This window comes from Thunnus thynnus, chromosome 7 (genome assembly GCF_963924715.1).
Source record: "Thunnus thynnus chromosome 7, fThuThy2.1, whole genome shotgun sequence".
NCBI lineage: Eukaryota > Metazoa > Chordata > Actinopteri > Scombriformes > Scombridae > Thunnus > Thunnus thynnus.
The window spans coordinates 19,978,143-20,050,231 of NC_089523.1; the positions used below are offsets into that span (position 1 = coordinate 19,978,143).

General features: G+C 37.7%; 2 protein-coding genes and 1 long non-coding RNA gene across 3 annotated transcripts; 1 reads left to right on the forward strand and 2 right to left on the reverse strand.

Annotated features, from left to right (window-relative positions):
• Nucleotides 1-7,917: 7,917 nt before the first annotated feature.
• LOC137186738 (uncharacterized) lies at nt 7,918-16,821 on the reverse strand. The gene is made up of 4 exons (XR_010929093.1): nt 16,608-16,821; nt 16,437-16,509; nt 8,612-9,243; nt 7,918-8,519 (listed from the first exon to the last, which is right to left on the reverse strand). It is a non-coding gene; the product is annotated as an uncharacterized lncRNA (long non-coding RNA).
• An 11,625-nt stretch (nt 16,822-28,446) lies between these two features.
• LOC137186865 (uncharacterized) lies at nt 28,447-30,442 on the reverse strand. The gene is made up of 3 exons (XM_067595896.1): nt 30,328-30,442; nt 29,383-30,074; nt 28,447-28,476 (listed from the first exon to the last, which is right to left on the reverse strand). The coding sequence occupies exons 1-3, from the start codon at nt 30,440-30,442 to the stop codon at nt 28,447-28,449; spliced, it is 837 nt and encodes a 278-aa protein (XP_067451997.1).
• An 11,198-nt stretch (nt 30,443-41,640) lies between these two features.
• On the forward strand, nt 41,641-43,874 carry gemin7 (gem (nuclear organelle) associated protein 7). The gene is made up of 2 exons (XM_067594799.1): nt 41,641-41,759; nt 43,370-43,874. The coding sequence occupies exon 2, from the start codon at nt 43,391-43,393 to the stop codon at nt 43,775-43,777; it is 387 nt and encodes a 128-aa protein (XP_067450900.1). The 5' UTR covers nt 41,641-41,759; nt 43,370-43,390; the 3' UTR covers nt 43,778-43,874.
• The last annotated feature ends 28,215 nt before the right edge of the window (nt 43,875-72,089 follow it).

The following is a 72,089-nucleotide window of genomic DNA, read 5'->3' on the forward strand; positions in this document are numbered from 1 at the left end:
AAAGAAACTACAATAAAATCAGGAATTAATAAATTAGTTTACAAATCAATTAATTAATCCATAAATAAATAGACTAAATTACAAAGTAATTCATTATTTGATACTTTAATGGGCAATAAAATGAGGAATTTTAAAAAGATTTACAAATGAAATAATTATCCATACCCATTTGCATTTCCATTTCCTCACTGCCTTTCCTTTTCCTATTCCATTTATCCTCTCCATTTAGCCTTGCGCTGTTAAAACAAAGTAAATCAGTCTTCCCCAGAAGCCCCCCCTCCCTTGAGTGTCTTCTGGCTTTCATGATAAAAGCTCTGTTGAGTCGTGTCAGTACAGGTTGTCACATTATGTCAGTAGTTTGATTGTTTGTAGTGATACTTGTTTTATGCTAACAAATGTGGGCTAGCTATGTTATGTATATAACATAAGTCTAATTGATGATTAGCATCAATCACAAACTCGTAATCTGAAACGGAGTGGAGACATTAGTTAGCCAATGCTAGCTCTCCTGAATCTGCTGGTTCATCTCAGTAACTTACAGAACAAACAGCCCAGCTGTTAGCATTGCCCCTGTGTAACTTAACGCTACTCGGCTAACATTAATATCTGTCTGATGTTACGCTATCATGAGACATTTGTCAACAGTTTAATAAGCATGAACTCATTTCAAAATCATATACTGAGGTATTATGAAACTGAAGCAGGTTATGTTTCATTTATGTTGTTGTTACTCAAGCAGCAACCTCCGTGACTGAAAAATGAAGCCAATGCCGAAGTGCCAAAAACTGCAGTTCCTTGAATGGCCACTTGAGGTTGGCACCAAAGCGGCTGAACCGGCAGATTCAGGAAAGTTAGCGTTAGCTAGCTAACATCTCTACTCCATTTGAGATTGCCAGTTTGAGATTGGAGCTAATCATCAATTAGGCTTATGTTATTTACATACATACAACATAGCTAGCCCACATTTGTTAGAATAAAACCTGAGTATCACTACAAACAATGAAACCACCAACATAACGTGGCAGCCTGTACTGACAAGACCCAAAGGAGCTTTTATCATGAAAGCCAGGAGCTGCTCAAGGGAGGGAAGGCTTCCAGGTGAGACTGATTTCATTGTTTTAACAGGGCAGGGACCAAAAATGTCATAAAAAGGCTAAATGGAGAGGATAAATGGAATAGGAAAAGGAAAAGCAGCGAGGAAATACAAATGGGAAAAGGAATTGCCCTTTTAAATGCCTGATTAAAAGCTGTATTCTTAATTCAGTTTGCAAATTGAGTTCTTTATTTCTCTTTTTAAAACTGCGTTTTCACATTGATGAAAAATAATTAAAAATTTCATTACTATTTCCGTGACCCTTGTGGTCCTCCATACAGGGGTGGCATGCAGATAGTGAATAAAAGGGGACGCAGCATAGACCCCTGGGGGACCCCTCAAAAAAGAGGAACACGAGAGGAGGAAGCATCTCCAAGCATAAAAGAGACAGACCTGATTAAGACATGGTTCACTGTGTCAAAGGCTGAGCAGAGATCAAAGAAAATTGACTTTGTTGTTGGATAATGGATACCAGGACTGTTGACAGTTAATAGTTGCATGAAATCGTACTTCAAAAATCCCTTCAAAGACCATAAATTACACAAATATGCACATTTATGTAAACTTGGACCTTTCATCAAACAAATTCCTCCCCAACACACAGCCCTGCTGGCATCACCAGAGATTTATGGATAGGGAGGCTAAGCATTTACCAGGGAGGTCTGGGTGGAGATAAGTTGCAGGTCCTAAGTATGTTATTCATAAACAGACTGATGTTTGAGGTGTGAACCTCTAAAAATAAAAACGTCATAAAATCATTTAGGCTAGTTTATGCCTAGTATGAGTAACAGGCCTATGTCATAAAATTCAGTATTCATTTTAACTGAAAGCTTAAACAACTCCCACTTGCTTTCTTCTTGATCACTAACCTCCATAAGCCCTGCTCCTTCAGCCCTGTCAGTCTCCTCCATCTTCCTCCTCTCCCTCTCCTCGCCTGTTTTTAGTAACACGTTATTTTATTAAACTCAGATTTACAAGAACTCGAGGCTTAATGAGTGATCAATCAGTTTAAATTTATATTTGTCTGAACTGGCAGAATCTTGTCACCTGACTGGCCTTCAGCGGAGCTGCCACTTTTTTTGAAGAAATTTCATATAGCCATCTACAGACTGAAGAATTGAGAGATATAAAATTGCGTTATGATCAACACAATGTGACCATTTCACTGACATTAACTGATTATAAAAAATAATATATGCCTACTGACGTGATTGTTAAATATTTAAGAGGCATATAAAAGCAGAAAATGTAAAGAGCTGTCAATAACATTATTTCTATCTCTTTTGCTTGTTCACACTTTGGCTGGGCGGCTTGTCAGATAGTACAGTGGAAACCGCTTATAGTGATTACGTCTGTCATTTGTATATTTATTACATGAATTGGCCAGCTTCTCTATTTACTCTCGCTGTTTCAAAATACAGTATAGTTGTTTCAAACGCTTGTTTCACTGCTGATGCCTTCCTGACTCATTTTAAGATGAGAGGGAGAGAGAAAGAGAGAGAAGCAGTGGTCAAGCAAGCTAGAGAGAGCGAGCAGTGGTAGCGTGAAAGCTGGTGAATGAGAGGAAGCACCTCCACTCACCTCAATATGTTGTGTATGAGACCCTGTCTGTAGATACACAAAGTGTCGCCTATGGTTGGCATGATAATGGATGGAACCATCTTGTGACAGTCTTTGATAAGCTCTCCAACAATCTGTGATGAAAACAAAATTAATAAAAACAAACTACTGAAAATTAAACTGAAGCTAAACCAAATTCAACATGAAATTCAAAAATAGTATAGAAATAACAGGCTAATTCAAAAAAGAAACATAATACCTCTACAAGGAGGCCACACAAAACACATGACCGCTGACTTTGGAAATATAATAGAAAATATATTTATAAAGGCATTCTGTCCTTTTTCATTTTCCTGATAGCTTCTTTTTATACATGCAAAGCATCTCTTTAGAAAAAATATTTCTTTAATTGATGCAAATCTTTAACTCAATTATACAACAAAAAATAAAATTAAAACCAAATGAATGTACAACCAAAACTGCAGTAAATTAGAAATTACGAAGTATTCAACTCTCAGTGCTTGATACGCAAATTAAATGTATCCTCTGTTGGATCAAAGTGCACTTCTTATCAGTTATCGGTTCTTGACAGTTTTGTCATTTGTTTTCCCTTAAGTTACCTTAAGGTTATTAGTCTTATTTGGTCTTGGGTTCCTTCACTTCAAATGTTCCTTTAATGTTGTTTGCCAACTTTGAGTTTCTTTATGACATCAGTTGTGGTCAGTTTTAAGTCTGTTTTGGGCCCAAGAAGAATAAAATAATCTGAGATCTCAGGAAAAATTAAAATAAAATAGAATGCTCCTTAGTTCAGTTGAAGGTATCCACGAGCAGCAATAACGAGCTGGATGGCAGATGAAGCAGCTCCATTCACAGATAGAATCAAAAAAACAAAACAGCCCTAACACAAGTGTGCAGAGCAGTTATCACACAATCTGAATTTCCTTGTTTCAGTGTCCATCAAATTAGAATTACAAGAATTAAATCTGCACACACACAGAATTAAACCCTTACAATGACTAAAATAAACATGGTAACAGTTTCTATGATGCCCATGTCTATAATGCATTATAAATATACTTATAATGAGTTATAATCTGCTTATAAGTATTCATAATGCTTTATATCAATGATCATAATACATTATGAAGCATTGTATAATGAATTATAAAAGTATCATATCTATCATTTTATAATGCATTATCAGTGCTTTTCACTCATCAGGCAACGAGAACCCCCGCCAGGTCAAAAAAGTATTTTTTAATACCAAAAATAACACCAAATAGCCATTCATTCAGAAATCAATAGTGTTTGGGAGCCTCTGCGCAGCGCTGTTCCAAAACATGAGTTAACCTCTGTGTTGTTGCCTGGGAAACTCTTGGGAGGGTAGCTCCTTTTAAGGAATATGGTACTGCGTAATATGTGTGCGTAACGGGTGAGTGAGTAGTTGAGTGAGAGAGCGAGCGGCAGAAAAGTGATGTGAATGCGAGCAGAGCAGAGGAAAAGGTTGGCAATAAGTGGTCAGTCTGATAGTAAATGTACAGTACAGACTACAGTGTGTAAGTTAAGAAATGCTGCAGCTTGTCAAGACCAAGAAAAGTCACGTCTGTATTTCCCCAACTGCTGTAAAAGTGAAGGGGGTTAGCTCCAAAGTTAGCAACAATGGGTCAGCCTAACCTGGTATATACATACACATACATATTACTGTGTGCTAATGATGGTAATTCTGTATTGCTTTATTGGTGTGTAGTTGAAACATATATATTATTCTTCCTATTATGATCATCTGTTAATATTTAGGCCTGTGTGCTAAATGGAAATAATTTACATTTGTTATATTTGGATTTATGTTAAATTGTTTTAAATTTATTTATTTATTTTTTCTTTGTTATTATTACTAACTGGTTTGCATACTTATTTATTTTATCTTTTGTTATGTTTCATTTCCCCAAACCAACTCTGGCTATGGTTGCTCGGAGGTCCTGGCTGGTGGCTCCTGTCCAACCACCTCGTTTAGGTATAGAGGTGTAGAGAGCGAGAGGAAAAAATGATAATAATAATAATAATAATAATAATAATAATAATAATAATAATAAAACTCATCCAACTCATCCTGGTTCCACCCTGATGCCCAACCAGAGACCCCTCACAACAACACTGAAGCTTTTTTTTCTATTAATTTCTTTCTTCTCCTTCCTTCTTCTCTTTCCTGCCCTCTGCTCCTTTCCCTCTATATCCTTACACACACACACACACACACACACACAACGCCTACCCATACTAGTGCACACGCACATGCACACCAGTGGCGGCTGGTGACTCAAAAAATTGGGGAGGACAGGAGGAAAACCAACATGGAATCTTACAACAAACCGCATCAAACTACATGATTGTCCCCCACCTGATGAAATTGGAGGGGTGGGGGGCAATTTTATATGCCAATAAAACAATTTCCTTTCAAAAACAAAAACCCCTGAGTGGTGTAAAGGCTGCTTCTTTAAAGATATTTAGCATATACATAATGTCTCTAAACAAAGAAATGCTCATTTTAGCCATAAAGTGGTTCAGAATGTGTCATTTTACTAACAAAGTGAAATTCAAATTTATAGTATTGTTCTATTGTGACAACAAATTTATGTTCTCATCAAAAACATGATTTACATGTGTTTCCTATATATTTTCTTATATTTGTTAACACTAGGGGTGTTAACATGAACACAAAACTCACGGTTCGGATCATACCACGGATTTGAGTCACGGATCAGATCATTTTTAGGATCAGCGGAAAAAAAAGGGGGAGACAAATAAAATTCCATTCATTCTGTAACACACTTAAAGCCAGAAACAGCAATGAACTTTTGCCTATGGTCTTAAATGAAAACAACATTTAAGATGTCCAATGTAAATATATAAAATATTCAATGCTCAGTTATTGCAATATGAGGCATGATACCTTCCTCTTTTAAACAGGGTAGTGAATGAAACAGCGTCTGTCCACATCATCAAAACTTGATGATAACTTAGAAACATGAACACACGTCTTGTCCTGCAGCTTGTTGAACGAGCCACCAAACAAACATTCACCGCTAACGGCAGTTAGCAGCTAGATAGGTAATTAGCTGCTCAGCTGCAGCACATTAAACAGCAGGTAAACGTAACTGCAAATGTCACTTCGGACCCGTTAGATGCTGGTTTGATCGTTGCTCTTCAAAATCCCTGTTAGCGACACGCTGTCTGTCCATGACTTGTACTTACAGCAGTTTGTTTACTTTGTCTTAAATGTGACATTAAATTTTGCAATTAATCCGCAGTTAATATGCCTACTGTGGGGGGTACGGATCACGGATCAACTACGATCCGTTACACCACTAGTTAACACTTGTTATTCTAGTTACTTTAAGCTTATTACTCAATATACGGCTCAGCTTAAAAACGAACTAAAGAAACTGTCAGACGCAAGCTGCCAGACCTCCTGCACTCATTCACTAATCATACAACATCAACAGGTGACTGAATAACCACTCAATTAAAAACGGGATCAATTCCAAATGAATGAGTGAGTCCAGACAGCTCACTGTAACTTCAACAAGCAAACTAATGTTACCCACAACACATTATGATTTCTGCTGCATTCTTGTTGAGATAAATTCACACAACGGCCACACACAGAGACATTTAACCATCAGAGATGAAAGCGACCAAAGAGACAGAGAGAGAGAAGCTGTATCTGACTCATGTTATCTGATGTCTTCTTCTTTCTATCATGGAGATGAAGTATTCATGTCATAACATTCATTTGTGGCTGTTGGTCATCTTGTTTGTTAGGTAACAGAACTTTATGGCTGCTGCTTAACCAGTCTGATATAATTAGCAACAATGACAAACAAGCTAACTCTCTTGGTTGTGTCTCCGGTTGCTTCTCTCTCCAGCCTCCTTGGTGGCGTCCTGCTGCTGCTGTGCTGCACAGTCCAGATAATTTCTCCCATAAGCTTAAAAACAGTCCTTAACAGTCCTTCCATGGATGTATAAAGAGTCCTTCAGGCTGCTACAACAAGCCAGGATCTATCTACATTTATCAGAATTAACTAATCGCAGTAATGATGGATTAAATTGTTTAATTATTTGACCAAATCGTGGCAATACACTTAGGTATTTAAACAGGTGGACAACGATAGATCAAACACAGATCGACTTTCCTGCTACATTAATACATGATGACATGAGGAACACATGAGGAAATAAATGAGGTGAAAACAATGATTAAACTAAAGAAGGAAATAAATCTGCACAGCTTCTAGCTGCTGCCAGCAGCAGGATCAGAACCTTGGAGAGCTGATCAAGTCCTGATAACTGTGTTAATGATTTTTTACATGATTAAAATTAATGATTTAATTTTTGAACGATATTTAACAAATATTCTTTAACATTTTTGAGAGCACAGTGATCATGTTTCCATACTTTCAACAATTAAAACCCTGCTGATTTGACCTGTTACTCCATTACTGAACAAAACGATTTTAAGGAAACCAAAGCTGTAATTTAAGAGAATAAACCTTTTCAAAAACCAAACAAAGATAAATTTGCAACAAATGAAAGAACAGGATCTTAAACTGGTGGTCTGGGGCTGACCACGGGGGGGGGGGGGGGGTCCAGGAGCAGCAGTGTGCTCGTTATGGATTGTGTACTTTCACTTTGCGCACAAGCAGATCTGTTTCCTCTGCAGAGACATGCTCCTTCTTACTACTTGGCAAATGTGCCGTCATAATAGCAATCCGCCAAGGTGCAAGCGCACCTGGCTCTTAAAGGGAATGGGAGATGACACTGTGATTGGTTTATTGCATGTTACACCGAAAACACACCCATGATTAATTAGGAGACGATGGACAGCCCCTTTGAACCATGTGCCTGGCGCATCGACCATTTTTCCACCGTTAAAATAGCAAAAGTGGATTTGGACACACCCTCAATGCAATTGCACCATGCTCTTCAGACCGTGTGCTTTAGATCGTTAAAATAGGGCCCACACTCTGCTTGTTACACAAACAGGACAAGCAGCAGTGCACAAACATGCAAAAGGTAACAAATAAAAGGATTACAATGTGAAAGATTATTATTGTGTATATTAATATATTTTAAAAAATACATGTCAGAATTTTAACCTGATGAGGGGTTGTCTAAAAACTCAAGTTAGACTAAGTTAAAAAAATCCAACAACGCCACCCTAGGAATTCCACCCAGGGAATACATCAAATGAATTCCTACTTCGATCACACAGGTAAGTTTCACAAAAAAAAATTAATAGAGACCTGGTTTTTTAAGGTATTAAAAAGAGTTGTTGTTTTTAATCTTCTTCCATGATGCAGCATATAATAAATGGCAGTAAAAATAGAGGATGTAAAAAAAACATCAAACTGAAGAACATTAGTAAGTGTCTAGGCTTCAGTGATCCTAAAATAATTTTAAAAAACCATATTAAAAAGATAAAAAAAATACATAAAATAGGGAGTTGGAGGAATTGACTAAAAAAAGGAAACATACAAGGGTGTTACAGTTTAGGTTGGCGTTAACACTACAAACAAATCACAAAATATATATGCACACAAGAAGTATAAATAAATAAAAGCACAAAGCCACCTTTTAAATGTTAGCACCACCTCTGTAAGAATCAGCTAGTTAAAAACAATAAATAAGTTACACCAAGTAAACTTCACAACCACCACAAAATGTAAAACAAATTAGGAATATACTAAAAGAAATAAAACATAAATACACTAAGATCACTGAATAAAACCTAGCACTTAAAACTCAATAAAGGAAATTAAAAATCAAGTCAGTTTCAGGTATAACAAAGCAGCAGTGGCAGTCACAGCTGCAGAGACAAAAAAAAAAGAAACACAGGTTAGTCCTATCTTCTTCTTTTTTTTACATTTATCGAAACACACAATGATAAAATGAGGCTACCTTGGCTGTATAACTCCACTGAATTTTTCAGTCACTGCTGACTTCATGCCAAGGAACTCCAATTTCATAGAGCTGTAATTCTTTTCAGCAGGGTGGAGGCTTCGACTGGCATAGGCGACGGGCCTCACTCTGCCATCCTGCTCCTGAGACAGGACGGCACCCAAACTGCTGTGACTGGCGTCGACCTCCAGGATAATGGGAGAGAAAAATTAGCAAAAGCTAAAGCAGGTTCACCTACTAACCGGGCCTTTAACTCCTGGAAGCTCCTCTGGCAGCTTTCTGACCAGTCCTGTCCCAGCAATGCCCCCCGGCCTTTACAAGTCTTTCCCCCAGAGAGTTCAGCCAGCAGATGATGCAGCGGTGCAGCCAGTTTGGAGAACCCCTCCACAAGGCGCTGATAATAGCTGGCAAAGCCTAGGAAAGACCTGAGCTCAGAGATAGTTGTGGGGTGAGGCCAGTTAGCAACTGCTGAAATCTTGCCAGGGTCAGTGGAGACTCCCTTCTCTGAAATATGGTGCCCCAGGTACTGTACCTCTTTTTTAAAAAAGGAGCATTTCTCCAATTTGACCTTGAGCCCCTCCTGTCGCAGATGGTTCAGCACCAGATCCAGCCAGCTCAAGTGTTCTCCCACACTGGAAGAAAAGACAATGATGTCATCAAGATACAACAGTAATGACTGGCCAAACATTCTTTCCATAAGGCGTTGGAATGTGCCTGGTGCATTGCACAACCCAAATGGCATTCAAATTGAATTCAAATAACCCAAAAGGGGTACAAAAGGCAGTCTTGGGTTTATCTTCCTCTGCTACTGGCATCTGGTTGTAGCCAGTGACTAAGTCCATGGCGGAAAACCACTTGGCCCCAGACAGTGCATCCAAGGATTAAAATAGGTCCCAAAGTCTTAAAGTGGTAGTTTCTTACTCATGGGGAGGAGGCCAGCTCAGGGAGGCGATGCCTCTCAGAGACTTTTATTTGCTAGAGAAAAGGCAGGCAGAGTTTAGGTGTGTTTTAAAGGTTTTCACACCGAATTACTGATGAATATTCAATTTCTTTGTTCTTGAGGGACTTAAGGTGTGGCCTATGTCTGCAGCCTGCATCTTCTGAAATAAATTAATTTTTGAGGAAATCTGATTCTGAGTTTTTACACGCAAAAAAATCACACTTCAAGTCACTATGGCCAAGTATTTCACATTAAATTTGCAAAAACATTCTTTTCAAAATATTCAAGTATTTCATGATATTTCTGATTAATAATGGTCTCACACGTTTGTCTCTACCTGATGATGTGTCGTGATTGGATATTCAAACCTAACTGGTCATTGAAATTATGCATTTTAATTTTAATTTTTTTTATTTATGTGAATTCTTGAGCACATTTAGATATAAAAATAACTGGCTTTGCAAATTACCAACAATTTTAACCATTTGGCCATTCACAACACTAACTTGGAAAAAGATCTATGAAGTATTGAACTTTATTTTGAGCTTTTAGTCTATCAGACCTTCATCAGAGCATACATGTAAGCTGTTTGTGAAATACTGCATAGATTTAAGTGTGTGTCTATTTTATCAAGTTTGTACTCATTGATGCTTCCAGCACTTTACAAAGCTTTAGTCGGAGCAGTGGTCATCTTGCATTACATACTGTTTTATGAAGTGATTTAAAAGATGATACTGAGTGTGCCTGCCTGAGATTGTCTTAGAGCATATTAAAAGCCTGGCAGTATTTTGTTTAAATTGCATTCTTTAGATGGTTCACCTGCTTAAACAAGACCAAAAGGGTGGTGCTTTTTAAAGTCAGTGATCCAAATGAGAGGTAGATCTTGGTTAAATGCTTCAGTTGGACAAAGCAGTACTATACCATTCTAGACAACTGGGCGTCAAAAGGCTATCCATTCATCCATCTATCCATTCATGAACAGATATTTGCCCTGTGTCAAAAGCCAGTGAACATACAGTCAAAATAAAAAGTTATCACAATATGCAATTTTCCCTGGGGGTCACAGTAGATGGGGTTGCTGGCCAGGATGCAGTTATCTCAATTTTGTCCAAGTTGTCTGCGGTTGGCCCACAGTGTCAGACGGGCCTCTTTTTTAGCAGAGTGCACAGGCAGAGCACATATTGGTAAAAGGAGGTTTACTTGGTCTTTGTTCAAAAACAAGGTTGAAAAAGGTAAGCAGTCAGTGAGGGCAAACAACACCAAAAAGGGAGCAAGCAGGTAGACAAAAATCCATTGTGGCACAATAGACTGAATCTGAAAAATAGGAATGATAGGTGAACCAATGTATATACTAAAAGAGTGATGGGGACAAGGGGACAGGTATGCAGGCAGATGGCGATCAGGTGACCATAGGATATGGTGAGAAGAGCTGAGGACAATTGTTGGGTAGAGAAGGAAAAGCAGGGGATGTTAGAACAGGCAGATATGGCATAAGACAGAAAACAGTGCCAATTATAAAAAGTCCCTCTGACACCCATGTGTATTTGGCTTATTTGGATTTGGCAATGTCAAAAACTACAACTTTAACTACAAGGCGATAAACAAGGCTATAGCATTACACTCTTCATTCTATGTTCTCAGAGTTTCTTTAAATAATTCTCAAAGTTTTATTTCATATAATTTTTAAACACACACTTAATGGGTCACTTAAACACACACTTTAAACACACACTTAATGGGTCACTGAAATGCCTCTCCCCAGGTAACATGTGATTTCGTTACCATCATTCTAATGGTCCTTTTTCATAGGAGACATTTTGACATGTCACAGTAGGAAAAGCACAGGTGTAAATATTTAAATTAATGATAGTGAAGTATTGTGCATGCTGGCTCACTGTCACACTGTCATACTGGGACATACTGGGACACCTGAATACAACAGAGCCATCGTTAATGTTATTAGTTCCACCTGTGCTTTTCCTACTATTTTGACTAGGAGTCACAATGTCTGCTGTGGAAAAGGTCTGTACAACATTTGGAGCCCTTACACCCTCTTTCACTCAGGCATTTTGACTTATTGTGCATGTGACATTCAAAGTTTATATGGGTTCAGTGTTAATAGGTGGATATTGGTACTGGGCCTTGGATTCAACCGATGTCTCCTTGATGCCTCCGTGTGGAAGCATTCTGTGTATACCATGGGGGCCAGTTGCATAAAACTCTTTGTAGATTCATGAGTAAAAGTGTCTGTATGCACAAAGACAGATATATGCAGAATGAAAGGACAGACAAATTAAACTGGAGCACATCATCTATGTAAAAGAATTTCAATTCTTTTACCTAACCTACAGGGCCTTGCAAGGTCAAACACCCTAGTATACGCCACTTATAAGCCCAATCGGGCTCCAAGGTCTACTGTACAGAAATTACTGTCTGTCCCTAAAACCCTATATAAAACCCGAAGTGACCGGCTTTTCAAGCTGTTGCACCCAAATTATGGAATGCTCTCCCCTTATCGCTGTGATCTCTAGACTCCGGTGACGTGTTTATGAAGCAGCTGAAAATGTTTTTATTCAGACAGGCTTTGGTTAGCCTGTCTAAATAGTGTAACCACTTATATTGCTCCTATTTATATCTCTGTCTGTGTGTCTCTTATGTGCCATTTGTTTGTTACTGTGATTTTAACTTGTCAGTCCTGCACTGTTTGTTGTCAATGGTTCATTTTTAATATTGCCTTTAAAAGTGTATTTTTCATTAATGTAAAGCACTTTGTGATTTTGTATCTGTGAAAGGTGCTATAAAAATAAACTTTACTTACTTACTTTACTTTCTTAAAAGTTTATCTGAAGCTTATATGAGGCTTCAGCAGTCTGAATTAGTCATATCAAGTGGATATCTGCCACATTTAGTCTTTTTAGCATAAAATTCCCTATTTGTATTTCCTCAGACAGTGTTTCCCTGTTGAGCTGCAGTGGAAGTATATTAACAAAAAGAAGGACTTTGACCCTAAAAAGACTAATGTTGAAAGATATATACATGATTTGACTAATTTGGATGGCTGAAGCTTCATATTAGCTTCAGATAAACTTTTAAATACATTTTTGCGCAGAAGGAGGACTGTGGATTTTGTCCCCCAACACTTACATTGTAAGTGCATTATAAAGGGATCTTCTAATGGTTAGTATGAACAAAAGGAATGATTACAGCAAGAAAAACCTATTTCAATGTTCATTTGGGCACCTGACTATTGTTGTAACACACACTTGAAAAATTGTGAACCTGTCCTTTAAGTTACCTGTCAGACATGTCAGCAGTTTGTCATTTCAAGTGTCTGTATTTTGTATTTTCATACACCTGTATAAGACACTGCATCTGCTATCTAATGTCTAATTGTGTAGTATTTGTGTCAACCTGCCCAGGAACATCATTAAAATATTTACTTATTTTTTTTAGATGTTTTTGTACTTGATTCCTGACTTTCCTGTCTTTTCTAAGGGCCACTGAGTATTTTTAACAAATGTAAACACTTTTTCCATTATACTGACAGGTCTGACGACACACAAAAAACTCGCTTGAGTGAGCTATTCTGCACTTAAAACTTAAAACAAGTGGGTATTGTTGTCTCTGCTTTGCTGTCATGTCTGCATATTCCAAGATGTCATAATCATTGACTAAATCATTGCAGGCTTCTTCCAACACAGTCCATATTCTTCATGAAGTACAGTCATTGCTCAAAAAGTTATTATCTGCAGTGAGGGCTTGTTGTTTATTGTTCTCATCTCAGCACCATAAGGTCTGAAGAGGACATCACCATGATGCAATCTAATACAATCTTCTGGTGACCCTCCTCCTCTTCTCATCTGAAGAATCCAGGCGTGAATTTGTTTATGCATGGTTCTGTGAGCAGAGCCTGTCACAGCTCACTGAATGCCAGATACACAGTTGAATCACTTAAGTTTAGAGCCAATTTTTTATTGCGTATGTTACTGAAAATAAATGTTTTTCATTTTTACAGACTAAGTGATTCAATTTCCTCCATTTTATTTGAGTGCTGATTCATTCATTCTTAAAAGTCTCAGACACCAGTTTAGACTTCTTGAAAAGTTCTGAGGCACCCAAGAGGGTAATAAATGTAAAAAGCCTTTAATATTTCATGGCTACTAACATTATTTTCTGGTTGTTTCTCCACAGTTACATTCTAGAGCACAAATAAACACGCCCACACACCTCCACTCAACCCTGCGGCAGTGGGCCGCACTGCCTAATTTTAAAGGATTTTTAAATTTATTATACTCTTGAGTGCCTCAGATCTTTTCAATAACTCTAAACTAGTAGGATTCCCAAACTGAAAAGCACCAGAGGGATTTGATTTATTTATTTATTGACTGGGACAGTGTGCAGTTTGAAACATTGAAGATGCACTGCACCAGAGTTAGCTTGAAGCTAGTTTGCATCTGTAGTCCCCAACAAAAAACATACAACAGCATAACAAACACTACAAAGCAAAAAAAAAAAAAAAAAAATACACACACACACAGAATACACCATACCAAATACAAAATACAAAACTACACACAGCACATCACATACTGAGTTTAGACTCAATGGTCACACAGCATTCCACTGAGTTGTGGCTTTCACAGAGAAAGCTGACAGCCCAAATGCAGTACGACGTAATGGTATGGTACAATCTTGTATAGAGGATATTCTGGAGGATCTAATAGAACTTACTGAGCGAGTATACACAAAGTCACATGGTGGAGGAGGGGCCAAACCATTTAAAATTTTATAAACTAGGCACAAATTTGAGAATAATCTAAAATCCTCAAAGCTCAGTAAATTGTATTTCTCCAGTACCCTACAGTGATGGAAATGCATTGGCTTTTTGTCCAGAGTTTTAAGAGTTTGTTTATATAAGGACTCAAGAAGTCTTATGGCTGTTTCTCCAGCCTGTCCCCAACATGTGATGCAATAAGACATATGGGAAAGAATCATAAAGTTGTTCTTTATGATTTTAACCATAAAGTACCACTTACAACCATAATGCCTTTCTACACCCAAGCAGCACTCTATAGATTTGTTTTTGACATTTGTTTTTAAGGAGGGCTCGTCCTAAGCTGGAGTAGCTCCGTTCATTGAACATGGGGAATTATCCGCTCTTCACTCAAAATGGCTACTGGATATTTTTCTTATTCAAAAGAAGAAGGTGAGAGCATTATAGTTTCAGATACTTTTTCCTTTGACCAGAGCTCCACACAGACTACAGATGCCAGAAAGATTTTTTTAAAGCTTAAAAAGTTTTCAGAGAAATAACTGAAATTACACCTACATATGACAACATTATCAGACTAGTGGAGAGAGAAAATGATACCAAGAGGACTAAGAATAAAAAAATCCCATCCTTTGGCTTTGGAGATACTGAGTTTAAACATAAATGGGAAGCCATCCTGAATGACATTATGCTACTTCTTATTGAAGAAGCCAAGAAGCAGAAATGTCAAACTCAGAATGAAATAGCCATACTTAAAGAGGAGATATCTACAAGATTCAAAGAACAACAACTCCCCTTTGAAAAAGAGTTAAAAGAAGACTGGATAAACTACAGAAAGAGCTCAAACAAGATCAAGATCAATCTGATTACAAAGAAGACAGTAGAAAGAAGACAAAGACACAGCCACAAAGGAGAAGAACGGTTTCTTTTCAGCTGCTTAGTAGCGATGAGGACCATTCTGGGATGCAAGACTCTTCTTCAACTGATTTTTTAGACTCCAGACGCAAGAGAGAAAACTGAACACGAAGATGACAAGGCAGAAGACCATACGAGGCAGAGGCAGGTCAATCAAAAGTCCCAAGCCGTGGCCTGTACAACAGGAGCAAAATCAGAATGAACAGGTGATTAACATCTCCGGCATTCCACTTTCAACCAGCTATGTCTCTGTCCTATCTAAAAGTTTTACATTTGCCCACATAAATATTTCATTGCCAGTGAGTTTCACACAAAAGGTAGATTTATTCAAGTTCTATCGCAATGTCCAGTTGAAAGTTTGCTATCATACTAACCCCAGTCAAGCAGCCTCTCGTTCCCATGCTCAGCTGAATACAACAAGAACACAATTCAAGCCAAAGTCCACTTTTATTCCAGACATATTCAATCACACTCTTTAACTGAAATCCATTTTCTTGATCTTAGGATCTTTAAAGATGACGATGGTGATTTACATACTTCCATATTTAGAAAACCAACTGACCGCAACACCATCCTAAGGGCAGACAGTTTCCATCCTCCTTGGTTGATAGATAACATACCCTTCGGTCAGTTTCAGAGAATTAAATGCATCAGCGACTCAGAAGAAGATTTTGAAAGAAATGCTCAAGATATGAAGCAAAGATTTAAGAAAAGAGGATAAAAACACAAGACTACAGATAAAGCTTACAATAAAGCAAAATGTCTCACTAGAGAACAGTTACTTGTCCTAAAACAGAAACAACCTCAGATGTGGTTTACAGACTCGAGTATCCATGTGGTTTCTTTTTACATTGGGAGAACAAAGCAAACTGAAGGCAAGATTGCCCAAACATAAACATTAACAGACGTTGAGTTCAACTGGTATGATGACTTTTATTCTTCAAGTACAGTGAAACTAAAAAACACAGCAAAAAAAACATCAAAAAACTTAGTCTCTATACCTCAAAAGCATATATCACAACTACAATAGTATTGAAAAACATTACATTTACCATGTTTAACACAGCATAACTATAATTCATCACTACAATTAAAAACACACGTTATATTTATTACATTTACTTAAAACCACACTACAAACGTTACAAAAAAAAAACCCTAATAACGATACCATGAACATAATACGCCAAACCACATACCTCTTTCTGCCAACCAAGGGTGCAAATATTGTGGATGAGGATAGTGCCCACATGTAAACCTGGCCTCGGACAACTGCACTCTATAAACAAAAAACATATTACATAACGTTGTCTCCCTGACCCCACAAACAGCATTATATTTTTAATATAAATTTTACTCAGTTAACTTACTTTGTATCTGCTCTCTCAACAACCTGTATCGACAACCTGCAACCTGTGGCAATCTGGCGTGTGACGTCACTATTTACCTTTTTTTCTCTCTTTTAAACTTTATTGGGGTGTGCCAACCCACCCAGGAACATGAATAAATACACAATTGGCTCCGCTGGCCACTTACAAACATGATATAAGAACTGGCAACCCCCAATACTCCATGGCACTACATTATGTAGAGGCTTACCACGGCTGGCACTACATTATGTAGAGGCTTACCACGGCTGGCACTACATTATGTAGAGGCTTACCACAGCTGGCACTACATTATGTAGAGGCTTACCACAGCTGGCACTACATTATGTAGAGGCTTACCACGGCTGGCACTACATTATGTAGAGGCTTACCACGGCTGGCACTACATTATGTAGAGGCTTACCACGGCTCTCATACACTATTTCTCTATTTTGCCTTGACCCAAGTTTTTATTACCTTTGATTTGACTTATTTTTAAATGTTTATGCATATATTACATAAGAATAGGTCTCCCAGAAAAGTCCTAGTTTCTATTTTGACACTTTCCGCAAGAGTCTTACCTAACTTAAGTGTTTCTGACTGAACTGTAAAACATGTGGATTTGATCAACATCTGCAGACCACAGTATTGTTTCTGGTATTGTTTCCACCATTGTGCCACTGCTGTTGTTAGCTTCCACCAGTTCAAATGCTGATGTGTCAGGGAGTTAGCGTTAGACCAGACTGCCAAGTTAGAAACTGCCTTTCCCAATTTTTTCATAATAAAGTAAATTCCGGGGAAATGCTTCACTAAAACCAAGATCCTAAAAGTGGTTTGTGGTTCAACACAAGAAAGCCAAAATCATTGACTGTTGTCATATGTCTGACTTATGGCTGATTTATGTCAGCACATTCATCTAATAAGGCTTTAAATAATTATTGGGCCTTTTGCCCACATGAGGGTTATGATGGCCTTGTGCAGTGCCATAATTATTTTTTCCAGACAGAAGAGCAGACACAAAGACATGAAAGAACATAGCGGAAGAGCCGCTGGAGAAGCCCAGGACATGACAATCATCATCCTCCCTATCACCTATAATCATCAACACAGCCTACAGGCTATATGTATCATATCCTTCAATGGCAGAGACATTCACAACATTTTGAACACTCCAGAGTTAAAGGATAAGGCTGGAAATATTCTATATTTTGTTACTGTCAATAAATCCCATGAAAAGACCAAAACCAACCATGCGCCAGTCTGTCTGTCAGCACTCAGCCCCAAGCCTATTTGTTCTCATTGAAGACGTAAATCTTTAAAAACAGGTCAAGAATATATATTTTTAGGTCATTCATTTTTTAAAAAGGCTTAATAATTTCTTTAAATAGCTGGGCACTGTAGTTTTTAAGAAACATTACTCAAACAGGAGTTAATAGTGCATTTGTTAGGGACTGTTTTCAGCCACATATTTGGGGCACTAATGAGCATTTCCAGCAGCAGGACAGTGTATGTGGGATTGACTCAAAATGAACTAGTGGTACAAGTGCCCATGTTTATTGTAATGATGTCACCTAGTGTGTAAGGGGCCAAGCTGGCAGACACAAAGAGTCACAGGTAGTTTTCAAAGAGAGGGTTTTATTAAAAATTATTATTAAATTACAAAAGGTGTGTAACAATTGGTCCTTGGGTAAATGGGAAAGTTTGCTGAAACTTGAGTAATCAATTAGTAATTTCCTGATAGCTGTTTAAAATCCCTGGACAGATTTTACGGATGTTGAGTAGCACCTTTTCTGTCCTCAACCACTGTATACAGATAATATAATATATACAGATAATATACAGAAAATAATAAATAAAAAGAAAGTGAAATAAATAAATAAATAAGGCCTAAGAATGATAAAAAATTAATAAAGAAAATTATTCAGCAAGAGTGGCTCGACATGTGTGACTCGAGGCTTAACGTGTTGTACCGGGGGATGCAAAGGGAAAAGCTAATTCAACTTCTCTAAATAAATTATTTAATTTTAACGTTATTCGACATCAACCCTTGATCACAAAGCCATGTTATGTCTCACTGAGGTGTGTCGTCATCTCGGCAGGTAAAGCGTTGTTTGACGCAGCATCACCAGCGGTGTTGCAGTGGAAGAGCCCGTATCAGCTGTGGGCTGCGGCGCATCTCCGTGGATGCAGAGGCGTTGAATGCCGGTAAAGAATCAAGCCGTTTCAGGCTGCTCTGGCAGAGTCCTCAGGCCGGCTTCACTTCTGGGTTGCAGTCTTGCTCTCAGAGAGCAGGTTCAAGCGTTCTTCTTTTTCTTCTTCTTCCTCTTCAAGGGTTTAAATTGCAGATTCAGGCTTTTGGTTGGTTTGTAGTAACTTAAAGTTTAGTCTGACTACGCTCAAGTCTTCAGCGGCGTCTACTTCAAAATAAAATACTGTACGTGTTTACTTCAAATTAAATTACTTTATGTGGAAATACGAGACTTAATATTACTAATAAAACAAAACAAATTAGGTTAACACGGATATATTTGGTTGAAAAACAAATAAAAGAGACGTCTTAAGAGCTTTTTTGAGTTCTTGGAGGCCAGCTCAAAGAGGAATCTCTTTGAGGCTGTTTTTTATGAGTTAGAATAAAACGGGAGGAGTTTGGGTGTGTTGTAAAGGGTTTCGCACCAAATTATTGATGAATAATTTATTAAAAATAAATTATTTTTACATGCAAAAACTCACACTTCAAGTCACTGTTGCCTATTATTTCACATTAAAGCTGTAAACATATTCTTTTCATAATGTCCAAGCATTCATGATATTTCTGATTAATAACAGTCCTGTCAGATTGCATCATACTTGTAAAGCCATTCAAAAACAGTTAAGCAATTTACATGAATCATGATAAGTCAGTTCTTCCAATAACAAACATTAACCTTCATATTAACACGTCACGATGTCTAAGCATACAACCCTCATTAGTTCAACTTTCTCAAACTATTTACACAACTTAAACCATTTACTGAAATAAAGTTTAATACTATAGTGAAAGGAGTTACCTGAAAAAAGAAGTTAGGCAACACTAATGTGATTAGATTACTTTCAGAAACATATTTAAATATAAGTTGACATAATTTACTTCATAATATAAAAGCATTCAACGTGACTTTTGTTTAACAATAAAAGAAACTTTTGACTCAAATCCTTCAAATATTAAATTTACATTCCTATTATTTTAGAAACTTCATTCTTTCAACCAAACTACTTGTCTAATTTAACTACTAAAATATGATTGTTTATGAGGTTAATGGATCACAAGTTAAACACTTAAAATACAAATACATGGTCATTAAACATTCACTAACTCTTCACATAAGGGAATTTAACTCTTGTCAATAGAGGAGCAGTATTGTTACCTGTTAGTATAAAAGGATAATAGAATCTAAGTCTTATATCTCTTTAGTAGATAGTCATACACCTGTGAAAGTTATACTGTTCAACTTGTATTTACATGACAAATAACATGATATAAGTAACATGATGATAAGACATTTAATTTACATGAATTTCAGGTTTGTCTCAGATTTGAAATGGGCTTCACGAAGTCCTCAGGAATGTGGATTAGTTTATGGCTTTGGTGATAAGAGCCTGTCTACCATCTATAAGGTGGGAGTTGTTTTCCTCTGGTCCAAGTGACCTTTAGGGTGATTTCATGCTTTTAGTTCATGTCGTAATTCAATTATCGAAATGGTTTCTAGGAGCTCTTTCTGAGTCTGTTGAGCATGACTAATCAAACCCCCACTTGGAGGGTTACAAAGCTCAGTTCTGCAGGCCAAGGGTGTGCTCTTACAAACTTAGGAATCCAGGGAGTCTGTCTCTTATTTTCCGTAAGAATCAAAGATTAGTTAACAGAATTGAAGAACAAGCGGTTGTCCTCCTACAATGGAAAAAGAACACGATGACATCTGGGGTTATAGGTTGTTTAAAAAAACAATGGAAGATATAACAAAGAACAGTCTGTATCTGTTAGTGCTACATTCTTTATTATAGCCTGTGTGTCCTTTCATACTTAAAACCCTTACATACTGTTCATACTCTTATTATTCACAGTATCCCCTCATAATTAGTCTCTATACCAAATTTCTGAACCAAAAATCTATTTTTCCATTCATAAATATATCATCAATAAATGGGTAATTAATCCTTAATTAGGCTTTCAGAGATCAGAGAGGGTGTATTTTTTAGGTTTACACTTTTGCATTTGCTTTTGGAGAAAAAAACATTCACAATCACTCTATATTCTGGTCCTATGTGACCTAAAACAGGGGAACATAACAGCTATCATGATTTCAATTAATTTTATTGAATGAGAAGAATCATTTTTGAATGATGATTTTTGAGTAAATATGGGTCAAGTTCCACCAAAACCCTGTGTATCAAAATAAAATTGAAATATTTTCATTTTTGTACTGTATATTCTGGGTCACCTTGGGAGAAGACTTAAAATTTCAGGCTCAAAGAAAGTTGTTTAGGGTGTTTTTACTGTGAGTGACTGTTAATGAACTCTCTTGTGGGTTCAGCCCCATTGGTAATCATTGTGATTGAGAACAGATGGCACTTGTTTTTTCCTGATTTAACAGTACCTTTAAAAAGGAGTCATATGGGGCTAGGAGGGAGGTTTTGCCTCACACGTTGCTACCTCTTAATTGCTGTTGAGGGTGAACATCAGATTTAAGCATGCACCTTAACTGTTTTCCTTGTAGATGTCATCTGTATGTTTCAAGCATTTCCCTGGCACGCACTGTTTGCAGTCAGACTGGAACTAGCTGGAGGTAGCGTTAGCTTTACATGAAGAGACTAGAATACTGTGTGTGTGCCAGATGATGACACAAGGGCTGGCTGTTTGCTCATTGTGACTTGCAGCTCTAAGGTATGCCATTCTTTGTTTGTCTTTCGTCTCTAATCATAATTGTTCTCACATTTGGGTAATAATGTACACCTCTCATAATAGGTCATGGTGTTGGCTTCCTGTATGATCTAGTTTGCTGTACTTGGTGACGGTAATGTAGTATAGTCGCCCAGTTGGTGTCTCCTCACGGTTAGGGCTGGGCGATATGACCAAAATCTCATATCCCAATATAGGTAATATCATATTCTGATAACAATACCTATCCCGATATAGCACATTTTAATTCAATAAATAAATAGTTTGTGCGTCCCCTCCGTCTCCCCCCGCCGGCATAAAGCTGCCTAACATGTGTGCTTTTACATAGCATGCTGGTGTTCTCGATTCAGAGGCGTGACGGAGATCAGATTGATCGGAGCAGTAAACTCTGCCATGAGAGAGTACAGTTACAGACTTTTCTGTCGGCTTCCTGACTCATTCTAAACAAGATGAGAGAAAGGGAGAGAGAGAGCAGCTGTGGTCAAGTGAGCTAGAGAGTGAATGAAGAGAGGGAGCTACTGAAGAAAATCACTCAAGTCCTTGTTCAAAGTTTGCTGTGGTGGAAGTGATTTAATAGCATTCCAGAAATGTGGTGAGCTTACTGACACAGAGCTGGTCTGAGACAATAGACTGATGCAGAGCAGAAGGGATGGAAACACTTTATACTGTAAGATCAAACAATTGGTAAAAAGGTCAAATCAGCAGAGATCAAAGGCAGGAGAGACACACAGTTGGCATCATGCTGATCAAGGAGTTGTTCCCAGACATGACTTGTTTTAAAAGTCTCTACCCAAATGTTTATTTTCTTCTTCAGAGCATGATGTGAGAAAGCCGGTGACTCAGCTCAATGAAATGTAATTTTCTTACTGTTACTGAGAAGTTACTTTCTAGAGCACAAACACCCCCACACATATCTGCTCAACCCTGCAGCTGTAAGCTACATTTGGTCTGACGCAACAGCATCAGCTCTCTGTCTAGTCATGCCGGCTTTCCCTTTCACCTACGCAGTTGCTCTGTGACTACCTCCATAACAGGGGTGTAAAAGGGGTCATAGAGAGCGGTGGAGAAATAAAAGAGTGTACATAAATTTGGTAAATAACATAAATAAATACAATCTCTACTGTGGGCTGAGCCCTTCATGTGTGTGCAGCGCAGCAGAGACAGACAGCGGTGGAGAGTTGACGACAACTAAAATTGTTACATTACTGTAAGTGCAATAAAAACTTTGCAAGTAAAAAGCCAAGAAGAGTAATTTATCAATGTAATCTGTGCAAAAGATTGACAGACTCAGAATAACAAATATATTGCCGTAAACAGTGTGATTTGCGTCACAACAAAATAAACGATAGAGCATAATATGAAACGATAGATACTTTTCTCTCTTCACACGATATATATTGTCATATCGCACAGCCCTACTCACAGTTGTAAATATTACGTTTTTAACAATGTGTTCTTTTGCCCTATTAGGACAAGCCCTGCTGCCACTCCTGTTTTTGTCCTTAGTTAGTTCTTCACCTAATTTCCCCATCTTTTGGGTATCTTTTCTTTCAGTAGTTTGTATTTGAGTTTGTTAATTTGTTATTCGAAAGGCTTGTCTTGCTGGCCTCCTTATTTTTGGTTATTGTTGATGTACAATTCTTGACTCTTTTGAAACCTAAATTTATTCTGTTTTTGAAATTTTAAATTCACTTCTCTGCTCCTTTTCTTTATCAAAGAACTTGTGTATCTGTTGGGTATTCTCTAGGTGAAATTCCCAGAGTGGTGTTGAGTTCTTGTAGTCTGGGATTCTTTCCTAAGGGCCCTGGTTACATAAAGAAAGGGGCTGTGTGAATTTAGACATGTAGCACAGCAGTGGTCCCGTGATATTTTCAAGTCAATATCATTTAAGCCTTACAAGCTTGAAGATTTGAAGATAGAAGACAGAGTGAGTAACTGTGTGTGTAGTTAACACCAACTCTCTGAAAACATTAATAGCCCCACCCTAACTGCATGTGCCAAATAGCGCTGGTCTTTGTGAATGAGACAGTTTTTCCCTGTTCACACAGGGGAGGAGAAGTGTTGAAATTTCTTGTGTAAGTTTTTCCACTGCACCAAGCAGTAAAATAAAGTTTGGATGGTCTGCAGCTGTTCATCCTGTGCTTGTATACCAATTAAATATAGTGAAACATCAAATACCGTGCATCAATGACAATTACTGTTATCCTATGATCTGAGACTGTGACTATCACAAAATCAAAGGCAAGTTACAAAGTAAAAGCTACTTGGAAGGCTACTATGTACGTGAGCCTCTCAAGTGTCTCATGGAGGATACAACAAACATTTATTATGGTTATTACCGGTTGTAAATATGGTACTTATGGTTATTTTTCATTTATTTGTGAAGGTTTGTTATCGAAAATTTGCAGCTGAACAAAGCAAATACAAATACAAATAACACAAGCACAGGAATACAGAAGGGAAACACAGAGCAAACAGAAAACCAAAAACCGAGAAAACACAGTAAGAAAGCTTTAAATGCCAGCAGGCCAAATGTAAACAAAAAAATACTGTGCCACAGAGCCAAGTGGGCTACAAGATAATCTGAGAAACATGTTCATTCAAAGTCCAAAACACAGATCAGATCAGATGGAATCTGAATTGCTTGATAGCACTAAACTCGAGGGGTGTACTTAATCAACTCATGACTCTCTACCTCATTTAGAACTAGAAATGCATTTAATGCATTTCCTGCAGTAAATGTGCATGAAGGCTGAGAACTGGAATAAATCGCAAAGCATGGCTGAACTCTTGTCTAAACACTTGTCTAACATCCCCATCTGTACAAATAGAATTTGATTACCATGACATGTTACATTTAAGAGATTTGGTAGTTAATAAGTAGTATGCACTGCCACTGTGAAGGCCATAGAATATGATTCACATCGTTTTCATACTCATCAAACCATTCAGTGACCCCTCGTGCCCTGTGAATGGGGGCATTGTCATTGAAATGGAAACATATACACTTATGTTATTGTCTTAAGATTATGTTACACTGCCTTATAGTCAAAAGCTCATTGTAAAACTTTATGATCTCTGCTTCCCGTGTGAAAATGTAGATAAGAATTTGGCCTTCAACTCCTAATTCTCAGCAGAGACAGAAAGAAATTCCCTAGAGATACGGTGAATTAATTAAAAATAACTGTTAGGGTGATGAATATGGGATGATTGTGATGCATGTGGCTGTATATGCAAGTACCAACACTGAACTTCATTCAATATCTCTTCAGCCTAGCAGACGGGGAGATCTGGACTTGCAAATATGTATTCTGGATATTGCAATAAAACTCTGAAAGACAACTTGCTCTCTGTGAATTCATCTTAAATTTCCACTACAGTCATCCAGGAAGAAACCACTCCCATCAAGGTAGAAATGTTTCATCATAGGATAACGGTGATCACTCAGAACAACTTTGTATTGATTAGCAGTGACCCTTCCCTCTAAGGCGACAAGTGGACCCAAACCATGCCAGCAAAATGCCCCCCATAGCATAACAGAGCCACCAGATCCCCTCACTGTAGGGGTCAAGCATTCAGACCTTGACCAGTTTTTCCTTTAATTTGTCACCTGTCTGTATACACAAAAGCACATTTACACACATATTCTTTCTGTAGCTCACACACAAAGATCACAGTTAAACCTATACTGAGAATGTTTAGGTAACATGTTGAACAACAAGACACAAACATATGTTTTTACTTAAAAGTACAAGTTTTTGCCTTTGTTAAATTGATGGCATTAATAAAGTTCAAAACTATCTCAAATTTGTTTGATTTTGTGTCATTTTTATATCAGTATTTAATGGTAACACTATTTACCCATAGATCGTTCAATTTACCCCATCCCCATGCTCATTTTACCCCTACCTTGGAGTAAGTTGTGCCATAGGGCTAACTTTTTTTGATGGGTCATTGTTCTAAAACCATAATAATTAGATAACTTGTTTTAATTTCCATGGGTACACAACAACCTGAGGTATATATAGTAACTATTATTTGAAAAAAAAATACACTTTCATTTTGCAGTAAAATCATCAAATGTAAAAAGTGACTCATGTTACCCCGTTCTCTCCTATATGTTAACAAAACCCGTGACTGTAGTCGACTTTGTGACTTTGTGCTGACTCTGGTACAAAGTGGTTCCAGCAGCAGCAGCTAGAGCTGCAAGTTCTTCATGGCAAATTAAAAATTGAATCTTCAAACTGAGAGAATGTCAGTGGTAACCAAATCTTACTGCGACGTTTGTCAGTGTGATTGAATAATTGTTGATACAACTTAACTTTCATCCACTTATCTCAGTTAGTTATACATTTTAGCAACTGATGAGATGATTTTGAGCTAATTATTCAACTTAAGTTCAGTTAATTCACATTTTTAAGGCAGCAGGGGAACTGACTACTGTTGGTACTACTACTGCTAATATACTAACATACTGCTGTTGCATTATAAAACACTGAATGGTTTAGGGCCAAAATATATTTCTGATCTTCTGCTACATTATGAACCATCCACACCTCTCAGGTTGTCTGGGACAGGTCTGCTTTCTGTCTACAGAGTCAAAACTAAACATGGAGAAGCAGCGTTCAGTTTTTATGCTCCACATACCTGGAACAAACTCCCAGAAAACTACAAGTGTGCTGCAACTCAGTTCTGTTAAATCAAAGTTGAAGACTTTTCTGTTTGCCGCTGCCTTTGAATAAATCAAATAATGATTCATTTCTTACACTGTGAATATTAATTTGTGTTGCCTTTCACAGAGGCCTAGTCATGTCAGTCAGAGTTTTCCATTGTGACTATCACAAAATCAAAGGCAATCAACAAAGTGAAAGCAACTTGTAAGGCTACTATGTATGTCAGCCTCTCACCCATCCCACCACAACTTGGTCTCATTTTTCCAAAAAGCAAACACAAGTGTCTCACTGAGGGTAAACATTTATTATGGTCATTACTGGTTTTTCCATTTATTTGGAAAGGTTGTCATCGAAAATTTGCAGCTGAACAAAGCAAACTAAACAAAGGACTGAACTTAAAATAAACAAAGGACTGAACTTAAAATAAACAAAGGACTGAACTTAAAAACCGAGACTTAAATACAAATAACACAAGCACAGGAATACAGACGGGAAACACAGAGCAAACAGAAAACCAAAAACCGAGAAAACCCAGTTCACTCAAAGTCCAAAACACAGATCTGTTTCATTACTCAAAAACTGTTAACTAACCACTTAGAATCTGAATTGCTTGATAGCACTAAACCTGAGGGGTGTACTACGAAGTGAGATGTGTGGGTTAGTGAGGTATGTTGAGCCTAAAGTCAGGGTTTTCAATGTCACAAAGGTGGCTCTCTTTTAACCTGGCTAGATCACCATGGTAACTTATGCTGCAAACTTAACCTAGTCTGGAGCAGGTTATGTTCCGATTTTTGGTTTAAATCGGCTATAAAAAGCGTCGCCCCTTCACTAACCAGTTGATTTGCTGCCAAGTCCGTTTAACACTGCTGCTACTGCAGCCATTACTACACAGATTAGAAAATTGATTAGTCTTTTCTCATACTTACTATTATTTTGATATGTCTTACTGTAAATTTGTAACAGTGCAATGGGTGTTTGTCAAGCCAGCCCACGCAAAGAAAGCCTGGGTATGTTGAACTTGCTTCGTAGTACACCCCTCTGGCAGCTCAGTGAAACCAGCCTGAAACAAATTCACAAAACAATCTGGTAATTTAACAAACATTCTCATGTGAAAGGGTGGTCCTTAAATATAATCTGGATCTTATCTGTCCTTCTACCACTCAATCCAGTCTTAAACAGGCATAAAAGCCAGAGGGCATCTGGTGAACTGATGGAGGGACACAGAGCCAGACTGGGAAAGAACCATAACACAATCAACCAGTGGCTTGTCTGTTGGGGCAAATGCCAAGGGGCTCCAGTCCACTCTTTTAATAAGGGACAGTTTAAACAGTTTAAACTAATTTGTCTGACAACAGAGGAAATGGATAACATTAGATATTAATCTAGACATCATAATTCCTAGTTCCTATAAATTTATAAACCAGCAAATATATTTCAACTTCAAATACAATTATTGTCTTAACATGCAAATCACTTAATTTATACAGCAAATAATGCATCAAATTTCAGGCTGTATCTAATTAACAGAATTTATTTTACAAGACGCCAATGCTGAAAGTACCATTATCTGAAAACAGTGTTATTTTTATAGATTTATTTTATATTTTTGTTATTTAAAAACTTTTTCAAACAAAGTCAGTTTAGTTCTAAAGAAAACAAAACCTCTAAACCTTTAACTGTAACTGGCCTCTGCAAACCTTCTACTGAGAAACATACAAAGTACACGTATAGTAATATAATTCACTGCTACTGCAACAAAACATATTCATACAGTCACACAGCAGTGCCAGAATGAGTTTTAAAGTGAGGAGATAAGATAGATAACGTAATATTCATCATTTCAGCCATAACCCTGATGTAATCTACACACCAGCGTTTGCAATGCAGCGTGTCTAAAGAATAAAATATCCCAATGTCTCATAAAAAGGGAGAATACTGAGTCATAACTGACCAGTCGGATATGTCAGTAATTCTGTGGAATGTGGAAGCCTGGCGCCAGATGCATGAAATTCTGTATGACTAAATAGGAAATATAGCATTAAATATAGCCCCAGTCAAACCACCCATTAAGTGGGGGGGCTGGGGATCCCCTTCTAGGACAATTTTAGTCACAAAATTTTAGTGCATGTGAACAACAAACTAATGAGCCAACAACTGCTTAGTGCAATGTAATGTTATGAACCTCAAATAAAACCAAAGTTACATATCGTTAAGGAGGGAGACGACACAACTGCTACTACTTTGGCACCAATGCTACTCTCTCCACCTTCAAAAAGAAAAGGCAAGAGCACATCATATTTTTAACGTACCATTGTAATACAGTTAACCACTCTCTCCACCTATTCAAAGATCAGACAAAGAGCACAATAGCCTACTCAGTTTACTGATATACACCCATCAGAAGTTTGAGTACACCTCTTTAAAACTTTTTTTTTTTTCAATTGACTCTGGCAGACGACAGAGCAATTTATCTCACAATATTTAAGAGGAGCTATATAAATCAAAATGATAAAAATGTCAAAACAAACCCAAACTCAGAACATATAAATTTTCTTACATGCAAGCATTAATAATTCATGCAATGTTTATAATCAAAAAATCCATAATAAACAAAATTTAACATCAATCCTGAACCTGTTGCCTCACATAAGAGACATATTTTGGTCACAGGTCTTTCTATTACATTTGTCTTTGTTTTGAGACGTACAGAACATACCAGACGTACAAGACCTTTTCTATCAGGGAATATTTTTAGTATTTTTCCAAGTACCCATGATTCTCAGGGTGCTGTAGAATCTACAACTACAACAATATCTCCAGGCATGAAACTTCTTTTTTCCTTTGTCCATTTTTGTCGTTCTTGCAGCAATGGAAGATACTCATGAACCCATCTTTTCCAGAAGAGATTTGCAATATATTGTATTTGCTTCCATCTTTTTCTCGCATATAGATCAGTTTTTGCAAAAAGTCCTGGTGGTAGAATTGGTTTTCCTTTCATTAGAGGTAAGTGATTGGGTGTCAATGGCTCAAGGTCATTTGGATCCTTAGATAGTGTGGTAATGGGGTGATCATTCAGCATCACCTCTACTTCACACAGTACTGTTTGAAGACTTTCATCATCTACACTTTGCTGGTGGAGGACAGAATTCAAAACATTTCTGATCATCCGTACTCTGTTTGCAACAAAGGTTTGAAATCTTTTGTCTTCATTTTTTATGTACTTTAGAACTGATGTACTGTCAGTCCAGAAGTTTGATGGCTTCAAAGGTAGCTCAAGCTCTGACTGAAGCATTTTGTCAACTTGGACAGCAACAACAGCAGCTGTGAGTTCCAGATGGGGTATGGTAACATGCTTCAGTGGAGCTACTCTGGCTTTTCCAAACAAGAAAGTGACATGAACCATATTCTTAATGTTCTGCATTCGTAAGTATGTAACTGTACCATAACCATTCTCACTAGCATCAGAGAAGTGACACATCTGAGCACTTGAGATCTTCCCAAAGTCTTCAGGCTTGATACACCTGTTAATCTTGAAATCTGCCAGTTTCTCAAGATCTGTTTGCCACTTGTTCCACTTCTGCTGGTAAGATGGAGGTATTAAATCATCCCAGTTGTACTTCTTCCTACATAAATCCTGCAACAACAGTTTGGCAGGTAGAAGGAGAGGTGCCACGAGCCTCAGTGGATCGTAGATAGAACTGATAACAGACAACATTCCCTGTTTAGTGTGAGGTTGCTCCTTGACTTTCAGTTTGAATTTGAAGGTTTCTGTCTCAATGCACCATTGCAAGCCTAAAGCTCTCTCCAATGGCAGTTTATATCTGTCCAGATCCAGTTCACACAAGTTCTTTGATTTGTGTTCGTCTGGAATGCTTTGAAGGACTTACGACTGTTACTGATCCATTTTGTGAGACTGAAACCTCCTCTGCTGCAGACAACATCACAGCATCGTTCTCAGAAGGCAGACTTTTCAGAAGATCATCCATATAGAAGTTCCTGTTGACTGTTTCAATCACTTCTACTGGAAATTTTGATTTGTTATCCTCAGCAGTTTTTCTAAGCGCAAAACAGGCACAGCTGGGAGAAGATGCAGCACCAAATAAATGGACTGTCATACAATGCTCTGCAAGATCCAGATCCAGGTCACCTTCAGGCCACCATAAGAACCTCAAGAAGTCAACATGTTCTTCTGCCACCTTAACTTGGTGGAACATGGCCTGTATGTCCACCATTATTGCTATAGGCTCCTGTCTAAACCACATAAGGACTCCTACCAATGAGCTGGTCAAGTTTGGGCCTTGCAGAAGGTGATTGTTGAGAGAGACATCTTTGAACTCTGCTCCACAGTCAAAGACAACTCGCAAGGTTCCTTTCCTTGGATGGTATACTCCATGATGAGGTATATACCACACTTTACCTTTTAGTGATTCCAGTTGATGTTGTGGCACTCACTCAGCATAGCCTTTGCTAATTACATCAGTAAGAAAGGTGGTATACTCATCATGAAAACTTGGATTTTTCTGAATTTTACTTTTCAGCCCATGAATACGTTGCTTAGCAACACACAGGTTGTTTGGCATGGTGACATTTTCCTTTTTGAAAGGCAGTTTGATGGTATAGTGCCCCTCTTTAAGCTGCACAGAGCTTTGCACAATTTCAGCAAATTTCTTCTCCTCTCTTGACATCTCTTTTTGGTCTTTAGAGGCTCTCTCATTGAAATCATTGTCATATTGGTTGATTAGCAATTCCTCTATCCTGTCAACCATAATCCTGTTGACAATGACTTCAGGACAAACACTCTGCTTGTCATTGTTTCCTTGTAATGGACCATTTATTACCCACCCCGGTAAGGTTCTTACAGTATACGGTCCATTACCATGACTGTTAATCACCTCCCAAGGTTCCATCAACTTGGAGGCATTTAACAAGTCAACATCAGCTGTTATACGTGGAATCTGAATATCCTTGAGATAAGGCCACTTAGCCAGTTCCTCTTCACTTACAATGTTATCTGAGGATACAGGCATCTCCTTTTGAGTAAGCACATCAGGAAGTTTATAGAAATGTTAGCCAGAAATTTGTGAAATCTCCAGGCCATTAATAATACAACTTGGCACTGCTTGACACAAGCTTTTCAGAACAGGAGGTACCTGTGCTTCCTGGATCCAAAAAAGCATACATTTCAATCACCTTCTTTCCCTATGTGCACTTTACTTGTACAGGTAAGATTGGAAGAATGCCACTGCTGTTGCCAGCCCCTGTATGACCATAAGTTGAGGTAGGTGTGCATATAACTGATCTTTTATTTTGCAGATCCGAATTTCCTTTGCCAACCCATTCCTTTTTCTTAATGTGCAAAATGCTGGGATGAGTTTGGTTGCATTGTTTGCAAGATATGCGCCTATCACAATTCTTGCTCAAGTGCCCTGTGCTCAAGCAACCAAAACACAGACCTTTCTCCTTTAGAAAGTTCAATTTTTCTCTGTGTGCCTTTCTTTCCAAATGTGGACATTGCTCCAATTCATGACCACATGCACAATACAAAAAGGAAATAGGGTTTACTTTATTAGAAGAAATCATTTCATTCTGAGACACATCATTTTTGCAAGCATCTGCTTTATATTCATTTGCAACAGACACATGAGTTGCAAAGCTATTTCTTTTAAACTGTGTTTTCATTTGAAATTTACTTTTGATTGTCCCTTTAATGATAGCAGTGTCTTGTATGTCACCGAAGACTGGATCTGAAGCGATTCTGACCTGTTGCTCAATGAACTTGACAATGTCAGTGAAACAAGCCCTTTTATTGTCTCTCGCCAAAACTTCACATGCTCTTACTCTCCATTTTTCTCTGAGTTTATATGGAAGTTTTTGAATTAGCAATTTCATGTTTGCTGGCATATTCAGCTCCTCCAAGTACTGTAGTTCCTCCATAGCATTAGAACATTCACGTAGGAAAAATGCTTATGCTTGAAGTCCTTTAATGTCCTCAGACTTGACACTTGGCCATCTAGTGATTTTTTCCATGTAGCCAGCTTTTACCTTTAACCCATTTCCAAAATGCTCCTCAAGTAGATGTTTAGCGATGGCATAACCTCTCTCAGGAGTCATATGAAGGCAGCTGCGTACAAGGTCCCTCAGCTGTCCCCTAGTAACCTGCTCAAGAAAATACAGACAGTCACCTTTACTGTTAGTTTTTGCTTCGACAGAATGTTCAAATGCCTTCATGAATGTTTTAAACTGTAAAGGGTCTCCAGCAAAAATTGGAATTTCCCTGTGTGGTAAATACTGAGAGGTTTGCATTTGAACAAGGAGTGTTGTTATCTCATTCTGTCTTTGTAGCACATGGTAGAGATCTCCTGATGTCTGGAGTAGGTAGAGCGGTTTGAATGACCTCCTGCTTAGTTTGCCACTCCAGAGGATTCAAAGTTGATTTGTTGATATTTTGTTGATATTTGGTGTCATCCTGTTTACTGTGAGCTGCCTCTTGTTGGCTGTAGCAGTCAGATGCAATCGCTCTTTACAGCTCTGACTGAATATTGCTTTGGACCTTATGATGAGATGTATACTGTTGTGAAGATTGTTCATACTGAAGCTCATCAATTTTACCATGGGGATTGAGAAGCTTGGAAACATTTTTATTTTTAGACTCTTTTCTGAAGTATGACTCCATTCCATCAGATCGTCCTTCTGAAACACTGCTATGAGAGCCCTTGAGTATTGCTAGCCTAGCAGAAGAGGCTGCTATTTCAGTGTCCAGCTCAAGCTGCTTTTTTTTCCTCTGTAATGACTCCTCCTGCTCCTCCAAAGCATGCTTCTCCTTTAAAGCAGCAGCACGAGCCTCAGCTGCCTTGTCTGCCTCTGCTTTAATGCATGCAGATGAGATAGAAGATTTACTAAACTTTGCGTCACTACTGGCTGCTAACGGTATGATTGTTCCAACGTGCACTCAATATTGCGCAGACTATTCAATTTAATTGATAAATGCTTTCTTTATTGTCTTGAGACAGTGTCAAACTTTCTTTCTATTAACTTCCTTTATATAAAATAAAATGAGAAACCAAAACAACCAAAATAGCCGCTATCCTGAGCACAGTCAAAAAGCTTTTTGCCTCTCACCATCAGCGCACCTGTAATGATTGGCATGACCTTTAAATAAATCAGTGCCAGCCAGCCTTGACCATGTTCCCTGCTGTTTGGGAGGCGTACCACATCAAATCAAATACCTGGCTCCTACAGTGGGCTTTTGTACTACTGTGGCATCAATGCTACTCTCTCCATCTTCATAAGGAAAAAAGCAATAGCACAGCACATCATATCTTTTAATGTACCATTATAATACAATTAACAACTCTCTCCACCTATTAAAAGAACAGAGCAAGAGCACAATACCCTACTTAGTTTACTGATATACAATAACAGTTGCCCATCAATGGTTAAAGCCCTTAAACCAACACAAACATTAAATAACATAGACCTTTAAGTTTCAACAAATTACAGTAGCCTGAATAGTGTGACAGAAGATGTTGTGTTGTCTCAATCATTTTAAATCATGAGCTCAAAGTATGAACTCACTGACTGAAATTTTCACCAAAAATCCAAACCCAGCAAGAAGCAGAAAATTCAGGACCTCTCTGACGGAGATGAATACTGCATTTATGTGCCTGTGGAGCTACTCCAGATCAAGGGAGGTCTGGCTCCAGTGCTGGTCCTGTAAAACCTGGGCACACAAGGACTGCACAGATGGAAGTGACTTTTACACTTGCCTCAACTGTGACTCAGAATGTGGAATGTTTACATCGATGTGGACTACCGAGTGCCCTCACCCTTCTCTGTTTTCCTCAAACTAAACCATTTTGATTACATGTTTAAACTTTTTTGAGGATGTGTGTTCTACCCATTAAATCATTTTCTTGCATTATAATGTGACAACCCAATCGCCAGAAGAAAACGTTGGCATTGATCGTTTCTGCAAACCACAGAAACGTTGAATATATATGTTTCAATATGTGTAATACGTATCATATCAACATTTCTACAAACGTAGCTTATTAACATTTCTACCCGTTGAATAATGATAGTTTTCGGTTTCAGAGCAGCTGATCAGAGTTTGTTCAATCAACTCTGAGTATGTTCACTTTGAGTTAAGCTTGTGCTTAACTCAAAGTCATCATCAATGGAGCCGCGATACTACGATTCACCATGGCAACAGGTAAATAAAAGGCAGAGCCTCCATTTTAATGCAGTGGACGTAGAGATATTAATGCTTGTGTGTGCGGACATAGCACATCTTGCAAGCCTATGTCAAAGCGGGAAAAGTGTCAGTGAGTTAACACAATAAAGTTTTATTCAGTGTTGTCCATTTATTCATCATTTATCAGACTTACATTTCCTCAATGATGATAAAGTGGAATCTGACTGTATCAGGCTGCAGCTACATTACATTTTAAATATATTTGTTCAGCTTTAATTTGACTGATAAAACACGAGAAGCAGCAACTGAAGATGAAAATATAGTTAAAGATTTAAAACATAAATAGATCAAAGACACAGAGACATGACTGTAAACTCTCAGTCTGATCAGTAATAATGTGTTTGGTGATTTGTACTCGAAAAGGCGTCGAGGTTAAAATACAGAATATTTAAAATTTTTAGACGTCTATTTGTATCTCAGCTCAACAACAGTCAGTGACTTTATTTCAGCTGCTTCAACAAATGTAGTAAATTTTAAACACTGAAATGCTGTTAAAACACATTAAAACTATGCTCCCTATTTAAAAATCTCACTCTCAAACTACATTCTGCAGCTGTACCACGATCCTGCTCACTCAGCATATTAACCTATAATCTCCAATATTATAGGAATGATGTTCCATCAGTGGACCAATCACATCATGACTGATAGAGATAATTATTGATTGATCCCACGTGTCTAAAGCTTCATACCGATATTTAAAATTAAAATGAGATTAAACACTATGTGCAATAAAGATTTCACGTCAGGAGCTGCTCTAACAAACTGACAGAGTCTAGTTATAAGAGAAGGACGCAGAGGTTTTATTCTGAGCTGAGGATGAATTCACGCTGTGTGATATTTGAATGTGAGAGAAAAAAACGCTGTTCAAAGAAACGTCTGATGCACATGAAAGCAGTAACTTTAGAAAGTCCTTGAATAACTAAACTAATATCCAACCAGGATTTAGATTCTGACAGATAGTGAACCTCCGCTAATGAATGCACTTTGATACGACTGAATGAACGAGGAAATGAAACAGTGTGTGGGGCTCTGTAAGAGGAGACAGAGAGAAACTCAGACCCCTCCTCTCATTTCTCAGTTTGTTCATCCTCGAATCCTTTCCTCGCCTCCTCTCCTCGCGTCTTAGTCCCTCCCACCTGAGATGCGAGCAGAGGCGGCGAGGAAGAGACACGAGGAGAGAGGAGTCAAGGAAACAGACATCCAACAAAATGAGACATCCTTGCTTCAGAGCCGTCACGGCAATTAAATATAACGTGCTGCAGAGTTGCATCATCTGTCCATTGTTTTGCTACAGCCTGCTGCTGTATTTTGAGCATAACAGTGTTCATGACAACTTATATATTTACTTTGAATTCAAATTACAACATGGCATAATATGATTAGAATGTACGGATGTCATACATTGTTTTATTTTATTTAACGCGCACGTGCACACACACACACACACACACACACACACACACACACACACACACAAACAAATATCCTTTATATATTTTATTGTGTGAAGCACTACAAATGGTTTGTATATTGTGTTGTATATTGCTGTGTCACGCCTCTTCTATACGTCACGGGTGTCGAAAAACTATCCTCGCTTATGGCTCCTCCGGCAAGCCTCCTCTCTCCTCACTCCTGTGGGGGGGTGGGGGGGGGCCTTCCCTGACCTGGCACGTGGCTTCAATTCCATTCCTGTCTACAATCAGCTCATCAAGCCTCAGCTCAAATACTCCAGCTCTCCTTCCACTAATCGCCAGGGTGTTCAGTCACATTAGTGGTACCCACACTCTCGGCCGCTGTATTAGCAATACTAGAGTTGTTTTCATGTGCTCTCCTTTTGGTGCTTTCATTAATACTACTTCTCCTGTGCCCCGAGGGGTGTACTACAAAGCAAGTTCAACATACCCAGGCTTTATTTGTGTGAGCTGGCTCGACAAACCCTAAACTCGCGATCAGAGATAACTGGTATCATGATGGTGGATATGAACTTTCTTTGTTAACCCAGGCTTTCTGCCTCAGGCTTTATGCGGTCCCCATAAAGGGGGGCGTTACAGATCATTATAATGGAGAGATAAGAAGAATATAAATACATTATCACAGCAAAAAGCAACGCTGTCGGTGCAAATAAGGCGAGAGAGGAATGCTGGCAGAAAATTGCTGATGTAAATTCGTTCATTAAAAAACAAATGGAAACACTTTGTAATACAGCCCGTGTTTTACAGTGTAACTTCCCATCACTTACCATGTAACTACCCGGAACTTATGGTGTAACTTCCTGTATGAATCAGTACGTTACATGTGTATATGTGAACTAAAATCAAATGTTTTTGCTCATGGCAGTTATGACAATCATTTTTTATGCATGTGTGTTTGATAGGCAAGCTTCACCCATACTCAAGAGATTTATTATGCTTATGTCTTCCACTTCATTGTATGAATTATTAGCATGCTAACGATTAGCATGCTAATACACATGAATTTGGTTGTCAAGATTTTACCATAAGGCAGGCAACACAATACGATAAGACAAACAATGTTGCACGTCATAAATATGACTGCTCACCTAACAGGAAAATACGACATCAAAAGCCATTGCCATGGCAACACATTGTTCGCCACAAAGTACAAAGCTGTTTTTAAGGGGCTAGACATGGTTGAAAGGTCACAAAACTTTGCACACACACGACAGGTCTTAACGTCTGTAATATCGTATAGGTGGCTGGCATGAGTGTGGCAGAATGGCTCTACAGCGCCCCCTACAATATTTCAACGAAGCAGCCCCCGCGCCACGTTAAACCGACATGTACGAAAATCGGTACACACATGTATCATGCCAGGACGCACAAAAAAGTCTCTTGGACCCATAACTTAAACCCAACAAGAAGTCGGCCATTTTGAAATTAGTGCTAAATTTTAGCGATACTCTGTATTTCAACGAACTCCTCCTACAGAATTCATCATAACGACTTCAAAATCAGTGTATGTCATCTAGACTAGTTTGTGATTAAAATGTATTAAAAGATTTAGTTAACGTTGAAGCATGTGGCTGTGGCATGGATTTCGCATTGCAGTTTAAAGGATTTGTGGATTCCTGCCCTGAGCTGAAGAACAATAAAAAGACTGCAAAGTAGTGACCACTAAAGTGGCGATGTAGAACATAAGAACAAAGTACCTGAAAATTGTTTTTTTTTTGTTGTTGTTGTTGTTGTAAATGTCTGTCACATTTACAGTTTAAACATAGTTTTCTGTTTTGTTCTTGTTCCTTTGTTTTTTTTTAAATAAAATTAATCATTTTATAACTACATTTTGATAGATTAGTTAAGATAGATAGATTAGTTAAAAGTTATTTTGTTGTTTAAGTTTTATATATAGTTTTATATATAGTTTTTGTTAAGTTTTATATAGTACAATTTATATAGAATATTTATATTGTATAATAGTAGTTTATATAGTTAAGAAGTTATAAATGAAACATATTCTATTTTATCATGTTCAATAATTTTTTCTCATTGTCTGTTCAAAATGTTGGTCTGGTGTGTTGTTAATGACACGTTGCATGTTGTTAGATTGTGACATGAAAGGTAACAGAACCAAACAACTAAGTAAGGACGGGAGAACATAATACAGCCCACTCCCTGTTGTTACCATGTACTTATAGGGTAACTAGCCTTTACCTACAGAGTAAGGACTGGGGAACAGTGTGAACTTAATAATACAGACCAATCCCTGTTGTTACCATCTAATTATAGGGTAACTAGCCTTTACCTACAGAGTAAGACTGGGAGAACAGCACATACGTTGTGGTTTATGTGTAATCAAAGAATAAAATCATTTTTCATAACTTCCTGTGTACCTTATTATTGTGTAATTAAAGATATACTATGTATATTATTACATTACTGTTTTGTTATTTTTTCATCCTCAGATGAGAATACAAGCCTTTCATAGCTGTGCACTGGAGAGAGCTAAGTTTGCCTGTTATGAGCTGCTGCAGTGCTGGACCAACATGGCTGCTAGGAGCTAATTTTCAAAAGTATAGACCCATTTCTCGACTTGTTCTATTCAAATTCATACAATGAAGTGGAAGACATAAGCATAATAAATCTCTTGAGCGTGGGTGAAGCTTGCCTATTAAACACACATGCATAAAAAAATGATTGTCATAACTGCCATGAGCAAAAACATTTGATTTTAGTACACATATACATATGTGTACTAAAATCATATACATATACATATGTGTATATTCATACGAGGAAGTTACACCATAAGTTCCAGGAAGTTACATGGTAAATGTTGGGAAATTATACTTTAAAACACCAATTGTTACTCCCTTATTTCTTGTTGTTTTGTTTTCTTCCGCTGTACCTACATTTAAGTACCAGTAAGAACCGGAAAGCATTTTATATGTACAGATTCATATGAGGAAGTTACACCGTAAGTTCCGGGAAATTACATGGTAAGTGATGGGAAGTTACACCGTAAAACGCGGGCTGTATTATAAAGTGTTACCAAAAAAATTCATTAATTTATTAATTTCGTAAATAGTTTATATACTTATTTGACCACTCAATGCACTCTCCGTACCTCCCACATCCAAAGCTCTTAAACTTTAAACTTGATGCAGCAGATTTAAACATTATACTCAAGAAGTGCATTCACGTCTGACTCTGTCCCATAATGAAGGATAAGTGGAAATCACTTTAGATTCTGACCAAATCAAAGTGAAATTAATATTATATATTGAATATTATCTGTGATAAATATCAATAGATTAATCCTTTTTTGTTCAAAGTATTTCTTCATTAGTTTTTTTTTTGTTTGTTTTTTTTTAAATACAATTTGATATACTGTAACAAAATCCCATCCCCTCATCTCTTGCACCATCACAAATTTACAATGTGACATATCAAATCAGGTAGTTAGTGAAAGGACGGTGCTTTTTATTGCCGATTTAAGCCGAAACTCGGAGCATAACCTGCTCCGGACCAGGTTAAGTTTGCAGTATAAGTTACCATGGTGATGTAGCCAGGTTAAAAGAGAGCCAACTTTGTGACATTGAAAACCCTGGCTTTATGCCCAACATACCTCGCTAACCCACTAATCTCGCTTCGTAGTACACCCCTCAGGTCTCTATTGTCAACCTGGTCATTTGTTGTTCTTCAGCTGCAAGCCCATTCTCCAGCCACACCACGCCAAGCACACGCAGCCACCTGCCTCTCTCTGCCACACAACCCCTCTCCAGCCTGCCTGCCCCTTGCCAGCACCAGCCTCCCTCCCTTCTACCATCTTTTTCTCATCCATCCATCTGTTTTCTGTGTCTGCTTTTGGGTCCAAAAAACAACCTCAGCCATAACACTCCCCTTATCATATTTTGCAGTGCTCATATCTAAACCAACTTTACAAGGTGTGACACAACTGAGGATAAAATAAAAAGAATATTAACACCAAAATAAAATGTTGAATCCTATGTAAATTAAAAGAATGACAAAATGAATCATGTAAACTGGTTAATCAATGTTACCTTAATAAATGTGCCTTTGATTGGCTTTTTACAAATCTGTATAAACACAAAAACAGTTAGGCAATCAGTGTTCAGTTCCAGGAAAAATCCTGGTGCTTTCAATTGCCTGTCAAGGTCTGCCCACAGTGAGTCCCAAATGGATGACGACATGCACTGAATCAGACCGTAAAGTAAACACCAAAATGTGTCAAACTAGTTCACATGAATTTAAAAAATGGCTGGTGATACAGGGATGGTTGTAATGCCTTGTTACAACCGTCCCTGAACCAAGTTTCATTCATATTTTAAAAATGATAGATAGATAGATAGCAAGAAGCAGAAAACCACCCTTACTCTTTTTTCCACCATCCATCTTGCTGCTAGTAGTCAGGAATCCCTGCAGCCCTCTCAAGGACTGGTAGTCTTTGGATCCCAGTTTGGGAATTATTCTCCTAAACAACTTGATAACCACATTACAAAGTGGATATAATTAGGGATGTCACAAGAACCAATACATGGATACCATAAACACATAGATACCAAATCAATGCCAGCATTTAGAAAATGATACGAATACCAGTGTTTTTAGTTATCAATGGTATCAGCACCTCACTCTATAACTCAGTGTTATTATTCTAATATAGCCAGAGTGTGTTTGCTTAAATGCTGGGACACTTAAAGTTTCAGTCATACCTACAAGATTGCAAACCAAAATGAGAGCACATAATCACACAGTTATATTTGTTGTTACAGCATCACATTTCATACAGTTCCTCTAATTAGAAACAACTTTTGGGCTGCTTTGCTTTCTACTCGAAGGCTACAGGCCAATATGTAATTTGTAACTCTTATTCTAGTGCAGGCCACATGCTTAAATAATGAAACACACAAAGTTTCTGTTCAATTGTTAATGTTTATTTAAAAAAAGTTTTTAAATAAAAGTTTTTAAATAAAGGAGTGAGTCCTGAATAGGACTGCTGGTTTTGCCATGGTATCAAATTAGGTATTGAGAGTAGTGGAACTTCAGAGGTAATTATAGTATGGTGACATCACTAGTATATACTGTAAGTGTCAATTTACTGATGTCTGTTTACTGGTGTCAGCACTACAGAAGCGCCATCTAGTGGCACTTGTCAAAAAAGCACCGGAGTTTCTTCTCTATACCATGGATGTATAAAGAGAAAAAAATAATAAGAGAGATAAATAAAGAGAGTTCTCTTTGTACATACACGTTCTTTGACGCAGATCGGGCAGTGACTGGGGCCTTAAAGAGACAGGAGCTAAAACGGCCTGTTTCAGACAAAGGCTGGACTGAGGGGCGATAAAGAGGCAGTATAGGATGAATAAGGAGTTTCCTGTACTATAAATTATGCAAAGATATTCCAGTAGAGCCCAGAATAAAAATATAGACCTGGAAAAGCATGATATGTCCCCTATAAGACTTTTATAAAAGGGCATATGCAAACAGTGTGGGAAGAACATCAGGTAATTTGTACAATATACAAAAATATGGTTGGTACTGATATAACACAGCACAGAAACACGAAGGATGAAATGAAGATTTTTGGAAATATTTTAGAACAATTTGATAAGCTTTTTTTTCTGCCAATCTACTGACTTCACCTTCCGGCCCAGCAGGTGGCGGTAATGCGCAGCTGGCTTGCTATCTACCAATGAATGCAGAGATGAAGAAGAAGAAGAAGAAGAAGAAGAAGAAGGAAACCAAAGAAGAAGAAGAAGAACGCTACAGTTGCATGCGACTGTTGATGCTGCTAGCAAGAGGACAGAGTTGGTATGTATTTTATTAAACCGGAGGAGGTTCAGTAAAGTATTAGTGTATATTTGATGAACATGTGGATGAAAAGCGTCATTTGCTGTTATATTGTGAGGAACTTATATTATTTATATCAGCGTTATCTGAGCTGTAAGTTAGCATCACGCTCACATCAAGATGCTAACTTTGAAACAAAGTTTTATGTCTGTTAATAACAGTAATAATAATGAACTTTATTTATATAGCACTTTTCTTAACAATATTACAAAGTGCTTTAGTTAGCGGATAGCACAATATTTAATCAACGATATAGGTCTTCCCCCTCTTTGGAGTTCATTTTAATTTATAACCTACATTATGTTTGCTTTGTAGGCACAATACGCAATCAGAAAAGGGTAAAGTTAGCAATATATGCAAACGTCAAATCACAAAGGTGGAATAACAGGTCGATTAATATAGTGTAGTAAAAAAGTTATTAATGTGTTATATGCCGTTTCACGTGTGTTTACATAGATAAAGCTTGTAAAAATACCTATATTTTGTAGTTAAACAGTTATTTTCATTACCAATTCAGCTGTCAGCTTTTATTTTTGATCATGGATAAATCGTTAAGTCAAATTGTGAAAAATGTTAAACTCAAGTTCCCTGCATCCAGTGGTGTAAGAAGTATGTTGATCCTCTACTTAAGTTAAAGTACCAACACAGCCATGTAAAAATAATCCCATTACAAGTAAAAGTCCTGCATGAAAAGTCCTACACAAGAAGTATTAAAGTGAAAGTACTCGCGTCGTCTCTGACTGATATATTATTACTATATATGACATCATTAGATCATTAATACAGAAGCATCAGTGTGTAAGCAGCATGTTACTGTTGTAGCTGCTAGAAGTGGCGCTAGTTTCAACTACTTTATGTACAGTTTGCTAGTTTAGTCCAGTGGTTCCCAACCTAGGGGTCAGGCCCTTCCAAAGGGTCACCAGATAAATCTGAGGGGTCGTGAGATGATTAATGGGAGAAGAAAGAAGAAAAAACAAAGTTCTGATACAAAAATCTGTTTTCAGTTTTTGGACTTTTTCTCTCATCTCTGATTTTCGGTGAAATATTGGTTATATTTCAACATTTATTGAAATGAAACCATGTGAGAAGAGCAGAGAGAAAATCACTATTTGGTAGAGCTGAACTCATAAACTCATATTTTAAAAGCTTGTTATTTTATCCATTGTGTATAATCTTCATCTGAAAAGTAACTAAATCTGTCAAATAAATTTAGTGGAATAGAAAGTACAATATTTCCCTCTACTAAATGTAGTTGACTGGAAGTATTAAGTAGCATAAAATGGAAATACTCAAGTAAAGAACAAGTAGCTCAAATGTACTGTACTTGAGTAAATGTACTTAATTACTTTCCACCACTGCCTGGATCTAATGTGGCATTTTCAGATTTCTTGTTTTTTCTGACCAATAATCAAAAACCCAAATATATTTTGTTTACAGTAATGTAAAGCAGAGAAAAGCAACACATCTGAAAAGCCAATACAAGTGATTCTTCTGCATTTTTGCTTGATAAATAACTTAAACGATTAATCAGTAATCTCAATAGTTATATTTTTTTTGTTTTCTTTTCATAGGTGTTAGCAGCAAACATCAACATGGCAAAACCAGTGTCTGTGCTACGGTTGCCCAAAGGACCTGACCCCAACAGCCGCGGATTTGACCCCAAATCGCCACGCTTCATCGCTCTCTGTCGCACCTCCATTTCCACTTCGGCTGAGTCAGAGATGGACGCTGAGCAGCTGCAGAGAGAGCAGCACGCAAGATCTGTGCTGAGAGAGAGTTTCCTCAGGTGTCTCCTCTCCACAGCCAACAAGAAAGTTCAGTTCCACATGTATGAGAAGGTGAAGGTGGAGGCCACATTTGGAGCATCTGACATCGACGTGCTGAACTTTCAGGTGTCGGATCTGCAAACTCCCATCGGGGTGCAGAAAGAGGCACTGATCAGGTGTCAGGATGTAATTTCGTACACATTTGACGTATGAACACTTTTGGATTTGCAGTCACCCACCATTGTGCTGGAACTGAGGTAGTCTTTAAAGTTGGTTATATTTTTGTTGAATGGTGAGGCTGTATGTTGTGTTTTCAGTATTTTTTCAGTGACTGCATTCAAAGACCCAGCACTGACAAGCAGTTCCCCTTTTACAGCACAAGAGGGCAATAGATACCTGTGTTTCAAGAGTTATGTCAGACCTTAATGCAAGAGCTTGTTCAGATTTGCACCGGGGTGTTGGTGATGCTGTTGATAGAGTCAGATATCAGCAGATTTGTGACAAGGTATTGATTAAAACGCTGATGATGTGATGATGCTCTGCTGATGAGTACTAGTGCTTTCAGAATATCTTTACTCACAAGAACATTTTGGGAAGCAACTGATCATTTTTAGAGGTATTTCTCTCAGCTGCAACAGTTTGATTAGTTCAGTAAGTTGTAGTGCTTAATGAAAAACTAGAAAAAGACAACATCAAATCAGACACCCACACGATGTGTGTATGTACAGCACAGTACATCTGTATGTCACCCATTTCTGCTCTGCACCATGAGGCTTTCTGTAGGCCGTTAGGACAGTTGTCTTTCTGTGAAAGATGTGAAATCAAGTTATTATTCATGATTGTGTTGACAAATTACGTCTTATGTCATGTAAAACTGAAGCAAATGAAACATTGCACTTCTTTTGAGTTAACTATTTTTGTATTTCAGTGTCCATTTTGTATTCGGTTTAGAAAAATTATTAAAACGGAGCACTAATGTACAATATTTGGATTTCCAGCTCCATGCATAACTTATACTGGATGTATCAGGTACTTAAAAGAACTTGGAAGATGTTGGCTGTCAAAGGTTGGGGCACTGACCTTCAGCAGAAAGGCTTGTTCATGCACCTGTGTCAGCAAGTAGCCACCCCGCTGAGGGGCCCTTGAGCAAGACATTGAATACCTACCAGCTCCAGGTTTGCCATACTGTAGCTGACCTGCCTTCATGAAGAAGAAAGCCAAAATATTTCTTTTCTGATGCAATCACTAGAGCAACACAGTGTTTTGACTATTACAGCATTATGCAGACCTCAGCACTGATGTTTTTTGGCCACACAGGCCATCATCATGAGCAGGTAGAGATGTTCTATTTTACAATCATTTTAGGTCTGATGTCATCACCTTAATTAATGCAGCTGACCAATCAGCTGGCACACCTGGCATTTACAAGATGTTGTTTCCAAACACCTCTACCTGCTTCTAATGGCGGTTAAAGAAAAAGTGAAAACTTAAAACTGCAAATAAATCTTTGTTCTTTTTTTGGAGGCCACTCTTCTTTTATGCATTCTGAATATCAGTGGATCTCCTGATTTCCACACACTCTATTTTAACATATAAAATACAAAAGAAGCTCAATCCGAGATCCTGAACAACTTTGGTGGCAAAATTAATGAATTAATCAAATTTCTGTCATTTCAGCAGACCTCAGAAGTTCCAACTTTACTGTATGTCAGTGCTACATTGACTGCATGGGATTACCAGATACTATACCATTGTATATCAAATCTAAAATACAGCAAGACATGTTTTGGTAACTTACAAAACCAAGAGAAAAACAACAGTCATTATTTAATTAATATTATTACATAATATCAACATTTTTGCACAATTTTTCAACTAAATTGTATACTGAATTGAAAGTTTTTTCTTGATTATTCCTGACGAGTAACAGGCAAAACTGAAATGTTTCATATGTGAGTATCTGAATTAGCAAATAGAAATGAGTATTTATTAGGGCTAATAATTTGAGCAATAATCTAGTCAAAGGAGAAATGTATGGGAACATTATTTAATTTCATTACAGAAATCAGACCACTAGATCTGAACTGTTGAACACCAGAAAACACCAGAACAAAGTACAAATGAATGTGTTGATTTCAGTCACATATCCAAAACATTTATAGAGTGAAATATTAACCTGAATCAAAGCAATAGGCTCTTACAAATATCGAGATCTGAGATGGATCACATTCACATCAGATCATTTCTTCTGTAATGTAACAAATACTGAAACCCACATCTGATGGCAGCACATATATTCAAATGCTTGACCATAAATATAATACAGAGGAGCAGGATCCATCATTGTTTAGCACCAGCCTGATGGGGAGGGGGAGGAGGGGGCATCAATACTATTTAATCTTCCTAAAAGGTGTATTTTGCGAGTTCCCAATAAGTCATTTTATTTGAGTGCCATTAGGCGGCCGTGCTGTGCCTGTGTCTCTTTTTGTACCTGAATTATCTGACCACTCAGTGGAGACAGTCATCAATGAGGCAGTGACTCATCCTCCCTCCTTCTCTCTCCCTCTCTCCTCTCTCCTGCCCTCCCTAATCCGAAATATGACTTAAATCTCACATGACGTCATCAAGCCTGTGTGATTCAATCAGGAAGTCCCTCAAGGACAACCAATGTTAATTTCATATACACAGGAATGAATGGCTGTTCTGTGACCAGCAGCCTACATATCTCTCAGTTCTCACCTCTGCGCTGTGTGTCCACTGCACGAAACACAAAGAGTACATAAACATATTTAATTACTGTACTTGAGTGCAATTTTGAGGTAGTTTTACTTGACTATTTCAATTTTCTGCTATTTTACACCTTTATCTGACAGCTGTGGTTACTTTTTTCTTTGCAGACTAAGATTTTAATGATCAAAACTTATGATCAGCTGAAGAAATATAATGTATTTTTTTATTTCATTTGTATTTTTAACATTATACTGCTGAACAGTATATGTTGTGTATAAGTAGTTAAATGTATATATTGTTAAAAAAAAAGTTCAGTTAATCTGATAATAAAATATGTAGTAATTAAACACTGTCAGGAGCCATTTTGCCACATAATGTGTACTCTTGCTAATAATACTTTGTAGTAGTAAAATTTTAAAGTGAGATCTTTATTGTCCCCAATGTAGAAAAATGGCTTCACACAATTAGCATCAAAAATAACACCAAAAAAAATAACGAAGACACGCATAAAGACTCATCATCAACAAACAAAATACATAAATACAGTTATAAAGAAGATAGTAGAGAGCAGCTGGATGTAAGATGTAGTTTGTGACAGGGGCATGAAGAAGCTATGCATTCAAAATTTGAATAGAATCTGTCAGGAATAATAATAACTTTATTTATCTAGTGCCAAACATGCAGGAATGACACATTTTACACATTTTTGTTGTCTCTAAACTTGTCTGTTACACCCGCCTGAAGTTAGAAGCTTAAAAGTTGGGATGATCACTTCCAATCAGGAAGGTTTTGTGCCTTATTTTTCAAATTTCTTGCTTGGTTGTTTCTGTTGCTTCCCTATAATTTTTCTAGCTATATTCACCATTCCCTGCAGTTTCACTTTTCTTTCTAACATTCAAGTTTCCATACCATATGACCATGTGTAAAAATAAAATAATTTCCATTCTATACTTTTTTCAGTGTGTTTACTAAGTCCAATCATTTAACTTCAAGAGTAAATGTGATTTTATTAACTCTCTTTCTGAGAAATCCATAAACTTTTTACTACACACATAAAAAAACATATTTTCACTGTCAACTAACCACTCAGCATCCAGTCAAATTAATTTATTATTTTCTAAATGTGTGCAGTGTAGTCTTGATTTTTGGAGTTTGTACTATTCATATAGGTTTGAAAATTGTATTCAAAAGTGTGGCTCAAATACAAATAACTTCCTATTGTGTTTGCCGTCTTTAAAGCTGTCCTGATCAATATTTATATGACAGTGGATGAGATGTATAATGTGAAAGGTGTCACTAATAATGATGAACCCAAATGTTGCCAACTCTGCAAAAACAGCTGTGATAAATGAATTATATGCTACCTGTCCAGCACCAAACTGTAGCAGAAAGTCAAAGTGAGCAACTAGCTGGTGAACACAGTGGAGCATTTAGCAGCTAAAGAGCCAGATATTTGCCTCAGGAGTTGGTGGAGACCAAAAACAGAGCTAAACTGAGAGGTGGACAGAAACACGACTCAAAATAAATGCTAATCTTGCTCTGTATCTGTTAGATGAATCTGAATAAACAGCTGTTTATTAACAAGTTCACCGACTTAATCAACTTTATAAGGTGATAATATGTCAGTGTTGTGTTAACAGCTTGTTTGTTGCCCACATGTGTCCAATAACGTTACTGTTAGGTGTAATATGGTGGCTTAATTGCCAGACTTGAGCTATTGTTTGCACAGTTGAAACCATATCAGGTATCAGTATTTGCTGTAAAATTCAATCACAGTTCCACAGAAATATAAAACTACTGACAATTTCTTCAGGGAATGCAGTTGATCATCAGAGACTGCAGTTTATCTGAATTGCCTCATGTTTAGTGATTATTAAGAGTTTGGTGAGAATCTTTAAGTTTTAAGAGTGGATTGATCATACGAGCGATCTCTTCTGAAGAACTGGAGTTGGCTTCATGCTCTCTAATTTGCAGCAGTGCACAGGGACACACTGTCTCAATGTTATCTACGCTTACTGTTTGTCTTTCCTGACAGTCTGCTTCTCACTGATTTCACTGGAAAAACATGCCTGCCTCTTAGTATGGATGTGTATTTGTGTGGGTGAACGTGTGTGTGTGTGTGTGTGTGTGCGTGTGCGTGTGTGTGTGTGTGTCTGTCTGTCTGTGTGTGTGTGTTTGAGTGTATGTGTGTTGGTGTACAGTGCATCAGTCATGATGGTACGAGGAATCTGCCCTGTATAACGCCGCCGGCCAACAGGAAGCACATTCCGCTCCTTCCTGTTTGTGGCTCTCTCTCACTTCCTGGCAAGTGTCTGATAACTTACAAAACCACTTAATCACCCTTTGCCCAAAGCTCCTGCCAGCTAGACTGAAATATTTGGACAGTGACCTCATGATAATGTATTTTTAGTGTGTTTCATTATGAACGTTTCAGAGGAGGTGATGATGATTCACATGATAAAGTTCATTTCCATTGTATAAGACAGATCTACATCTGTTGACACAAAAGTTGATACTGATTAACAAACTCATCTGTGTGTTGTCACCTGGAGCGCACAAACAGCTGGCATGAATTCATGAACATGAGTCAAGCGGGCAGATGAGGTATTCACACAGCCAGCTGACGAGTCATGAAACTGTCTCTCGTTCCTCTGCAGGCACATTACAAAACAAAAGTAAAAGAGAGACAGAGTGGCTCTGCATGTTTGTCTACTGAAACCTTTACTCATTTTAATTTCTCTTTTAAATAATATCCTTGTAGATCTGTCTTTTTTTGCTCATTCACAGCTTAAATTTAATGTGTTTTGTTCATTTCAGTCTGATCTCGTATGGAACAGAATACAACCTCATTGTCCACCGAGGGCGAGACACACACATTACAACAACACTAACACTCTGAGTACTCCAGGTAATAAAATACAATAGACAAAAGTAAATTTTAAAAAAAACATTATTTTTTTTATTTTCTGTCGCTGCTGTGCATCTTATTTTTAGCCAGGCTAGCAGGTGCCAACATTCGGCGGTTGGTCAGTCGATCCACCACTTTGGTCCAAACTAAGATATCTCAATGACTATTGGATGGATTTACGTTTATTCCCCACTGGATGAAATGTATCAACCTTGGTGATGCTGATATTCTGCTTCTAGCACCATCATCTGGTCAAAATTCCACAGTGCAATATTCGTATATGACCAGATATCTTCAGAACTCATGACATCCACATCAGCCTCAGCTCTACGTTGTGTTCAGTGCTAATTAGCAGATGTTAGCATGCATGGTAAGCAGTACCAGCTAAACATGAGACATGCTGACATTAGAATTTAGTTTAGATCATGTTGATCTTTTAAATTAATTCATTTGTTTTTTAGGCGTGTTTTTGTTTTTGAGGGCATCACAACAAGCTGTGAACACGTCGACATATCATCACTTCATGGCAAATGTGTTAGCAATCAACTGCAACATAAGCATTTATTTGGAGTCATGTTTCTGTCCACCTGATGAATGTAAGTCCAATATACCCTCTCCTTTTTGCCGTTTAGCTGCTAAATGAACCACTGTGTTCACCAGCTAGTTGTCAACTTTGTCATCTGTCATTGTGTGCTGGACAGGTAGCACACAGTCGGTGTATCAGGGCTTTTTTTTTTTTACTGAAAACAACTGCCTGCTGTGTTTGAAAACTATGCTGATGACGAATCAAAACAGTAAAGTTTCAGGCCAGAAAACCAAAACAATGACTTCATAGATGCTAAAATGCTCCATAGAGTGGAAGAGAACTGCATAGTCGGATGATAAATCTCTGCGGCTTTTTTGACTACGTATGAGTGAGCCCTTTCACACATAGTTATTTGATCCATTGCTACACTGGTGTCTTTAAGAACCTCTGTGTTGGATTTAGTAGTAAGGTCTAGCAGTGAGGTTGTAGATTGCCACCAAATGAATACACCTCCTCTCCCCCACCCCTTCCAAGCGTGTATGAGAACCTATATGGTGGCCGCGAAACTCACGAAAAATGCGGGAGGCCCTCTCTAGAGCCATTGTTTGGTTTGCCCATTTTGGGCTACTGTGGAAACATGGCGGTGCAACATGGCAGACTCCGTGCAAGAGGACCCACTACTTATGTGGATATAAAGGGCTCATTCTAAGGTAACGAAAACACAACAATTCTTAGTTTCAGGTGATTATACACTAATTAACACATACTTATGAATATTATATTCCATTTCCTCTAAGTCCGTTCCGCTAGATGGCACAAAATTCTACACACTGCACCTTTAAACTTGTCTTTTTATGTTTATTCACCACTTTGACCCTACAGCATATCTTTTGTACATTGACTGTTTTTTCTGATTTACTTTAAGCTTGTTCTTCTCATTTTTAACTTAAATTATTTTAAATTATCTTAAATCTAAATCTTAAACTCTACTTTATAGCTATTAATTACCACAATGAGAATCAGTCCCAACTACATACAGCACAATCACTGATAAGTACATTTTCAGGAACACAACTACATGGTGATATTTACTGTTAAGTGCTCATTGGAGCTGTTTTCTTCGAGGCAGCCAGACGGGCAGACACAAGAGGAATGGCTGAGTCACCGTCAGTCCCCAGGTTTGTTTGAGTTGCCACCGGGGGGGAATGTTGGAGGAGCTCCAGTGATTGTGAGGGCCAGGCGCTGTGTGGCAGCCTCACTTCCCCGACTCAAGTGGCCAGGGAGATAAAGAAGCCGCCAGGGGTGCCTGCCAGCTGGACCCCAATGAGCGCCCAAACATAAACAATCCATCAAGATTAGACCATAAAACATCAAATTTTATTTGTGTTCAGGGTTAATATAATGTAGGTTCAACAGCATATTCAGTTAGTTTGATATTACATGATGCTACAATTTGTTAATTTTAAATTGACAACTGGTTTTACACTTGTGTCCTTTTTTTTAGCAACTTAGAGAAATCAAAGCACAGATTTTCTCCGCTCTGTCAAACACAGAATTATTCATTCACAACATTATGACCCTGTGAAGTCGCAAAACGCCTCTTTAAAATGTCCAGTATGAAAAGACGTGGGAGCTGTGATCAAGACAAAGGTCACATATGTGCAACTCATGTCTAGACAGGAAGACATATGAGGAGGAGGGAGGAGAAGGGGAGAGCTAATTAGAGTGAGATTAAAGCTATCTTCATCTATCTATATATGTCTGTACACTCCATCATGGTCCACTCCCTGTCCCACTGGAGTAAACACAGGAAGATGCTGCTAATTAGTGTCTGTGAAGCTGAAGACCCACTGATGTCAGTGCTGATTGGACAGACATTGGATCTGTGACTAATAATTCTGTGGCAGTGCTGCCATTTTGTTAGAAATTACTGTGTGAAACTGTAGATTTTGTGTTTTGCACATGCAAATGCCAAATTATCGAATAATGTATAGTTTGTTTAAAGTCAGCGTGGTTGTAGGGATGGCAGTGTCTGTTGATCCACCAATTTTGTCCAGATAGAAATATTTAAACAAAAATGAACTGATTGCCATGAAATTTTGTGCAGACATTCATTGTCCCCAGAAGATGAATCCACATGACTTTGGTGAGCTCCTCACTTATCCAGTGAAATATACATCTAATGGATGGAGTGGCACAAAGTCTTGTACAGATATTTATGGTCCCTAGATGATGTATCTCAGTGACTTTCTACTAATCTATTTTCACCAAAGGAGTTTTGTATTGGCAAAAATGTTCCACTGATTTTTCATAACTCATTTAATCACTGATCCCTTTTGTTGCGCTAACAAAATCAGGATAATTAACTCATATTTCCTCCCATATAGCTTTCCTCTTGTGAGATGAATATGCACTTTCATTTGTGCCGGCATCCCGGCATCATCTCTTACTTAGTGGCAATTTATGCAGGTCAGATGATCTGCAGCTGGGCTCATTTCCATTTGTAGGCTTAGTACATACCACTAAATTAAAAAAATTACAGTGATGCAGAAGTTTGCGCCACTGGCAGTAATTTGTGACAGGCTTAGTAAATATCTCGCTTTGTCTTGTTACTACAACACCTTAAACTGAAGAAAAACTCCCACTTACTCTATAATGCATGTATGATGTTGTATTGTGGTTATTCTACCTATTTTGTATTTCATATATGGTCATGCAGCCTAAATGTATATTTTTTTGGCTGGCATACATTTATAAAGCACTGAATCCGCATTTACTGTATATGTTGTCCCTATAATTACTACTGGTCATAATTTAAAAAATTTCCTCCTATACTTTTGTCTTTACAGTTTGGACTCTAAATTGATTTTTCTGTATCCTATTGATGTTTGTTAGTGCGACAGTCAGGTTTCCACAGGTGGACCATCACAATTTCATCTTAATTCATGTTCAGGAGGCAACTTCACATTATGAATGGCCAGTGAATAGTTTTCAACATCAAATCACTCATTCACCTCTCAGACATGATTAGGATCACAGGTTGCACAGAAACTGAAGAACTGGTCAGCCACTGCCTGCCGTTGAAGCAGTTTCCATTTCAGTGCAACAATCCTTTAATTAGACAAAAATAGGAAGTAGTCATGCGGTATTTGAGAAGTGGTTTCCGTTGGAACTGGCTGCAGGCACAGACCCAATTCTGACCTCTGCTGTGTGTGCCCACTCTCAAAAAGGATCATATTATTATTATCAAAATCTTATGTGGGAAAACACATGGTAGCACTCCAGTAAGCAGAAATTCCTTCAGAAATGTTTCCGTGACCATAAATGACTACATTGCTTTTTAAGGTATGTGCTTATGGTGTTTGTGAGGGAGTTATGCGGTTATATGATGATGGTTTTTGGTTGTTTTTTTTTTTGAGGGGAAGCAGCCCTGGCAGAGGGGATGGTTTGTCCGCTACAGAGCTATTTAATCAGGAGGAAGATCACATACTTGTGAACGTTTATCTTCCTGTGGTCATTAACTGAGTCTGTAGGACAGAGCAACTGCAACAAACTTTAGCTGCCTCTCACAAGGATGGAGAGCAGATTTCTGTCTCATTTTCTTTCCACTTTTTCCACTAATTCTCCATCTCTGCAGATCACCTGTTTCCCAAACACTACTCAGCCCACTCACTCATACACAGCTTAAAACACTTAAACTGAGTCATTTCACCTTCTCCAGCTCCCCTCCTTATTGTTTTCACATCATCAAAACAGCATTTCTACAGCGGGCTCAGAGGCTGAACTAATTGCTTATAATTTCACTTAGACACGCACTCACGTCCAAACCCAGCACCTCGCTCTTTCATCTCTGCCTCACTAGTTTTGTCCCTTCCTCTCCTCTCTTTCTTTTATTCTTTCCCCTGAGAGACATGATTTACTTGTGTCAGGGACAAGGACATCTGCCTATTAGGAAGTGCCTCTGACGTAGGCATCGTCGTCCCCTCCTCCTTATTATCCCCCTTCCTCATCCGCCTTCTTCTCCCGCTCCTCCTCCTCCTGCCTTACTCAAATTGGGGTCACCAACCTTCATCGTGCAGGCTGGTGAATCATCAGTGGGACTTGCGCCGCACCGCCCAGGATGCTTCCGTCCTCCTTCCCAAATTACCAGGGTAACCCGACATTGTCTGCTCTCTACTGTCACATCACTCTGTCGCACAAAGAGAAGAATAAAGAAATAGAAAGAGAGGTGGAATGTGAATGAGGGATGAGATGTGAGAGGGAGAAAATGGGAGCTTGTGAACAGCACAATGCTCACATGGTAATATCATAACTCACCGCCTTTTTCCTGCCTCATCAAACAGCCATTGTAGTGTTATAATATAGTCGCCCAGTAAATACTCATTCACTGTATGGACAGGAAGACAGGAAATGTCTCATACTCCACCATTATTTTTGCTATTTGTATTGGCTCTAAAAGTGAGGTCCTGCACACTCCCATAGGTGTTTTCCATTTTTGGCTGATTAGATCTTTGCTCCGGTTGAAGTTAGGTGAGGCTATGAGGAATTTTAATGGGAAGTGATAAATGTGCCACCATAACAGCTGCAGCAAAGCTAACAGGAGAGTGATGGAGATGCCAGTACATGCCTGCACAGTCCTGGGACATCTGTACTGTAATTGCAAGTCTGTTACGGTGTGTCGGAGGTGCTACATGTCTATCCACCATCATGACCTCCACACCCTGACTTTCCACTCCGCTGCATAAAAGCCTTTTACCCAATGCATTAGCACTGAACATTATTGGATATAAATCGCCCAATATTAAAGTAATACCTCATGATTTACTGGGCTCTACTGGTCTACAGCCATGCTAGTTCCTCTGCAAGGCTGTAGGCTATAGGCACAGTGGTTCTTTGAGCTAAATGCGACTGTGAGCATGCTAACTGTTCACAATGGCAATGTTAAAATACTGATGTTTAGCAAGTATAAGGTTATCATGTTCATCTTAGTTTATTGTATTAGCATGCTAACATTTGTTAATAAGCAATACACACAAATTACAGCTGAGGCTGATGGGAATGTCATTAGTTTTGGTTTGCAAGTAAGCCTTCTCATAAACCAACTATTAGACAAATTGAAATTTTGACCTGATGATGACACTAAATGAAAACTTAAGTCATTTCAGTAAAATCCAAAAATGTCAACCAGCTAGTGGCACCAAAGGAAACGCCAGGGGATCACCAACATCCATAAGGTTCAACCTCTGAGGAACATAAATATCTATGCAAAATTTCATGGTAATCCATCCAATAGTTTTTGAGATGTTTCAGTCAGACTTTCAGTGTGGATTGAAGTGGTGGACCGACCAACAGACAGACAAACCGACATTGCCCTCCCTAGAAATTTAATAGCAACATCGCTTTTAGGAATCAAAAGTTTACTCCTAATAATCCACAGAACAAGCTGTCAGCAGTTTTCATAGGGACGTTTTCTTCAGTAGGCGGCAGTACATGAGAAAATAAACCAAAACTATCTGCATGGCTAGATCCTTCTAGAGACACTCTGGTGAGAAAATGTGTGTTTTTTTAATTTGGCTCAAGTGACCCTTTAATTTAAACACTGTCACTACACACATTATACAGTACATGAGGATCACTATTTGCATTTAATGACGACAAAATCTTTCATACAAAAAATGTAAACAAAATGTTTTCCTAAACCTACTGAGAACCAAGCGCTTGTTTTTCTTTGGCCTCATTAATGCTCAGTGTTTATAACTGGGCAGAATGTAGAAAGCAGGATCGGGTGTGTATATACAGTATATCTCTGTGTGTCTGTGTGAGTGTGAGTGTGTGTGTGTGTTCGCAGAGGCAAAGGGTCAACAGCACGTCGACTTGGCCGCAGCTTATTTGCTGATGTTATCTGTGAGTAGGAATCTGAGTAAACAGTGAGTGTAGATAACAAGTACAGCACATCTTCCTTCTTTTCTCTCCCCATCTACAGACTGTGATGCCACCAAGTTTTTACAGTGGATAAACACCAAACGCTCCTTGTTCCTCCATCTCTCTCACACCCACCTAAAATCTTTACTTATATTAGATCAACCCACAGCACCCACTTTATCTGTTTCTGTCTTATTCTTTCTCTCACTTTGTTCCCTGCGCCTAAGAACGTAAGACTTGAGTGCCCTTTTCCTGTTGTAAAAATGCCAGATCTCTGTCCTTAAGCTTACTCGTGTTCTCCTTGCTGAAGATATCAACGGACACAGCTGTCCAGACTGGATAGACAGCCACATCCTGCCAAAGATAGTAACAGAGAGATGAATTACTTGATTACTTTTTCAAGCCAGGGGTGTTCATTCATTTAAGCACAAACTACCACAAAGCAGACAGGAGACAGAGATTCATGCAGTTTCATACCATGTTCAGCCTGTGTGTATATAAATTAGAGATTACGAGCGTCTTTCACATTCTGTTCTTCCTGTCAGATGGACAGAAAATTTGGAAATGTGTCTGAACCTACAGTACGACCTGTTTCAGGGTCTAAGGAGAGTCTGGGCTGCATGGCGTGACACTGCAGGCCACACCTGGACGCATCTGGACCGGGAAGGGCAGCCCTGCTCTGACCCCAACACATCTGGAACTGACACACTCTGAGACAGCAAGGAGATGCATAAATAACACTCGCACATATGTACAGTATGCTCTTCATGGGAAATACACAAAGGCAGACAGGCATGCACTTCTACACCGGAGAACAAACATTGTGTGCATATGTGCATTTGAAAGACTAAATGTATGTTAAATCATGTAATCACACACACACACACACCAGATGCAGCTGGTCCGTCCTGCCATCTCATGAGTTGTGAGCCTGCATTTTTATTTTATGTATGAAAGGAGACTTGTGTTTTATCACACTGTCTCAGAGAGAAATATGAGCAGGTGTTGCAGCTGTTTGAGGGGCATGTTAACCTCCCAGAAGAGCCCACTAACAGCACCAGACAAGACATCCCAAATTAAAGCTCCGAGCCTCCCTCAGGGTCATCCCATAGATACAAAACCATCCGTGTTGTGGAATACATGTGGAACGCATCATCTGCCAAACAATCAACCTAAAAAAACATGGTGACAGATAGGAAAAATCTGTGACTGACTAAATTTACAGAACTATGAGTGCAAATCTGAGAACATCTTTCCGAAGGTTTCAGATTTGCACTCATAGTGGATACGTGCCATTCTGTAAACTGTCAGGTGGTTCCTGAGACTTTTAAGGTCCTTATTAAATCAGTTGTAAACTATTTTTTTTAATTTATGAGAGTTAGAGAAGTGCTTAAATATCTTCTCAGAATTCTGTGTCTGCTGGTTTTCCTATCAGACCATGAAGGTTAGATAAAGAGTCTGTATTTCAGTAGTGTGGTTAAAAGGGGGTGGGAGATTATCTACTGTCAATTATTGTTTAACTTTCATATATGGATGTCTTTTCCAAGCCCGTTAAATTACTGTAATTACGGTAATCTTATTCAATCATTTTATGCATGTGTTTTCTCCCTGCAGTGCTGAACTTCAACACTTGTTCAGTATGTTCTCTAATTATGGTGTTTAGATATAAAACTTAGCACAGAAAAATGAAATACCATGATTATTACATTGCATTTTAACAAAATGATCTTAACGTTACAATGACATGTTATGATATAATATGTAATGTAAGGTACTCAACTGATGTCAGAAACTTACAGTCAGTTAGACAGGCAGTGACGAGGAACCTTATGAACAAAAGTATGCTCAGCTTGGATCAAACAGTATTAATTGATACTTCGGTAAATCAACAGAAGCAACACCTTATACTTCTGAGATGTGGCTGGTACAGGAGTCTATTTGACTTTTTCACATTTCTGATGGCTTTCTTGAACCATATCCTCTTCACTTAAAGAGGACATATCATGGACATTTCCAGGTGTATATTTTTAATCTGGGGCTCTGCTAGAATATCTCTACATGATTTACAGTTCAAAAAACCCCTTATTCATCTTATACTGACCCTTTATGCAGCCCCTCAGTTCAGCCTCTGTCTGAAACAGGCCGTTTTAGTTTTAATGTTCACCACAAGTTTAGGAACTTTGTCCATGTTTAACATATCCAGCCGACATTATAACAGTATATAAATATCAGAAAATGACGTAAAAATGAAGAAAATGAAGTATGTTACATCCCCTTTAACTCTCTCTTATCATTTCTCTCATTTCCCCATCTCAGCAGACAAGAGGGTGTGCCATCGTTTACCACAGACCTATTTATCTACATGTTAGGGAGGGTTGTTGTTCATATAGCCTACACATGCATTCCTTTGTCGGCTACTGGCCTTGGTGCTGCACAGCCACCTGCTGACTCTGAAACCAGTACCAACTCCTACTCAAACCACATCCCAGACTGGGTCTCTCCTCTCTCTCTGCCTGTTTTTTAAATGTCTCATTTTTGGTCACCACACATTTCCTTTTTCCTCTTCTTTATCTCTCTAATTCTCCACATCCCTCGCCTTCCTTGACTTTATTCCAAACTTTGCTGTCTTTTTATTTTTACCGTCAAGCACTCTGGCATCTGCAAAATCTCTCCCACCCCTCCTTATCCTACTATAAACTGTTTGCATGCAGCGCAATTGGTTGTCATGACAACAGGCCAGGCAGAGGGATGCATGAGCTGCAGGTGTTCCTGTTTGGGTTTGAAGACACAGAGCATTCAGCGTTCTTATTTTTAGTTTCTGCTGCTTGTGGGTTGTGTGGGTCACTCAAATGTTTGTTTATTTACTTCAAATAACCAATCATTAGAGCAGGTTTGTGTCAACATGGAGGGCCAGCTTCCTGTTATTACTGACCACACACACTCACACACACGAATGCATATACAAACCTGTAATATATGTACTGTAATTGTGTGTTGGCATGCAACACACACAGACAGTCACATGTGCTGTGTGTACACTGTATGTACTTTCTTAGACAAAGAACACACAGAACACATATTTTCAGAAATGGACACACAGTGGAAAACAGACTGCAAGACACATCCACAAACATCCTCTCCTCATGTCTGCTTGTCTGTTAAATTCACATTTTTTTAAACAGTGTCTTCTCAGCCAACCCTGTCTTGTAGAAATTAATTCTATATGCTAATGTTTTTTTGTTTTTTTTTACCCAAATATGTTTAAAGGGGAAAATGTTATGTTATTGTACCACAAGTGGTTGTGGTCAATGGTTACGGTTAGGGAAAGATCATGGTTTCAATTAAATGTTAATAAACAGTCAACAGTGACTATAGTCACTGTTAACTCTTTCAATATTTAACCAAAACCACAATCTTTCCCTGACCTTAAACAGAACATATCATGCTCATTTCCAGGTCTATATTTACATTCTGGGGCTCTACTGGAATATCTTTGCATGATGTATAGTTTAAAAAACTCCTAATTCATCTTATATTGGCTCTTTATGCAGTTTCAGCTTTTGTCTCTTTAAGGACTCTCTCCAAATGAGCCCACTCTGATTGGCCAGATTCCGGACGCTGTGTCTCAGCAGACTTTGCCAGCTCAAGAGACTACGTGAATAAACAGAAGTAGTAGGATTTCACTTCTTTTCCCCGTTCTTTACTCAAAATATAAACTTCTCAAATATATTTGCACATATTTGATCTCGAATCCAAACAAATCTGAAATTTGTTGGTGGATAATGTGAACAACCTGTGGAACAACTTTAGCAAAAAAGACAACAAAGCATACAGCCGTTTGTGGGCATGTGTGTGTGAGCAATCTGATGTCAGTTCGAGGAGGAAGTAGAGGTAACTTTGCAAACGAAGCGTTCAGCACAGGCTGAAGTCCTGGACTTTGACTTTCAGGGAACATTTTTACATAGTTTCACCTCAAGTTTTGGAACTTTAACTATGTTTAACACAGACATTCAACATCATAACAGTATCACAGAAAATCACAAAAAGAATGATGTGTCCTGTGTAAACGAGCATATTGTGTATAGAAAACAAATGAAATACATTGTCAGAGTACATTTTGCATTTAGGTACATTTAGCAACTTGGCCAATACGTTCATTAAAAATGTTTCCTCATTATGCTGATTTGTTTTAAGTAATGCAGGCGGCATTACGCTCTTCATAAAATGTAGTAGTTTCATCAGTGAACTCAGCAGTTTCACCGCAGACCAAACACCACTAATCCACTGATCTTGGATTACACAATTTTTATGATCAGGACAGTTATGTAATTCATTTCACCATCCAGTTGATAATAATACAACATTTTCATCACTAAAGTCCTTCTTCAACATCACTGCAACTCAGAAGACATTTTGACATATCACAGTAGGAAAAGCACAGGTGTAAATGATTAAATCAATGATGGCTGAATTCCATTTAGCTGCTCCAGCCATCGTTAATGTTATTGGTAACACCTGTGCTTTTCCTGCTATGACAAGTCAAAACGTTTGCTGTGATAAAGGCCTATCGTACCAATCCTGGATAATCACTGTGATATTCTTATTCAACCTTGACAATCAACGAGTGTTAATTTCCTGTTTCCTTCATCCAAAGAGAAAAAAAGGCTTTTTTATCCACTTTGCTGGAAGCTTCAGGATAAAGTGAACATTGCTAGTCTGTATGTGTTACACTGTATATGACCCTCACAGTGGAGTTTGTGCCAAGTCTGGCATCTGTGTTTGCTGGCACCTGGTTTCTAAAATATACACTGACTTTATTAATAGAGTATCAACTGGTACAGGAGCTCTTTAAACAGCTGCTCAACACACAAAGTCAAAAGTACTTATAGGACCAGACAGAGTTGAAAACAGATGGGATTTGAGTGCGTATGTGTGACAGTGTAAATGACTCTGTGTGCATTACAGTATGCAGCAGCACTACTTCATCACTGAGGAGGATCATTAATTTTTCTCATTTTTCAAGTTTTTATTCAGTCTGGCATTTTATTCAGTTCAACACTTTGCTTGTTGTGTGAAAACTGATTATTTTTCTTTTTACACTGTTCACAAAAAAACCTTTTATGAATTCAAATATGCATTTCTATCAAAGCCTGAATGTTGTTTGGTTAGTTTCTTCATATGTTTGAGGTTCAATCTTTTCATTCAGTGATGCTCATTAGATTTATCTCTGGCGACGTAAAGAACTCCTTGTCAACAGAAAATACGGTGCATATTGGTAGAGATTTTGCATATTTTGGGCTAATATATTAAATTTTTATAGTTTTTTCATGTGATGTTTGATATTTTAAAGTTTTCACTTTAAAACATGCAGGTTGGATGATTAGCCACAACTCACAATATTATTATTATTGGTATATTCTGTATATGGGTGTGGTAACCATTTTTAAACATTATAACCTAACAAAGATCAGACTAGTAACAAAATGTCTATTTAAAAATAAATTATTACTTGTCAATCTCCAGCAATACATTCATTCATTAGTCATTTCATTACTATATAGCATTTATAATTTATGAAAATAAAAACTTACCTTTTGAAAAAGTCAAAACAGGATAAAAGCTCTGCTATTCTGGTCACTTTGCTTTTTGGTGTATGACCTCCAAAATTGTGTTTTGACAGCTGGAAATAATACGATCATTAGCAAATGACACACTGCTAACCAGTGCAGCCGATGCATTCCTTCTGCATGCATGAGAATGCTGCTCTGAAATTATAAATGTTACACTTTAATTCAATATTTTCTGTTCTACCTACAAGATCCTAAACATGCACTGCTACACACCAGTTTTACTTAAACCAAGAACTTTAAGTTTACTGCACTGCATACTATGTTCCAGCTGAGTTCTAGTATATTTTAGACCCACAGAGTGTGTGTGTGTTTGTGTGTGTGTGTGTGTGTGTGTGTGTGTGTGTGTGTGTGTGTGTGTGTGTGTGTGTGTGTATGTGTATGTGTGTGTATGTGTGTGTGAGAGCACCGAATTACTGAATGAATTTGTGCAGCAGCAGTAGTAGTTTCTGGGATGTGTTGGCGGGTGCTTGAATGAAAGACGAGTCCACCCCTGTTTAAATGTCCTTGAGCAAGATAATGAATGCATACCAGCTTATTGGATGCGCTCTCTCTCTTTCCCTCCGTCTCTCGTTCTCTGTCTCTCACACACATACACATGAGGGATGCATCGCTGCCTCTTCAATGACCTTGTCCTCATCTGCAAACACGATATCACTGAAATGTGCTGTGGAGGAGAGGGGATGTGACCATGAGGCTTTTTTTTTTCATTCATCATTTTATTTGCATTTGTGCATATTTTATTTTGTGTTTGCTATCATATTTATGGTTTTCATTCTGTTTTAATGTATCAGCTATTGTCCATGTCTGATTATTCTGGTCTCAATCTTCAAGGAATTCCCTTTCATCAGTTCCCTTTCATAATCTCATGGCTTCTGGCTTCTGGTTTTTGTTTGCTCGTATCTCATTTACAGCAGGTTTTGTTGACACTCACTTTGGGTATTGATAGCTTAGTCACATAAATTCAAATAAAATAAAATAAACTTTGGCGATAACCTGCAACTTTTGCATATACAGAACCAGGTTTCAGTCAAAGAGCTGGCCAACCTGGAAATAAGAGTTCTTTTCTAAAAGTGCAGAATAAGACTCATTTATCAAGCTACTTATTCCCATTTACTGTAAAGTGTCGGCATAACATTTAAGCCCAGGTAAGAAAAAAAAAAAAAAAAAAATCTGTATATTATAATATACTTGAAGTATATTTAAATATCATTAAGTACATTTGAAGCACATTATCTTTTTGGTGCTAATTTAAGTGCTGGAAAAATGTGTTTCACTACTTTACTTTCTACTTTAAAGTTTAGCATTCCTCCAGTGATACTTCAGTATATTAAAAACAATACATGATAGTGTACAATTGGTACATTATTGTAAAGCATTCTTTGACCAGTCTAAATATCAGCACAATTACACTGGATTTTCATTTACTTTTAAGAAGCATACTTAATTGACTTAATTGACTTAAGAAATTCACATTTGTCACACTTTGAAAAACTTTTTAATACAATTTTACTGTAGTAATATTCAAGTACACTTAAATAAGTATATGTAATGGTTAATATATTGGTTGGGTCTCAAAATAACACAGTCAAGTTCACTAAATTGTATTTGATGACACTAATCATATATCCTGAATACATGAAGGAGTTTGTTAGTATGTTGAAAATGGTATACTTTAAGTACATTAATCATGAGATGTCAGTATACTTACATTAAGTGTGATTTCGTACACTATTTTTTACTTGAGAGAACAGCTCTAGTGATCACATGACTAATTACGTGTATCCTCGAAGCAGAAATAGCCAATTAGAAGGATTTACCTCACATCTGCCCCATTGTTTCTTAGAAAGAACAAAGTAATTCTTACATTTTCTTAGTTATGTTTTTCTACAAAAGTATGTGTGATTTTAGTTTTTCAAAAAGTACATTTCATTTTTGTGTAATTTTATACTATCTCATGTTGCAATAAACACATTATTAACAACAATCTCTAAAATATATGGGTATAAACATGTAAGGGGGAGGAAATAACTAAATAACTGTCTGAATTGGAAACAAAAAGAAAAGGAAGCTGGTGAAAACTAGCAGGAAAGAAAATTTGCTCTTAAACAACTTAGGTGACCCCTGGAGTTCATTTAATTTTAAGAGCACTTATAAGTCAATAGACGCCTGATAAATTGTTTTTATTCTTAAGTTTATGAGTAGGTACATCCAAAACTTCCCCTTTAGCAGCTTGTCACATGTTCCTATAGTCGTATTGGTGAAATGGTGGAAAAGGAGGATGGGTTTGAATGATTCAGTGGGTAGGAGAGGAAGCATGAGGTGATGCCATGAGAAACACACAAACACAATCCCACACACACACACACACACACACACACGCACACACACACGCACACACACACACATACTGTATATACTCCTCAACCTCTCTGTCCAGAAAACAGTGACCTCAGGACAAAGGAATGAAATCTTATCGCTGCAAAAACTCACTTTGGAATTCCTCGCCAGTGAATGAAAAAATGTCAGACCTTGTTTGTGCGGGTGTGTTTGTGTATCGTCTGTTGCTGAGTGTGTGCATACGTGCCCGTCTGTCTCTCTTTCTGTGTACATTCATGCAGGATGTGTGGCCTTTTCAGTGGAGTGGATTCCTTCATGTGAACATCTAATGAAATTTTGGCTTTGTCTCCCTCGCCTTTCTCTGCTCTCCTCTCTCTGACATCCATTTGTCCTTCCCAGCACGCAACACTCACAAATCATCCTCTTCCCTTTTTTTTTTCTTTTTTGCAGTGTCATTCCCTTCTACAGCCTGACTCAATGTCTAAAAACAGCAGTCTCTAAGTATTTACTGGAAAGATCTATCAAGCAATCTAAACACTTTTCTTAACTGCGTTGTTGTGTCTCTTACTTGCTTACTTACTTATGCATTTAATGCATACTGACCCTTACAGATGTATAGTATGTAAATATTTACTGTCAGACTGTGTTCATCTCATCCCTAAAAACTCTAAGAGCAAATAAAACAGTGTCACCAGCTTTTGCCTGGTTTCAAAAACTTCTGTTGTTGAGCCCAAAGGATCTTCTCAATTTGTTTTTATTTGTTCTTTATTAAACCAGGATCGTCTCTTGAAATTTAAATATGTTTTTCAAGTACTTGCACTGAGTGGATATGCAATAATCAGCAGGTATTTGTGAACCAATAGTATCTGGAAAGTACTTAAAAATATTCTCCTGTGCTGTGTACAGACCATTTAGAATTATGATGTTTTAGGAGGTTGAAGTGTTTGCTTATTTTGTTTATATTTTGTTTTAATTAATCCCTCTTATACACATTTCATCACTGCTTAAGATTATATGAAGTATCATCAGCATATTGGGAGATACTGAAGTAGGCGTTCCGACCTTCTGATGAAGCCACCAACAGTATGAAAAATATCTGCTGAGTTGAAAATTGCCAGAGCTTAATAATCGATCCTGTCTCCCAGAAATTACGTTCATATACAGCTAAATTCTAACAGCAAATATATTTTGCTAGAAACGTAATGCTGGCTGAATTACATTTTCTCTCAACATAATGAGAAAATGTTGTTAATGAACGTATTTGGCAAGTTGCAAAAATATAGATACTGAACATAAAAGTGAAATGTTCAGTGAAAATTAACTGATCTTATCTGATCTTGGAGCACAATATCTGCTACTATTATCGATGTTTAGGCTCTGGCAGCACTTGGTTAAGATTAGGGAAACTTTGGGCCTCATGCAAGAACCACTCGTATGAACAGATACTTTCTTAAGATGCACATACGAGTGATTTAAGAACATTTGTGGTATTCATCTATTTTCTTGTACTTAGAATTTTCTGTTAGGTATGAACAAAATTGGCGAGTGGTCCAGACCTGTCGTACGTGTCATGAACAGATCATCTCTGCCTTTCTTCACAAGGGGAAAAACACTTTGAATTACAGTTATAATGCCCTAATCTGAATTAATTTGGAGTTTAAATATATAATGGATACTGAAATTAACAAAAATTAAACATAGAACTAAAAGATACTTAATACAAAATTAATATTCTGTTTTCCATATTATCATAGCTGCTAATTTACTGAAAGATTTTTTAGATTTTATTATTTTTATTGGCATATTTTTGTGCAGCAACTTCTACATTTCAGAGCGGAATATGAGGCCTTATATGGCAATTTTAGGGGTGTGGATTATGCTCCTGATTACATCTCACTAACACACACCTAGTCATGACGAGCGATTTACAACAAGTTCAAACAGTTGAGAGAGTTTGTCTAATCCAACTTGGAACGCTCGTACGAGTGCACAAAGAAAAGTAAGAGCGTTTTAGGAGATACAAATACAAAAATATTATTGCGTGAGGCCCATTGAGGTCTTGATTTAATACAGAAAAAAAGTCTCCAGTGACCTTTAGCAAAGTGCTTTTGTGGCTTAAACTTAATCACACCTACCTCGTTCTCATTGCGATTTATAAATGCAGTGTTTCATTCATTGGAAAAAATGTCGCCTGTGAACATAATCCAGGCAGCGATTACATCTGCCAACGCAACGTAAATGGGAAAACAATTTAGTAGGATATAAATAGAGTTTCTAGGAGACTGGGTTGCAATAATCCACCACATTAAGCATGATGGTATAATTTAAATAAAATAAGTTAAATAAAAGAAGTCAGAGATCTTCTTTTCTCTTTTAAGTGTCAGGTGTTTTCAAGTTTAGACAAACAGGCTCTCACCTTTGCAGATTTGAGCAATTTTTATTAGATGAGTTAGATATTAGACAGAAATTAGATGTTAAAATGTTGTTTTTGTAATTATACCTGTGTTTAATGTGAACCAGCAGGAAGAAGTGAAATGGTCAAGAAAGGAATAACTGGTCTGAAGTAAATTCAGATATTTCTACTACCATTAAAGTTGCATTCAAGGCAGATTGTTTAAGAAATTAACGTGATACATGATACTATTTGCTAGTTTACTGGATAAGCCAACAGGTGCCCTCTTGAAAAATGTTTCACCTTTGTCAAAGTAATTTATGTTGCATTCACAGTCATTTCTGCCAGGTGCCATTGTTTTATCATTATTGTAGTGTAACAGAGAGTCAATAAATCTGAATTTGAATCTGAAATGTAAAAAAAAATCTAAACCATTATAGTTTACTGTCATTTCCAGTCCTCTCCTTGAGGAACTTTGGTGTGTTGTTTGAAGCTCAGTTTGACTGAGTTACACCTTTTTAAGTTAAAAAAAAAAAAAAAAAACAAGTTAATGTTGAAACAGCACTGGAGTAAATCTAAACTTGATGTGGACAGTATGATCTATAAATAATTCACATATTTTTTCTATTAAGTCTGCAAAGTTTCATACTTTGGTTACACGTCAAAGGCATCTAGAAGTGAATTTTACTTCTCCTAAGCAAAACAACATAACTTCATTACATATACACAATGAAGGTAGATGAAATGTCATCGCAGAAATGACGGCTCCAGCTCTTCATGTTTGTCAATCGGGTTGTTTTCTGGTGAAGCATCGATCATGTTTAAGTGTTTGAGCATCAATCTTTGTTTATTTTGGGGCTGTGGAGCTTTTCTCTCATGACTCACTCTGCTCCGTGACGTGCTCTTCTGAGGAAAATTAGATTTTGGAAAAAGACTACAGACGAGCCAGTCATTAAGCTCCATTGTTTCTGCAAGTTATGTAAACAACACTTATGTTGATGTTTATCAGTGTCACTTCACTGCTTTAACTTTTGTAGCAGTACGCCATTCATTCATATGAAGTATTTGTTGTTTTCCAAATGATCTGCAAAACTAACTTTTAAATGCCTACAACACTTAAAAGCTGCCCTGTAAATAATCTGATTCATTCGTTAGTGTTCCCATGGTTCAAAATAAAGTGATTTTCCCGTTTACACAGGTTTACATTTCATTGTTTGATTACAGCTTCCAGCTGTAATCAACATTTTCAACTCTTCTAATAAAACTACCCTCATTCATTTACACTAAAGCAAATTCTTCAACCCTTTTTTTTTTTTATTATGTTGGGTATTATATATTGACTTAATAACTTTTGCTGCTACAACTCATCCCACAAATCATTCAAGCACGATGCACTTGTGTCCACTGTCTATCAATATGCTCAGTGTGTTTCAAACATAATTTGGAGTAAGCTGCCAGAGTGGTTAGATAAGTTTCTGTGGAAGTTTTTGAACACTGTAAAAAGTTCATGTCACTTTTGGAATCCATTGCAGCCACATGAATTCAAGCTGCTGCTGTGAAAGACAAAACTACCAACTTTAACAGTCACACTCTTTTCAAACCTACAAGGCATCAGTATTTGGTACTAACAAACTGAGAAGTGGACATGATTTGGACTCAAGTCAGACTCGAGTCATGACTCTGATGACTTTAGACTCAACTTAACGTCAAAAATGACGACAATGGTATTCATGCCCAGAAATGAAAAAATAAGTTATATGAAAACTGAGCAACACATGTACTCTTCTTTATCCTCACAACAAATATACTTTAAATTAATCTGACAGCTGCCAATCACTTTGTGCGAACAGGAGGGAAAGGTGCGTTTGGAAATGGTCAGATGAGTACATCCAAAATATTTGGCTCAGAAATCACAAATGATTGTAATTTTGTCACAAAAATAACACAACACGGTATATCTGATCAAGTTTATTTGAAATTAATAAATATGAATTGACACTATTTTAACTGTTACTCTTTAAAAATATTAAATACCAGGAAGTCAATTTTGTTTGTGTAGTCCAATATCACAAATCATATTTGCCTCAGGGGGGCTTTACAACCTGCACAGCAATACAACACCCTCTATTCTTAGACTCTTAGTTCAAAAAAGGAAAAAAATGGGAGAAACCTCAGGAAGAGCAACAGAGGAGGGATCCCTCTCCAAAGACGGACAGACATATATATTGTGTGTACAGAATAGACCAAGAAAGCCAAATTATAGAAATACAGCATGGATAAACAGGATGACCAATTATAATGGATTTATAAAATATATGAATATATATCATCACCTGACCTCCACAGACACGTGATCACCTGATCTCAACTCCCTCATCAGCTCTTCAATAGAATATTCACCTTATGCTGCCATTTTTTCTCATCCGGTTTGAACACAATTATATTTGTTCTTCTGGTTTTGTGCTAGAATGGTTTGCTAGCTAATGGCTTTGTCAACAATTAATGAAATTTAGGAACATTCAGCAACTACAGTGTGGTGATCAGTTGGTTTTACCACATCCATCAGCCATCAGTGACTGGGAAGACGACATGCCAAGATGGTCTGAAATCACCTATGACTTATGATAATTACTATGGAATTATATTTTATATTATTATTACAATTATATTAGTATTATTATTCCATTTGAGGCAGCATCCATCTTGTCAGGACCGAGAAGAGGAGCCAGCTAACAGTAAATGAATAAACAATAATAAAGCAGACTCACTTGTTGCCCTCATTTCATCTGATATTTAATTTTAACAGCTCTTCTGTGAACTAAGTTAACTAAACTAAAGTAAAATGTGTAACGTTACTGTTTGACATTCTGAAACACCACCACACCAGTCAACTCGGCAGGCCACGCGATTTTTATAACATGTGATTTCATCAAATCAGACTACTGCTTTGTGAAATATGACGCTGAATTCATCAGAGGAACTGAGTGAATTTTGAAAAGTCTGTTTAATGAGTTAATTTACATTTTAAATGACTGACGACAAGGCAGCAACACAAACATGCCAGTTTTTAGTATGTAGCTCGGCCTACAGACATTTTTATCAGTTAAATGTAGATTAATTATCATCAGATAAAGCCTTCAACTGTTTCCTACTGTCAGAGGAAAACCTCTATTAACATGTTGTTGTTAAATTGAACAGAGTCGAGCTTACCGGTAAACATCTACTCCTTCTAAAAGATCATTTATGATTTCTTACGACTCACAGACATTAACTCATTTGGCAAATATTCAACATGATTCAGTATTCAGTAAAGTGAATAAAGGTTTCCAAGATTATGCTCGTCTGTCTTAAAGATGTAGTTTACACATTTTTATAACTGCTGATTTATTAGATCAGAGTACTACTGAGTGAAACATGACGCCAAATATTGCAGAAGACTTCAGTAATATATAAAAAATCTGTGTTGTCAGGTAATAAATATTATCAGTGTTTGATTATTTATGGTTAGGCGTTCCAATTAGGCTACCCCTGTCGTCTTTGCCCTTAATATCTTTGTGTATTATGACCTGCTTGTTCAAAAGTAATTATGTTTTATGGTGTGACGACACAGTGGTTAAGATCTGCTTAGGTTTAGGCACAAAAAACACTTCATTTTGGCAAGGAAAGGTGATAAAGCTGACATCGCTAAACAAAGTAATCGGACTTCCGCTCTAAAATGGAAGTAAGATTACAAAAAGACGCAATGCAGAAGTGCGCTAGCTCAGGCAAAGATTAAGGTGAATAAGAAAACTCTGCAGTCATCTGGCCTTTTTGTCTTGTTCTCTGGCTTCGTTATATCCCTCTGGTGGCCTGTTGCTGGACATTTTTTTCTGTTTAATGATCCGGTAAACTTTGTTTTTACTGCCCTGGTTTTCCTTGTGAGTTGTGCATTCAAGTCCACACCTTGTGTAGCAGAGCCAAAGTCTGAGTGGAGTCCTGTGACCTCACTCAGATTAAATATTGCTTTGATATGAGTGAGTTTATTACATATAAATGTTTGTATTTAAAAATCATTTTTAATTTTAAATTTGAAGAAAAAAAGCAATATTTCCAGTTGGCTTTATAATAACAATGCAAAAATTCATAACTAAAGACGACAGAAGACAGTTTTATTAATATCACCCTTAATACACAAAGTTACAACAACATCAGTGTCAGAGCAACAGATGCTTTTAATTCATAAAAGTCTGTGTTTCAAGACAGATTGTGCTGTAGACACAATTATAAATAATTGTGAACTTGACACGCAAATTCCTGGCAGTCATTTCAACATTTCTTTACCTTTGAGTGATGCGTTTCATCAAGTTTTGGGGACGCAGATGTTTAGTTGAGTACAGATAAAGTGGATTGTTGGTCCGTGTATTAAAGGGATAAGAGACTAGATAAATTCCCATATTATCACTGTGTAAGTATTTACTACATACACAAACACACACTTGAACATGTGTGCGTGTGTTTAAAGTTGTTACTGCTATTGCAATGAGGCAGAGTCACTAAGTTTACTGCCCTCTTTCCCACCACCACTGAATGACTGATGACCACGTTGATTGATGAGTAATTACCTGCGACAATTTGCTGAAAGAGAAAAAGAAGCAAGGTAGTTGAATGTTGAAGACATCCTGATATCCAAACACCCTCCTCCTCTCCCGACGAGGCCTTGCTCTCTGTGTCCATGGAGGGATGGAGCGGTACAGTACAGAGGCGGGAACACTGGGATGCAGGACAGATGAATGGCTTGTTAAGAGGGCGGTGAGGTATTACTTTAAAAGTTTCTCTCCACCCCCGTCGGAAGTCAGCGGGACAGGCAGCAGACGGCTTTTCCAGAGGATGGGAAACCTGGAGGCTGGAATTGCTGCTCATTTGGAAAAGACAGTTTAGTGAAGCCAAGACTGTGGCTCAACTATGAACCTTGAATGTGTATGGGCCCTTATTCAAGTTTACACAATTACACAACACTTTAAAGTCACTATACAGGTGGTTTTTTGCATGTTTTAGTCCTCTCAGCAATTAGCATCCAGTTTTAGCCCCTTTTTTTCTGCTTATGTAGCTTTGAGGTTGGAAAAATCATTATATTGAAGCTATATAACGGAAAAACTGACATAAACATTCAAACCCAAGACTCCATGGCTGCTCCGTATCATAAGATGGAAACATTCTGGACTTCTTTTAACACGCATTTCCCCAAATTTCAGCCTGGTAATTTGGCTTTTTTTGATACCATTAGGAAACCACTAAAATTCAAAATTAAGTTGGTTTAAACAAAGTTTGGCAGCATAGCATGACTTTGTAATGACTGGTGGGTCAATAAGACAAGAAATTAACTACCAATAGTGTATATTTTACATGACTGCTGACCATATGTCTATAGACTGAACTTCCAAGCAGTTCAGTTTCAGGTCACACAGCATGAAAACAACTTGAAGTGACAACACTTGCTTGAGTTGAGCAATCCATCACATTACATTACGTTGCTTTTATTATGTTATCATGGTAATACAGCTGCAAACAGGAAGTATAATTACTGTAAAACTCCCCAGTGATGCTTTCAAGGGTTGGTGAGAAGCTCTGACATCAACAACAAGAAGTTCACATTATACCTTTCACACTATATACAGTATGTTAGCTTACGCTTTGTCCTCCAGGTTTGAGTTTGCAAGACAGTCAATGTTTGCCAGTGCATTAATATTTAACATAAAATAAAATTACCTCTTAATGGTCACTGTGACAAATTACATATCTCTAGTACGTTTGGAGTGTCTACAGATAGTTACGTTTTTTCACAGCACACTGAAATTAACTGGAAACAACAGCTGCCTGGAAGGTAGGAAATCAATCTAAAAACTTAGTGAATGCTTTGGGAAAATGGTGAGCAGTAATAAACAGACAGGATTTCTAAATGTTGTAATGGTTTGAAGGGGACATTTCATGCTTTTTGTGATTTTCTGTTATTTATATACTGTTATGATGTTGGATTTCTATGTTAAATATGGTCAAAGGTCCGAAACTTGAGGCCAACATATGTAAAAATGCTCCCTGCAAGT

Coding starts and splice junctions, on each gene's coding strand:
- gemin7 (XM_067594799.1), top strand. CDS start 43,391: ATGGCAAAACCAGTGTCTGTGCTACGGTTGCCCAAAGGACCTGACCCC.
- LOC137186865 (XM_067595896.1), bottom strand. CDS start 30,442: ATGGTGGACATACAGGCCATGTTCCACCAAGTTAAGGTGGCAGAAGAA. Junction 30,075..30,327: donor TCTGGATCTTGCAGAGCATT/GTATGACAGTCC, acceptor AAAGCATTCCAG/ACGAACACAAATCAAAGAAC. Junction 28,477..29,382: donor AAACCTTTGTTGCAAACAGA/GTACGGATGATC, acceptor TTCTTTTTGAAG/GTGGAGAGAGTAGCATTGGT.